The sequence below is a fragment of the Schistocerca gregaria genome, chromosome 2 (genome assembly GCF_023897955.1).
Source record: "Schistocerca gregaria isolate iqSchGreg1 chromosome 2, iqSchGreg1.2, whole genome shotgun sequence".
NCBI lineage: Eukaryota > Metazoa > Arthropoda > Insecta > Orthoptera > Acrididae > Schistocerca > Schistocerca gregaria.
Window position 1 is genome coordinate 916,722,722 of NC_064921.1, and position 72,089 is coordinate 916,794,810.

Consider the following 72,089-nt stretch of genomic DNA (forward strand, 5'->3'; position numbering starts at 1 on the left):
TGGGCAGCTAGATGTTAACAGCGCGTAGCCTTGCGCAGTTGGAGGTGAGCCGCCAGCAGTGGTGGATGTGAGGAAAGAGATGGCGGAGTTTTGAAATTTGTAAAACTGGATGTCATGAACTGCTATATATATTATGACTATTAAGGTAAATACATTGTTTGTTCTCTATTAAAATCTGTCATTTTCTAACTATCCCTATCAGTAGTTAGTGCCTTCCGTAATTTGAATCTTTAGCTGGCAGTAGTGGCGCTCGCTGTATTGCAGTAGTGCGAGTAACGAAGATTTTGTGAGGTAAGTGATTTGTGAAAGGTATAGGTTAATGTTAGTCAAGGCCATTCTTTTGTAGGGATAACTGAAAGTCAGATTGTGTTGCGCTAAAAAAATATTGTGTGTCAGTTTAAGCACAGTCGTGTATAATTTTTCTAAGGGGACGTTTCAATTTCTTAATTGCGTATATCAGTCGTGTAATTTAATGGCTTGTTGGAAGTCACATTAGCATGTTTAGAGAATACGCCCCTTTTCAAGTCATGAAATATTCTCAAAGTACGAGCTACATTACGTTACGCATGTCCATCAACTATTTTAAAACAAATAATTACTTGTCTGTGTAATACAAATGAACAACACTGTTGCTATACAAAATGGGTCACTCCCAGTAAACTTCACGCAACTAAAACCCAATCAGGGTGGCTTAAACAATGATACTATTAGCCCCTATTTACGTGCCGTAATCCGCCACAGCAACCACATGAAAACATCAGCCAATCCTTGTAGCGACGCTCGCCAAATTGAAAGACCAGCGCGGAAGCTGCCTACAGTATTGACCCCAGGTAGTAACCAAATAACATTAATGTCTGATGGTAACCACCACTGTCACGGATACGGACCAACTAAACGCTCTGCAGTGGTACGGCGAGCAGCGTCCTACATGGAGAGAGAAACCTAACCTAAGCTACTTGGTCACTCAGAGACCGGAGACGGAATGTAGAAGCAAACTCCACCGACGTGTCCGGCAAGCTGCAGCTGCGGCGCCACAATCACATTGCTCACAGTGATGCCTGACAGTAAGAGGCTGAAATTGCAATGAAATCTCTACGTTTAGCTGGATACAGGTGTTGATATACGTCAACGGGGACAGTCGGAAATGTGTGCCCCGACCGGGACTCGAACCCGGGATCTCCTGCTTACATGGCAGACGCTCTATCCAACTAAGCCACCGAGGACACAGAGGATAGTGCGATTGCTGTGCTTTATCTCCAGGACGCCTCCCGCGAGACCCACATTGTCAACGTATTGTCCCGCACTATATTCATAGTGCCCCTGCCCAATATACTCATTGTGAACTTAATGAAGAGGGAAGCATTATCGATCGATCGGTCGGCAACAGCTCGCCTCAGGATTCCGAAATTACAGGACACAATCTTGCAAATACTGTAGATTCAGGTTCTGTATCCTCACCATTTTCTCAAATAAATCGAGACACATTTTCTGCTTTTCAAAATGCGAATATTGCCGGTTCAAAAGCTCTGATAAATAGCACTGAAGAACATGTTTCAGACACCAGTGCACTGTTATTACAGTTAATGCAACAAATGGGACAAAGGCTACAAAAGGCTTGAACAAAATCAGAAACAAATGGGACAAAATCTTCAAAAGTTAGACACAATGGAACAACATCAGAGACAAACACAGCAAAAGCTTCAAAAATTAGACACAATGGAACAAAAGCTTCAAAAGTTAGACTCTGTGGAACATACGCTAGAACAAACATGTGAAGATTTAACTACTGAGTTACATAAAATCGAATCCAAATGTCAAAAAGTCTGTAATGACGTGAAAACACAAATTTGTGAGCATTTCCAACCTATTTTTTCGCTGCATGAAAATATATTACAGAATCACGAATTAATCATAAAAGAACTGCAAACTATTGTTCATGAAAACCATGAGACCTTGCAAGCTAAGATTGACTCAGTTGCATCTACCAATTCGGTTACGCACCTTGCAAAAACTCAGGAAAACTTAAAGGACACAGTGGATACTCTGAAAATTGGTTCAGAAAGACACATGCAAGAAATTAGTTCATTATCAGAGAAAATAGTTGAACTTTCGGATCAGCTAACTAATTTATCTACGAAGGTAGATGATAATCTGAATGACACAAAACCGGTAGTTTTTAATGACACAGAAGAGTGCGAACAAATTAGGAAATTCAAACAAAATCAGAATCAAATTAATACGCAACACCAAAGAGAAATCCGGGGAGTACAAGATCAGCTGACACAGGTAATACAAGAATTACGTATTTCAGAGGACGCTCACGCTCCAACACGGGAAGAGGGACTTAGAAAAACGGAAAAGCCACAAAATAATAACACAGGGCATTTCGGAAATTATGAAAGACTTTGGCAAGGTGCACCGAATTTTGATATGGAACCGCCGACACGACGAAACAATGACCGATATGCTACTCGCCGACACGATGATTTTGACTATAAGCTGTTCATTACTACATGTAAATTCAAAACATTTAAGAGTTCTGGAAACGACATTCATCCACAAGCGTGGCTCCATCAATTCTCTCATTGTTTTCCTCCCAACTGGTCATTAGAGCACAGATTAGAATTTATGTGTGGCTACTTGGAGAATGAACCAGCTGTAAGAACACGATCGGTCATTCACGATTGTCACAGTGAAGGAGAATTTTATCATGCCTTCCGCTCAACATATTCGTCTCAAGCTACACAAGACCGAGTAAAACATAGCATCATAATGATGAAACAGTTCGAACAATCTGAATTTTCCAGTCTCATGAAATATTTTGAGGACATGTTGCATAAGAAACAGTATCTTTCAAACCCATACAGCCCCTCAGACCTCATCCGCATTTGCTTAATCAAATTGCCTGAACATTTACGACGTATTATTTTAGAAGGACGTTGCAAAGACGACGTTGAAGCTTTTCAGGGACTGTTACAAGAACTGGAAATTGACACTGACAATCGCGGAACGCGAAAACAGGAGCACAACAATTACAGGTCACATCTGTCACAATCCCGTGATGACAGACATAATACACGACAAGGCTATTCTTACAACAGAAATTCTCCACCACGTGACCGACAAGAAAGAAACTATGGAAACTACCGACATGACGATAACGATATGATCGTAACGACAGACATGAATTACATCAGAACTGGCGGGATTCAAACAGAGCAGGGCCCTCTCGACAAGGTGAATCTGTAGAAGTTAGGTCTCCAAATCCCAATAACGACGCGCGCCATCAAAGAGACAATAGGCAATGACTCATACCGCTGGCAGCCACAAAACGTACGCATGAAACTGACGACGCAGCTGCCGTAGCTAGTAATTACGTAAAAATGGAAGACAGTAGGGACATCTTACTCCAGGAACACGACGTAAAACATAACAACATTGCATATCCTGTGATTCACATTACAGTAAATGACGTAAAATTTGCGGCAGTGTTTGACTCTGGCAGTCCCATTTCAGTCATTAGTGAAACAGCCTTTAGCAAATGCAGCAAATCGAAGGATTGCGCCACACTTCCGTTACGCAAGATTAAATTACAAGGTGCAGTCACTGGAAAAAGTGTAGATGTACGCCAACAAACCAACTTAGAAGTCTTTTGTCAAAGCCACAGCTTCTCTATGAATTTTCTTATTGTTCCATTATTGTCGACCGAAATTATACTGGGAGTAGACTTTTTGAATGAAAACAAAGCAATCTTAAACTTTCACGATGCTGAAATAAGTTTAGAGAAAGAAGGTAAGTCAATTGCTTTGAAATTTGAAGATTGGCTCTCAAACCATGACGAAGAAATTAATCGGCTTTACCTCCTGTTAGACAACATTTCGAAATTTTCTACGGAACTTGACACTAACAATCACTCTGCAATTACTGACAGGAATGATATCGACGACTTATTTGATACTAATGAGTTAATTCAGAATAAAATTCAAACAATTGAGAATTGTAATGACACTGATAGGCAGGACCTTTCTGAGATTTTACAAGCACATTCAACAGTTTTTACTCACAAAACAGGAGCAATCAAAGGATTTCAATACCAATTTCGTGTTCGTGAGCATACTAAATTTTGTGTTAAACCATACGTAATTCCGGCACATTATAGGTACCATGTTAGAACAGAAATACAGTCTATGCTTGACGAGGGCATTACTGAGCCTGCAGTAAGCTCATACAGCAATTCATTACATCTTGTTGAGAAGAAAAATGGATCGATCAGGCCTGTCTTAGATTCGAGACAAATCAATACTATCATCATTCCTGAAACAGAGGCCGCAAACGTTGGAAGAACTTCTTCAAAATTTTAATGGTGTAAAAGTGTTGTCTTCTATTGATCTCAGATCCAGCTTTTATCAGATCGAACTTCATCCAGAATGTAGAAAATACACAGCTTTCCTTTGTTTCGGCGTTTGTTATCAATTTCGGAAACTTCCTTTTGGTTTGAACATTTCTTCGGCAGCGTTCATTCGCGGGCTAAATTCCATATTACCTGATTTCTTAAAACGTCACATCACCTTATATGTGGATGATATTCTAATAGCAGAAGCCTCATGGGAACAACATTATCGCATTTTTGCAGAATCTGGAACTGGAACGAACAAGCACAGTTGGAATTCAATTCTTTGAAAGAATCGCTACTTCACACGCCAATACTACCTCATCCAGGTCTATCACAAGATTTCTGCCTTAGCACGGATTCCTCTAAACTCGGTCATGGTGCCCATTTATTTCAAGAAGCCACAGAAAATGACACTACTGTTCAGAAAACCACTGCTTTTGCTAGCCGAGTGCTAACAAAATCTGAAAAAAATTATTCCGTTACTGAATTAGAAGCTTTAGCTATCGTTTGGGCATTTAACAAATTCCATTTCTTTCTTTCTGGTAAGCACGTAAAAGTATACAGTGATCATCGTGCATTACAATTTCTTATGTCTTCAAAATTAAATCATGACAGGTTAAAACGTTGGGCATTGTTTCTGCAAGAATTCCACTTCACAATAGTCTACATTCCCGGCAAGGAGAACATTGTTGCAGACGCACTGTGACGCGCACCGGCTGGGCTTGAGAAACGTAACACAGAAAGCAACCTCGAGAAAAATTTCAGTATTTTTTACATTCAGAAAGTCGCCTTCGAAAACTTCATCATCACATCTTTAAAGGACATTGCTCATGAAGAAGCTAAAGATCCGATTTGGAAAGACATCAAAAGCAAATGGCATGAAAAGACACATACACACAGATTCGACATTATTTTCTGGTTAGAAACAACATACTGTTCAAACGCTTCACTGTTGATGACAAGCTATGGGTACTTCGCATTCCTGACGATTTTGTTAATAAGTTCATTTGGTACATTCATTTCAGCTACGCACATTTTGGTCCACGAAAATGTTATCATATTCTTCGAACGACTTGTTATTTTAACAATGATGGAAAAGAGAATTCGAAGAGTCTTGTCTATTTGTAAACTTTGTCAAAAGGCGAAACCATCTACTATCTCCCATCGTGCTCCAGTTCTTCCTATCATTCCTTCTAAATTAAAAGAATGCGCTGCTGTTGATCTCTTGGGACCACTTGTCAGAACATCTAATGGATTTTCGTACGTTCTAGTCGCTGTTGAACTTACTTCAAAATTTGTTTCTTTCACTCCGTTACGTAAATCCACTGGACAGTCTGTATCCAACGTCTTTGTTAAAAATTTCTTCGTGATCTGGACACGTTAGTAAAGTCATTTCAGATAATGGACTGCAATTCAGATCTGCTGTTTGGTCACGCACGCTTCGGAACCAAAAAATCAAACCTACTTTATTTCATTGTACTCACCACGTCGTAACCCGTCTGAACGGATTATGAAAGAAATCAATAAGCTTTGCAGACTTTATTATAACAGAAAGCATCAGCATTGGGACAGATATTTATACTTATTTCAAAACGTGCTGAATGGAATGCCTCATGACTCCACTTCTTTACCACCTATTCTTGTACTGAAGAATAAAGTACCACCGAACAGAATCAGAGAGCTTGTACCTTTCCAAAATACACGTAAACTTCGACACAAAGACATAATTGATTTGGCTATTAAAAATATAAAATCTGCAGCAGACAAAAGGAGAAAACTACACGGTAAAGCAAATGCAAAGAAATTATATATTGGTCAGAAAGTTCTCATTAAAGCTCATTCATTGTCACATAAGAAGAAACACTTGTGTCACAAATTCTTTCTAGTTTACAATGGACCTTACAGAATCCGACGTATACCACATGATAATTGCGTTGAAGTTGAAATTCTGCGTACTAGGAAGAGTAAAGGTTTACACGACATTTCACATGTAAAACCGTTTATTAAAAGATAATCTGCTTTTTTAACTTTGTCTTTGCCATATAACTTTTCACTTTACATTACTAATATGCTTTCTCAGACTTAGAATCTATTAACATGCAACAATGTTTGAAGTTAAATATCCAGTCAAGAACCAAGAGAACTTCTTTAAACAGAAATTACGAATGCATTATTATAGTGAACAGACAACACAGTGTTGCTGTTTGTACATTACTGGTTGTTGGTTGCACTACTACGTAACGAGTATAAGGCTCACATACTTAGAACATATACCAGTACTGCTAACGAGATTTTAATGCAACATTTTGGTTTAATTGAAAAGACATTCTTTATTTGAAATACTTTCTGTGAGATTAAAGATGATTTAGTATTTGGTTTCTGTGACAGCTACATGATTATATCATTACGCTACTAATGTGTGACATAATTTACATTGTTGCTTTTGCGGTGTTTCTGTTTTATATCTGAACAGTTTTTCTGAATTATTCTGGAAAGTAAAACATGTTTTAGTAGTAACTTTTGTGGTATAGCTACAATGAGACAGCTTTTCCGTAGCACAACAATACGTTACAGTACAGTACTTTCTTCATCACGGAAAAAGCATAATAACTAAGACATCTATATGCACAGAATTCCGCTTTTGTTTATTACGAGGTAAGTACATTGACTTCCACAGAACTTTGCTTACGGACGACAATAATTACGACACTTGGCACATTTTTTACCCTTAAGTATTGGCAGAGACTATGTTACAACAAGATGCACAATTTAGCGAGGCAGTACATGTATTTGAGCGATTAATTTTGTACTTAAAATATTTATTTTTAAAGATTTTCGAACTACAAAGAAAGTTTTCTGTGACACATTTCATTCCATTGCTGTAACCTGTAACACATGAGGGTATAATTATGTTAATACTCAGGGGGGTACACGCTTACCTTGTGTACCATGTGTATGGCAAGCACAAGGAGCCCTACACAGCTATCTGATTATTTAACTGAGAGACAAACATTTTTTTTAGTACATCAGTGACACATGTTTACACAATTACTCAGTTGAATAACTTCACACTTATGAAACTGTATTTTGTCTGTACTTTGTGAACTGTTCATATTTTTTTGGAACCATTGTGATACCTCGAGAGCTTTGAATGATGTATTTGGTATGGGTTCATGATTTTTAAAGTACGTTTGAGGTAGATGACACTTTTGACATGAGCAGATAATTTTTTTTATGTTTTGAAATTATTGGAGGAAGCTACGACGATTTTGAGATTTGGCTGAGGTTTTATGATGTTATGATGGCGATGTGTATTACGCTGTTGCGGTCTGTTTATGATCAATAAGCTGATGCTACATGAGGAATTTGATTATGCTACGTATTTATTATGATGAAATATTGAAGAAGTGTCTACCAATATGTATATCTGTAATAAAGGAAGGAATAATGAGTAGTGGTTAGGGACTCTGGTTTGTGAAAAAGGTTGTTGGAAACCAAGAATCGTACTTTAAGAGTTATGAAATGTATGTAAATGCGTGAATGTATTACAATGCCGACGAAAAATTTTTGGACACTGTTATATCTATAGGATTTTGTTTCTACAGATTTGTAATGCAAATTCTTGACCTGTGAAATATTTTATATGAGACTGCCACTGTAACGGAAACTGCTGTCGTAAATATTTCAGTAAGAAAGGTAAATGACCTTGACGTAATGCGTTTTGGGCGCCCAGCTGAGTGGTAGTCGTCTGACAAAAGAAAGCCATTAGGTGGAGAAGAAAAAAGGCCATTATCAGCGCTATTGACATTCCTTTGTAGAAAGCATCGCAAATACGACACGCTCATTACTTGGCAAGATACTTACATCTGCACACCTGATTATGACAAGCGTCTTTCTGCGAGAATTGAGGGAAATTTTTACTACCTTATGAAATGCGATCTGGCTAATGAATGATGTTTCAAGCCTTCCTTTGTACATATTTGCTCATTTTGTTTAATATCTAGTCTCTAGCTGCACTGCAGCATTGGTTAAAATAAAATTCAATAGATGTACTAATATCACTATTATCTGTCTACAGGCTCAGTAACGAATAATTTTATGATGTACTTTCGTAGAAAAGAGAGCATAAATAGACATTTCCCTTCACAGGAATTGCATAGATAATTTTTTTAATGACTTGGTAACTTACTTGCAGAGTAAGTTTTTTTAACACATCACTCCAGTGTTAAGATGTGACATAGGTATTAGAATGGCCATTTTTACTGTAATATTTTTTCTGTTTGAGCTTCGTCATGTAAAGGTATAAGTTATTGCATTTGCTGCTGCTGTTTGCTAGGCATAGTGCTACTAAATTTCACTTTGTATTATTCTGTTAAGCCAGTATTACAATTGATTTATTTTTCTTGTTGCTGCACATTAGCTCATATTAGGTGTAATATGGCAATTTCTGTGCTAATTTAGATTTACTGCTGCTTTCTTAGCCAATTTGCATTTTTTTGTCCTTGCTGTTTGTGTTAATTGTTTTGTGCTGCTGCATTGCCTCGTCCCTTAGTTTAGCATCTGAGCTCAGTAGATTTAAGTTAGCTTAAGAGGGGGTAGAGTATGTGAGAGAACGAGTTGTGATGAATTGGAAGAAATGCATTGTGAAGTTATACAAAAATTTACAGAAAGCAGGTATAGGTAGGATTTTCTTGGAAATAAATGATGAGGTAAGATACTGGAAAATAAATAATGAGGTAAGAAATATGTGAACATATAAATACAGAAAGCATGCTTGGATAGGATTTTTTTGGTGGAAACAAATGTTGAAATAAGATGAAAGATCTATGGAATGAAGTTTTGGGTTGGACTGCAGTACCAAATGTTACCCTGCCCTTTCCTCTTGTGTTATCCCACTATGTGTTTATGTACCCTTGGGTATTTGTGTTCTTCCTGTCTTTATTTGTTTATCTGATGAGAGTTACATTGTAGAATTTTTCTGATAATATGTTTACATTGTAAAGATGTTTAGACATTATTTATCTGTTCTGTTTTGTTGCTCATATGCGAAGTTGATGATTCAAAAGTTATTCTGATCTTTATGTATGTACTTACATTATAATTTTTGTAACATTTTTGTGCATGTTTATTTCTATTCTTTTGTAAAGCCTGTTTTACTATAAATGTTATCTGTATTATTATGTTTTTAATGATGTATTTTGTACCTTTGTTATTGTAATTTTATGTTATAAAATTGTAATTGACACCAGTTCATCAAATTAAGTAACTTGTAAGTTATATTTCACTGCACACATTTCTGTTGGTCATAGTATACAGACAATATGTGAGAAGTAGGGACTGTTAGTGTTTCACATGTGTTGATAATTCAGCAAGGGACTGGTTAGCAGCATTGCTGGTTTTAAGAATAATTCCAAAAACGTTGTGCACGCACAAGTGGTGGTTGATGGACATGCTGTATTTTCCGCAAGACTCTTCGATGGTGATTGTGCACCTGCACAGTCGCAACAGATGGCTGCTGGCCATCTCTCCAAGGACTGAAGTGGGTCTGCACCTTTGATGACTCACCAATACCATTATTTCTACAAGGACTGCAGTGGGTCTGCACCGCTGGTGGCCCACCAATAACATAATCTCTACCAGGACTACAGTGGGTCTACGCCTTTGATAACTCACCAATACCATTATTTATACAAGGACTGCAATGGGTCTGCACCTCTGGTGGCCCACCAATAACACAATCGCTACCAGGACTACAGTGGGTCTGCTCTGTGATGACCTACCTACCAATATTCTTCAAAACTTCGACTGACTCTGCTGTGGGTTTGCTCTATTGTGTGCCATTACCTGTCTGCATGTCAAGAGTCAGCACTGTCTTTCCATTGGAAGGACAACACTACTTCAAGACTGAATGGAAATCCACTACTTCCTTGGACATTTTCTTTTACTGCTCAGACTTTGAGAAAAACACTGGTATTTTACTGTGATGAATGCTCAGGACTGTCTTTATTGACTGTGAGAAAATTTTAGATTTTGACCAACATTGTATCAATAAGTGTGTGCATTTGAATTCTTTGTTATTGTAATTATAATTATGAAATTTTTTTTCAAATCTGTATTGGCCACTGCCCAAAACAATTTGTAAAATTTTTTGTGGGGAGCGTGGGGGCTATGTAAGTAGGCTGTTTAGGTTTTTTTATTGGTAACGCCACCTCTGTACGAAAATCACTGGCTGTGCTGTGTGCACTCCCGAGAGACCCACATTGTCAACGTATTGTCCCGTACTATATTCATAGTGCCCCTGCCCAATATACTCATTACTCGCGGCCTTTTGCCGATTCCTGTGAGAGTTCGGGCACTGTTTGTGCATCCGCACAGAAGAAGATGGTCAAATTGCCGGTGAGTCTTAACTATATATATGAATGAATAGGGTATCTGTTCTTTCGGAGCCGTGCGGGATTAGCCGAGCGGTCTGAGGCGCTGCGGTCATGGACTGCGCGGTTTGTCCTGGTGGAGGTTCGAGTCCTCCCTAGGGCATAGGTTTCTGTGTTTGTCCTTAGCATAATTTAGGTTAAGTAGTGTGTAAGCTTAGGTACTGATGACCTTAACAGTTAAGTCCCATAATGTCTCACACACATTTGAAATGTTATTTGTTCTTTCGGACTTGTCTGAAACAACAGATACCATCTTCATATACAGGGTGATACAAAAAGGTACGGCCAAACTTCCAGGAAACATTCCTCACACACAAATAAAGAAAAGATGTTATGTGGACATGTGTCTGGAAACGCTTAATTTCCATGTTAGAGCTCATTTTAGTTTCGTCAGTATGTACTGTACTTCCTCGATTCACCGCCAGTTGGCCCAATTAAAGGAAGGTAATGTTGACTTCGGTGCTTGTGTTGACATACTCTACTAATTGCTCTACAGTACTAGCATCAAACACATCAATACGTAGCATCAACAGGTTAGCGTTCATCACGAACGTGGTTTTGCTGTCAGTGTAATGTTTACAAACGCGGAGTTGGCAGATGCCCATTTGATGTATGGATTAGCAGTGGCAATAGCCGTGGCGCGGTACGTTTGTATCGAGACAGATTTCCAGAACGAAGGTGTCCCAACGGGAAGACGTTCGAAGCAATTGATCGGCGTCTTAGGGAGCACGGAACGTTCCAGCCTATGACTCGCGACTGGGGAAGACCTAGAACGACGAGGACACCAGCAATGGACGAGGCAATTCTTCGTGCAGTTGACGATAACCCTAATGTCAGCGTCAGAGAAGATGCTGCTGTAAAAGGTAACGTTGACCACGTCACCATATGGAGACTGCAACGGGAGAACCAGCTGCTTCCGTACCATGTACAGCGTTTGCAGGCACTATCAGAAGGTGATTGGCCTCCACGGGTACACTTCTGCAAATGGTTTATCCAACAATGTATCAAACTCATTTCAGTGCAAATCTTCTCTTTACGGATGAGGCTTCATTCCAACGTGATCAAATTGTAAATTTTCACAATCAACATGTGTGGGCTGACGAGAATCCGCATGCAGTTGTGCAATCACGTCATCAACACAGATTTTCTGTGAACGTTTGGGCAGGCATTGTTGGTGATGTCTTCATTATGCCCCATGTTGTTCCACCTACGCTCAATGGAGCACGTTATCATGATTTCATACAGGATACTCTACCTGTGCTGCTGGAACATGTGCCTTTACAAGAACGACACAACACGTGGTTCATGCACGATGGAGCTTCTGCACATTTCACTCGAAGTGTTCGTACGCTTCTCAACAACAGATTCGGTGACCGATCAATTGGTTGAGGCGGACCAATTCCATGGCCTCCACGCTCTCCTGACCTCAACCCTCTTGACTTTCATTTATCGGGGCATTTGAAAGCTCTTCTCTACACAACCCCGGTACCAAATGTAGACACTCTTCCTGTTTGTGTTGTGGACGGCTGTGATACAATACGCCATTCTCCAGGACTGCATCAGCGCATCAGGGATTCCATGCGACGGAGGGTGGATGCATGTATCCTCGCTAACGCAGGACATTTTGAACGTTTCCTGTAACAAAGTGTTTGAAGTCACGCTGGTACGTTCTGTTACTGTGTGTTTCCATTCCACGATTAATGTGATTTGAAGAGAAGTAATAAAATGAGCTCTAACATGGAAAGTAAGAGTTTCCTCACACATGTCCACATAACATATTTTCTTTCTTTGTGTGTGAGGAATGTTTCCTGAAAGTTTGGCCGTACCTTTTTGTAACACCCTGTATTAATATAGTAAGAGGTTCGTGCGGGAATTCATGCCAGCGCAACTCGTGACGGCTTGCTGTCGGCACAGAAATGTGTTCGTCGCGAGGGTGACTGTTGAGAAGTAAATGTGTGAACATGAAGAATAAAAATGTATAAAGTTAATACTACTTGTTTTATTTAAAACCTTTATTAATTTTCACAAAAATATCTGAAGAATTCTCTTTCAACAAGCCCTCCTATTACACAATGATAATGTATCGTTTTGGCTCCGTACTTTAGCGGACCATATTGACACAATATTATTGTGCATTAAACATTGAACGTGACGAGGGCCCCAATGCAACACGACCACGAGCTGACAAGCGATCTAACATGGCAGCATTACGCAGTCTTTTGCGTGACAGTGGACTAACAGGAATTAGAAATGCATGGAGGACTTTCTACGGTGTGTCTTTTCTGTAGTAGTTGGTTCCTGAGTTGGCGAACAGTGGAGCTCCAGAATCTTGGAGCATGCGGCTAGGGAGACAAGTCTCAGTTGATGGATGGCAAATGAGCTGCCCATATGCAAGAAAAATGAGCCGGCAGTATGCCTGGAAGCAGAAGAGTTTTGCAGCATGTGTATGGGAAGACAAATGGAGGTTGCCTCCTAGAAACTTGTGGCAGTGGCTCTGTGTATCAGGACAACACAGAGGCTGATGTTACCTTGATTAGCGAAAGACTGTTAGGGAACAACAGTGCAGCCTAGTCTCAAAATGGACGGCTGTGGAGCTGATTCGGAAGTGCTGGCTGTCGCCACCGTTAGCGCTACGCCAAACCATGAGTGAAATGGACAGTGTTTGGCTGGTTCCTGGGAACACTTTTGCTGAGGCGCAAGAACATCTATGTGATTAGTGCTGTGTTCCCCGCACGCACGATTGTTCCAGATAAATTTCAACGTCTGCAATGTGCAGTTAGTCTTATATGACTATTTCGCCAGCTTCATAATGAGAGACTCAGTTCAAATGGTTCAAATGGGTCTGAGCACTATGGGACTTAACATCTGAGGTTATCAGTCCCCTAGAACTTAGAACTACTTAAACCTAAGGACATCACACACATCCATGGTCGAGGCAGGATTCGATCCTGCGGCCGTAGCGATCGGACGGTTCTAGACAGAAGCGCCTAGAACCGCTCGCCCACATTGTCCGGCAGAGACTCAGTTGATCAGAATATTTTACTAACGCTGGGGAATACGATAGACATCAGTTTTGGTGATTGTCAGTAACTAACTAACGCATCCTTACTTTTCTTTTAAACTTGATTCGGATTTGTAAGCCTCGTAGAAGTGAGAGAACATTGAAAGCATTTTGAGTGGCCAGAAAAGCACATCAGCAGTAGAATTGGCTGCCAGCACTAGAGCCAGTTCAGAGAAGACCTGCCGAGAGAGAGTCCATGCTTCTGTAGTGCCACACGAGTCATTCAGCTTGTTTCTGAACGAACACATATAGAATCTGCCATGGTGAAAAATCCTGGCGAAAAAGTGTTACAACCTTGGAGTGCAGTGAGAGGGTTCAGTCAGATGTAGAATGTTGACTGTTTCTCTAGAACGCATCAGACACGAGAGCCAAATCTCTCGAAGACGGATTGAGGTCCCTTTGAAAACGTGTGACACTGCTCAACTCACTGATTCTCAATAAAACAAATCTTGACACAATGTAAGGACTTCCAGCATAAATAAACTACAAGTTAGAGGGAGAGGTGATAATGGGAAACCACCACTGGTCACAGTGGTAGAGAGTGAAGAGACTTTTTACTGTGGTAGATGGTCGGATGTAGATTATCGCTTACCAACTAGAGGATGCTAAATAGTAACTTATAAGGACCATTTTTATTGGTCGTCACTCGGAAGATCTGTAGCCCAGCCAGTCTGAATTTAGCAAGAGGCAAGGAGCACCAATGACAGATTCCCTCTCAACGCTGAATCAGAAATCATTCGATCTTCGGGAGCCTCCACCACCAGACGTCCAGGCTAGAGCTACCACCGACTTTGCTGATCAGCCTGTTGTGCTGCCTGAGCTGATGTATTGGGGATTAATTCTGCAGCCACTCCAGCCTCCATCCGCAGTACTATGGTCAGACCGACCTGCAGTCCTGAGACGATGTGTAAGGACACTAATGTCATTTTATAGTAATTTGGTTATTTCAAGTTTCCCTCGAAAGGGCCCAACTTCGATTAACTAGTGACTCTGGTGTGACCTCCACTGTGGTTTCTTTATCACTTAACAACTGATATGAGTCTTGATTAAACATTCAGCTCATGCCACCCGGCATGATATTTTCCAAGCAACGGGTAACTCTCACTTTAAATTGAAACGCTCAAATGAGAGCTGTCCATCTAACGTAAACTGTAGGGTGTCTTCTGGACGCTGCTACCTGCAAAAGGACCGCCGACACTCCGAACATGGAGACATCTTTTGTATGTCCATCCTTTTAGCAGAAGGTCTCTGGGACGACGGCCGTTTACTATCGTGACAAAAAATAAAAACACCTACAGCCGTCCTATGATTTTATTTTATTTTGTCGCTACCAGGTTCAACGTTTCATTGCGTCATTAAAACTTATTTTTTGTCACGATGGAGACATCTGTCCGGAAAATAAATTCCTCACTGAAATCATATAGGACAGTGCCTAAGGCTTTCTTTAATACCTACAAAGACGCTTGTTGTGACGGACCCCATTCAGTTTTTTTTCTTTCAAAGATCTTTCAATAGTGATATTATTAGGGCTAAATTAGGTACAGATCCACCATTCCAATGAAACAAGCAACTACTTTAACATTTTTAGGAGTAGGTACACGAATAAATTGCCTAAGTGCGGTTTTTCTCAAATCTAACCACTTGCTCAGAAACCATATGACCTAAAAAGGATATTTCAGGTTGAGGAAGTTTTACTTGCGAAGGTTTAGTAAACCCCGCCATTTGTAGCCGTTGGAGCAACTCTCTAACTTGGCTGAAATATTACTGGAAATTATCACCAACTACTACAAAATCATGAAGATAATCTTACACACGCTTAAACTTAAGATCTGAAAACACACTATCCAGGGTACAGGCAGCACTGCTGTCTCCATAGACGGCCCAAATGGAACACTGTTATACCTGTTAGAGCACCCAGTCGGTAGCAAAGGCCGTGACAGGCTTGAACTGCCCTTTGGAACAACGAGAAGCCCGAAAGCGAATCAAGAAGGGGTGTGGAATGGAGGAATACCCTTTTATTAAGGGCCCAGTACATATCAAAGGGACACACCGCTTCATCTCCCTCTTCCCTGGCCACCCTCTGCAGACTGGGCATCACAAATATAAGAGAGCAGTATGGAATTTGGATGGCCTAATAACTCCTTAATGTAGCATTTCATCAATAGTGAGCATCAATGCTTTCATTCAAAAAAGTAGTAGTAGTAGTAGTAGTAGTAGTAGTAGTAGAGGGGTTTTGGGCGTTCAGCAACATAGTGAGACGGGTGTCAAGAAAAATCCCAGAACAGGAATATAAAACGAAACAGAAAACATGGGTAACAATCGTTGAAAAACATGTGCTCACCCACACCAAAGCGTGGGATGAAGCAGAGCGTCAGTAGTAAAACATGGACAACACAGGAAAAAACTGATAGAGGGAGCTAAAACAATGTAGCAGATGGAAGTGGCTGGCCGACCGCTTCTGCCCGTGCAACACGGTATAAAATGCAGTCTGTTAAAATGTGCCGGACAGAGACGTGCACACCACAAGCATCACAAAATGGATGATCCTCCCGCCGTAATAAAAAGCTATGTGTGAGAGGGCAGTGCCCGATCCGAAGACGCGTGAGGGCCACCTCCTCCCGCCTGAGCAACCGGCAGGAGGAACGCCACGACCGAGTGGTTGACTTTATCGACCACAGTTTATTGGCCGTCACCGCCAGCCATTCATCCTCCCACAACTCCATGCACTTCCTGTGGAGTGCAGCGATGACTGACTGCAAGGGAGTAGGACACTGGACCACATCGTGCTCTCTGCAGGCCTCCTTGGCAGCCCGATTGGCCTGTTCATTGCCCCATATGCCGACATGACCAGGCACCCATTCAAAGAAGTGACAGCCTGTATGGTGGATGTATGATGGGGTTGTTATCTGTCAATTCAATTTTACACTCAGCGTCTTCAACCTCCCCTAACAGTGAGTACACCACTAAATTCTTCACATAACTTAAAAATCTGCCCCTCTCTACAGACGACAAGTACCCGAATTCATACATGGTAGTATCAGTATCCATTGAGTTAACTGCATGCTTCCGGTTCCCTACACCACCTTCCACCACTTGTTTGCAGAATTAAAAATCTTTTGGCGAACAAACTTAGACCAAAACCTTCCTTGACGCCGGGAAACTACTCCCGCCTTGCAGATGAAGTCCAAAACGAAAATAGGTAGCACGGATAGATTACGGGTCTCATTAACTGGAAATCTCCACGTAAAATCGCCTATCTCGATTTTAATCTTAATCGTTCCTAATATTTGGGTTGGTGCGGAATTGGCTAGCAGATAGGACTCAGTTTTTCCCAACAATTATGGCATTTTGCGAAGCTCCTGATGCGTTAACTGCCATTCCTCTTCGATAAGAGAGTAATTTTTACCGAGGGCATGCAGCTTTATTATATGATTAAATGATGATACCGTCCTCGTGTGTAAAATATTCTGGAGGTAAAATAGTCCCCAATTCGGATCTCCGGGCGGGGATTACTCAAGAGGCTGTCGTTATCGTAAGAAAGACAACTGGCGTTCTACGGATCGGAGCGTGGAATGTCAGATCCCTTAATCGGGCAGATAGGCAAGAAAATTTAAAAAGGGAAATGGATAGGTTAAAGTTATAATGGGAATTAGCGACGTTAGGTGGCAGGAGGAACAAGACTTTTGGTCAGGTGAACACAGGGTTATTAATACAAAATCACACAGGGGTAATGCAGGAGTAGGTTCAATAATGAATAAAAAAAATGGGAGTGCCGGTAAGCTACTACAAAAAGCACAGTGAACGCATTATTGTGGCCAAGATAGACACGAAGCCCACGCCTACTTGAGTAGTACAAGTTTATATGCCAACTAGCTCTGCAGATGACGAAGAAATTGAAGAAATGTATGATAAAATAAAAGAAATTATTCAGATAGTGAAGGGAGACGAAAATTTAATAGACATGGGTGACTAGAATTCGATAGCAGGAAAAGGAAGAGAAGGAAACGTAGTGGGTGAATATGGATTGGGAGGAAGAAATGAAAGAGAAAGGCGCATGGTAGAATTTTGCACAGATCATAACTTAATCATAGCTAACTCTTGGTTCAAGAATCATAAAAGAGGATTGTATATATGGAAGAAGCCTGGAGATACTGACAGGATTCAGATAGATTATATAATGTTAAGACAGAGATTTAGGAACCAGGTTTTAAATTGTAAGACATTTCCAGGGGCAGATGTGGACTGTGACCACAATCTATTGGTTATGAACTGTAGATTAAAATGGAAGAAACTGCAAAAAGGTGGGAATTTAAAGAGATGGGACCTGGATAAACCGACTAAACCAGAGGTTGTACAGAGGTCAAGGGAGAGCATAAGGGAACAGTTGACAAGAATGGGGGACAGAAATAAAGTAGAAGAAGAATGGGTAGCTTTGAGGGATGAAGTAGTGAAGGCAGCAGAGGATCAAGTAGGTAAAAAGACGAGGGATAGTAGAAATTCTAGGGTAACACAAGAAATATTGAATTTAATTGATGAAAGGAGAAAATATAAAAATGCAGTAAATGAAGCAGGCAAAAAGAATACAAAAGTCTCAAAAATTAGATCGACAGGAAGTGCAATATGCCTAAGAAGGGATGGGTAGAGGACAAATGTAAGGATGTAGAGGCTTATCTCACTAGGGGTAAGATAGATACTGCCTACAGGAAAATTAAAGAGACCTTTGGAGAAAAGAGAACCACTTGTATGAATATCAAGAGCTGAGATGGAAACCCAGTTCTAAGCAAAGAAGGGAAAGCAGAAAGGTGGAAGGAGTATACAGAGGGTCTATACAAGGGCGATGTACTTGAGGACAATATTATGGAAATGGAAGAGGTTGTAGGTGAAGATGAAATGGGAGATACGATACTGCGTGAAGAGTTTGACAGAGCACTGAAAGACCCGAGTCGGAACAAGGCCCCCGGAGTAGACAACATTCCATTGGAACTACTGACGGCTTTGGGAGAGCCAGTCCTGACAAAACTGTACCATCTGGTGAGCAAGATGTATGAAACAGGCGAAATACCCTCAGGCTTCAAGAAGAATATAATAATTCCAATCAAGAAGGAAGCAGGTGTCGACAGATGTGAAAATTACCGAACAATCAGTTTAATAAGCCACAGCTGCAAAACACTAACACGAATTCTTTACAGACGAATGCAAAAACTAGTAGAAGCCGACCTCGGGGAAGATCAGTTTGGATTCATTAGAAATACTGGAACACGTGAAGCAATAATGACCTTACGACTTATATTAGAAGAAAGATTAAGGAAAGACAAACCTACGTTTCTAGCATTTGTAGACTTAGAGAAAGCTTTTGACAATGTTGACTGGAATACTCTCTTTCAAATTTGAAGGTGGCAGGGGTAAAATACAGGGAGCGAAAAGCTTTTTACAATTTGTACAAAAACCAGATGGCAGTTATAAGAGTCGAGGGACATCAAAGGGAAGCAGTGTTTGGGAAGGGAGTGAGACAGGTTTGTAGCCTCTCCCCGATGTTATTCAATCTCTATATTGAGCAAGCAGTGAAGGAAACAAAAGAAAAATCCGGAGTAGGTATTAAAATCCATTGAGAAAAAATAAAAGTTTGAGTTTCGCCGATGACATTCTAATTCTGTCAGAGACAGCAAAGGACTTGAAAGAGCAATTGAACGGAATGGATATTGTGTCTTGAAAGGAGGATATAAAATGAACATCAACAAAAGCAAAACGAGGATAATGGAATGTAGTCGAATTAAGTCGGGTGATGCTGAGGGAATTAGATTAGGAAATGAGACACTTAAAGTTGTAAAGGAGTTTCGCTATTTGGGGAGCAAAATAACTGATGATGGTCGAAGTAGAAAGGATATAAAATGTAGATTCACAATGGCAAAGAAAGCATTTCTTAAGAAGAGAAATTTGTTAACATCGAGTATAGATTTAAGTGTCAGGAAGTAGTTTCTGTAAGTATTTGTATGGAATGTAGCCATGTATGGAAGTGAAACGTGGATGATAAATAGTTTGGACAAAAAAAGAACAGAAGCTTTCGAAATGTGGTGCTACAGAAGAATGCTGAAGATTAGATGGGTAGAGCACATAGCAAAATAGGAAGTACTGAATAGGATTGGGGAGAAGAGAAGTTTGTGGCTTAACGTGACTAGAAGAAGGGATCGGTTAGTAGGACATATTCTGAGGCATCAAGGGATCACCAATTTAGTATTGGAGGGCAGCGTGGGGGGGGGGGGGGGGGGGTTTGGTAAAAATCGTAGAGGGAGACCAAGAGATGAATACACTGAACAGATTCAGAAGGATGTAGTTTTTAGTAGGTACTGGGAAATGAATAAGCTTTCACAGGATAGAGTTGCATGGAGAGCTGCATCAAACCAGTCTCAAGACTAAAGGCCACAACAACAACACGAGAGATGCAGCTACCGGTATCGGTCAGAGCGCAAACAGGCTTCTCGTTTATATACTGTAATATTTCGGCTTCAGGCAGCATTGTTACGTACCTCGTGATTATTTGTGTTAATTCTGCCCTATGTAAGTTTTAGTTGTAATTTTATTTAAGGCGTCTTACGTGATGGATTTATTGGTAACTTGTTGATTATTCTGTAATTGGGTGTTTCACTATTATTGAGTAGAACTCCTTATGAATTGTGGAACTTCAAACATACATGCAAGTGATTTAGTTCCAGTGCCAGTGACATATTTCTCTCGCTGAGCATTTTGTATTATTGTTTTCAGAATTATTATTATTGATTTGGAACCAGCAATTATTTGCTTTTTTTACTGCATTCGTTTCAATTAATTGTTTTGGGAGAGATTTAATCAGCAGCTTAGTTATTGTGTTCTATGGTAGCGTCATCGTAACTGCTAAATTATCATTACATCTTCACTAACCCTAGCCACTTCCGCTCTTCCGCACTACAGTCCATGTTGCTGCTAATTGGCTATCTCCTCCTGCGACAAGACCGTGCTTTGTAGGTGTTCGCCCGAGGGACTGCCCACACTGACTGCAGCCGGCCGGTCAAGACGGAAAAATACGCAAATACAGCATTATTATGACTGCCTTTTCTGCACACGATCAACTAAACACCATTCCTTCCATTTACATGCTTATGTGCCAATATGCGAGGTGCGACAATAAAGTAAAGAGACTGATGTGAAAAAAAATGTTGCTTAGCGGTTTAGACAAGTTTAGTGTTGTCTCCTTCAAAGTAGTTCCCTTCTGACTGCATACAATTTTCCAGCGCTCCTACCATTGATGGTAACATTTCTGGAACGCACCTTCTGTAATATCCTCCAGGACCCTCGTCACAGCTTTTTCGACATCTTATGTTGTTTGAAAACGGTGTCCCTTGACCGTCGTTTTGACTCTTGGAAATAGAAAAAAGTCGCATGGAGCGATATCTGGTGAATAAGGTGGTTGTGGTAATACTGAAATTGGTTTTGAGGTTCATCTACATCTATATCCATACTCCGCAAGCCACCTGACGGTGTGTGGCGAAGGGTACCCTGAGTATCTCTATTGGTTCTCTCTTCTATTCCAGTCTCGTATTGTTCGTGGAAAGAAGGATTGTCGGTATGCTTCTGTGTGGGCTCTAATCTCTCTTATTTTATCCTCATGGTCTCTTCGCGAGATATACGTAGCAGGGAGCTTTAACAAAAGCCCGTACCGAGCTACTGAGCGTCTCTCCTGCAGAGTCTTCCACTGGAATTTATCTATCATCTCCGTAACGCTTTCGCGATTACTAAATGATCCTGGAACGAAGCGCGCTGCTCTCTGTTGGATCTTCTCTATCTCTTCTATCAACCCTATCTGGTACGGATCCCACACTGTTGAGCAGTATTCAAGCAGTGGGCGAACAAGCGTACTGTAACCTACTTCCTTTGTTTTCGGATTGCTTTTCCTTAGGATTCTCCCAATGAATCTCAGCTTGGCATCTGCTTTACCGACGATCAACTTTACATGTTCATTCCATTTTAAATCACTCCTAATGCGTACTCCCAGATAATTTATGGAAGTAACTGCTTCCAGTTGCTGACCTGCTATTTTGTTGCTAAATGATAAGGGATCTATCTTTCTGTGTATTCGCAGCACATTACACTTGCCTACATTGAGATTCAGTTGCCAATCCCTACACCATGCGTCAATTCGCTGCAGATCCTGCTGCATTTCAGTACAATTTTTCATTGTTGCAACCTCTCGATACACCACAGCATCATCTGAAAAAAGCCTCAGTGAACTTCCGATGTCAAAAATTGTTATACTGACAGAGCAGTATGGGATGCCGCATTTTCGTGATGTAGAATCCAAATCTTTCTCATACCAAGATCTTTAGTTATTATTAGACGAACCATTTCTCGATTGATGTTCAGTTCTTCTGAAACCATTTTTACGGATAATCTTCAATCAGATCGTACGAGTTCACGCACCCTGGCCAACTTGACATCCGTCCGTAAGGTTGGTGGTCGTCCACTGCGGTCTTCAACTTCAACATTCGCTCTGCCTTCACTAAACATTTTATGCCAACGAAAAACTTGAGCTTTTGACATAACCTCCTCTCCAAAAGCCTTCTGAAGCTTACTGTATGTTGTCGTCGCGTTTCCACCAATTTTAAGGGAAAAAGAAATGGTATACCGTATTATGGCATATTATGTGGTTCCATTTCCGTGACGAGAGACACAAACACGTGTGAACTTATTACAGTACATCTCACGACTGAGCAGTAGCATCGACGTGCCGCTTGGACTAGAAGCAACTTATAGACCTAGGTCTAAGATATTGTGCCTACGCAAGCGTACAGGTTTGCCACATCTTACAAAGAAAATCAGTCTCATTACTTTATTGTCGCATTGTATAATTGCCTTCCGCGCGGCAGGGCACTAAGTTTTCTTGTACTTTGGTCACAGCAACGACTGGACTCTACCAGAAGCTAAAGGAACTCCGAGGCGACGGAAGAAGAGGAACGTTTAATGCAGTCTAGAAACTACAATCGTAGCGCTGAATGAGGAACTCATAATTATAATGATGAATGCACACTACGGTTAAATGTAGTGTAAATCATGACGTTTCGAGTTCATTGCTGTTACAGTTCTTGAATTAATAGATGAGAGATGAACTTCTTGAATTTTCGGCGTGATGCTTTTCAAATATTGTAATTGTGCGGAATTGCATTTGCTTGCAAGGTACACTAAAGCGATGTACTAAGCACTAATGCAAATATTAATACAACTGTAACAAACATATTACGCATTTTTTCTTGTTATTATTGACATACACTACTGGCCATTAAAATTGCTACACCATGAAGATGACGTGCTACAGACGCGAAATTTAACCGACAGGACGAAGATGCTGTGATATGCAGATGATTAGCTTTTCAGAGCATTCACACAAGGTAGCCGCCCGTTGCTACATCTACAACGTGCTAAAATGAGGAAAGTTTCCAACCGATTTCTCATACACAAACAGCAGGTGACCGGCGTTGACTGGTGAAACGTTGTTGTGATGCCTCGTGTAAGGAGGAGAAATGCGTACCATCACGTTTCCGACCTTGATAACGGTCGGATTGTAGCCTATAGCGATTGTGGTCTATCGTATCGCGGCCTTGCTGCTCGCGTTGGTCGAGATCCAATGACTGTTAGCAGAATATGGAATAGATGGGGTCAGGGGGGTAATATGGAACGCCGTGCTGGATCCCAACGGCCTCGTATCACTAACAGTCAAGATGACAGGCATGTTACCCGCACTGCTGTAACGGCTCGTGCAATCGTGTGTCGATCCCTGAGTCAAGAGAGGGGATCGTTTGCAGGACAACAACCATCTGCACAAACAGTTCGACGACGTTTGCAGCAGCATGGACTATCAGCTCGGAGACCATGGCTGCGGTTACCTTGACGCTACATAACAGACAAGAGCGCATGCGATTGTGTACCCAACGACGAACCTGGGTGCACGAATGGCAAAACGTCATTTTTTCGAACGAATCCAGGTTCTGTTTACAGCATCATGATGGTCGCATCCGTGTTTGGCGACATAGCGGTGAACGCACATTGGAAGCGTGTATTCGTCATCGCCATACTGTCGTACCAGCCGGCGTGATGGTATGGAGTGCCATTAGTTACAAGTCTCGGTCACCTCTTGTTCGCATTGACGGCACTTTGAACAGTGGACGTTACATTCAGATGGGTTACGGCCCGTGGCTCTACCCTTCATTCGATGCGTGCGAAACCCTACATTTCAGCAAGATAACACAGGACCGCGTGTTGCAGGACCTGTACGGGCCTTTCTGGATAGAGAAAATGTTCGACTGCTGCCGTGGACAGCACATTCTCCAGATCTCTCACCAACTGAAAACATCTGGTCAATGTTGGCCAGCAACTGGCTCCTCACAATATGCCAGTCGCTACTCTTGATGAACTGTGGTATCGTGCTGAAGTTGCATGGGCAGCTGTACCTGTACCCGCCATCCAAGCTCTGTTTGACTCAATGCCCAGGCGTATCAAGGCCGTTATCAAGTCCAGAGGTGGCTGTTCTGGGTACTGATTTCTCAGGATCTATGCACCCAAATTGCGTGTAAACGTAATCACATGTCAGTTCTAGGATAATATATTTGTCCAATGAATAACCGATTATCATCTGTATTTCTTATTGGTGTAGCAATTTTAATGACCAGTAGTGTATTAGTACTACTGTAACAAACATATTATATGATTTTTGTTGCTATTATTGACATTCTACTTCTCTATGGTAAGTTAAAAGTGGACAGGAGTTGAGCGTGCAGCGGAGGGTGGTGAGGGGGTGGGAGGGTGGGGGTGGGGGGAAGGAGACAGAGAAGGACAGGACAAAGTATCAAAGCAATTACCTCCTCCAAAATCCAAACCTGGATCTACTCCTGTTTGTGATGTCTTCCGACCGCAGCCGAAGATCGCGCAGTAGCATGTCGTGGGGTATGGAGGTTTGCTTTAGTTAGTACGGAACGGTTTACCGCAGCGCACAGGGCCTGCACGCCGCGGCTTACCGACCAGTTACGCAGCGCGTGATACCGTCAGACCGCGCAGCTTTCCACTGCGGTGCGGCGACAGCCGTCGCGTATGGCAGCCACGCGGCTCGGCGTTCTGAAATGTACCGCGCCGGCCGGCCGCAGGAGCGCGCCGGGGAAGGCGAGTTTCCTGTGCCGGCGCTGGCTCTGCCGCGCCGGCGGATTCCGGCCGCTAAGTCACGCGTGGGGCGGCGCGGCGCTCTTCCGGGGCAGGAATGCAGCCGGCAGCGCCGCCCCCGCCGCCCACCTGGCACGCGCCGCTAGCTCGACGCCCGGCGTCCGCCGAACCAGCGTGCCCGGCGCGGCGCGGTCCTCGCTTTGCGGTCACAGTGGCCGGACACCGCCGCCGAGCTCTCACAACGCCGCCGCCGCTGCTGCGCCCGCCACGGGCACAACACTTCCTTACCTCGCAGCGCTCTCTGCTGGCCACATCTCTGGTCCCTAACTCAGCAGCAGAGTCTGAAAACCTGACATTACATAGAATGCGATATATTTAATAACCACTTCCAATAACATGTATTTCTAAGAAAATAATCGGTTTCCGTCAGCATTAGTCATCGTCAGACTTATAAAACAAGTAAGTTTGTAACGTCACAATAGGTTTCGTTACATAGTTAAAACTAGTGTTATGTTGCTATCGGCTGATAGACATTATCATCGTAAATTCAATTACTTTACATAATTAATGAACAGTGAAATAATCACAGCCCCAAATTACATGCATGTGAAAACAATTATGGATCAAAGTCGTTTATTCTCATTACAATATGCACTTCCTGTGTCCCTATTTGAATTTCCCCACCTCTCCTTAAAGTATGTGGTCAGGTGTGAATGTCTTGAGTGTGGTAGCAGGCAAACCAGAGATGTTGTGGGTCTCAGAATCTTCTACCAACTTAGTCAGTAGAAGGCAAAGACCAGGAACAGGATGGTTCGACCAGAGGGGCGAAAGTAAAAAAAAAAAAAAAAAAAAAAAAAAAATCTTTTTCTTCCCAGAGGATCCTGCCTCGGGCATGGATGTGTGTGATGTCCTTAGGTTAGTTAGGTTTAACTAGTTCTAAGTTCTAAGGGACTAATAACCTCAGAAGTTGAGCCCCATAGTGCTCAGAGCCATTTGAACCTTCCCAGAGGTTGGTCATGGGCCTTCCCCTCCACTTCACGCTGCTTGGAAGAAAGAGCCGCGCAACGGTTACGTGGAGTTTTTTGGAAGACAGGTAAGCGACCAGGCGTTCCTTCAGAACGCTGCGTCGAAATCAGGACAAAGGTATTTGAATGTTTAAATATGTTTAATGTTAACAATTTATTTATCAGAAGCTTTTTCGTGATTGATTAATTAAGAACCGTTTATTGATTTTTGTTCAATTTATCCGATATAAGACTAATCTTCACCGGTCGAGGTTTCCTTTACGACCCGCCACGTGGTGCATAGTTTCAAACTGCAACCACTGAGAAAGCTAATAGAGGGAGTTGTAGCCAGTTTTTGCGATTGCTGAACATTTATGCTAGCGCGTGCGGCTTGCTCATTTAAACCATACCTAAGGAAAGAGAATCATATCAATCACGCTGCCCCTTTACTAAAAATTATTGGCACAAGACTAGATTCGTGCAGGATGTAGTTTTCTCTGACCATCCCCAAAATTACAATTGCGTTATCCGTAGCGACTTCAAATTAAATTGATAAGATTGTGTTCTGAGATTTGATGGTCCTAATCATCAATTCTAAAGCGGGCAGAATGGACAGGGAAGGTTATGCTGCCGAGAGAGAAAAAGTGTGCATAAGATCCTTCTCCACAACAGGCTTACATAAAAATGAATAAAAGTAATCCCTGGTGAGAAAATTAAGCAAACTCCCTTCTGAGCCTGCCACAGACAGGGAGAATTAACGACATTTACGATCTAAATACCAGTCGTTGGGAGCTTGCAAGTTGAAAAAAACTTCGTTCACCGGAATCATGGAAAACAACGACGCCACATCAAAACTTTTCCATGATCCCGGTGAACTAAGCGATCACATGTATAGCGGATATTGTTGCAAGTGGTATGTTGGCATTATTCAGACATTGCCTTACAACAACTTATTTTCAATATAATAATGTTTTGGCTATGGGAAGTCCTCTTAGCCCAGTTGTGGCTAACTTGTTCATGGAGAACTTTGATAACGGGCACTGCAAACAGCTAGAAAAAGACAAGTCCGATTGTAAGCGTATTGTCACATCGCTGGCTTAGTTGTGGAGTATCTTTGCGGGCGGCCGCGTCCGTAGAGAGTCGACCGCGGGACACGGTACTGTTATGTTGCGTAGTGTGTAGCTCTGCATGTGAGAGGCTTTCTTAGTATTCATGTTGAAGTGTTGCTACAAGTGCTGTTATAGTAAAGTGATGAAATATGGAAGTGATTCAGACGAAAGTGTGTCAAGAAGTAATGAAAAAATGAGCAGTGCCGTCGATAACGTATTTATGTATCCTCTCGTTGCGTGTTGCACAGCATCGAATATCCGCGGCGTGTTCGGTCACCCTGAATGAACCAATGTGAATCAGTAAAAATTAGTTACCATAAAAGAGTGCAGTCAAGTACCAGTGTCTTGTAGCGAGCGTGAGGACGTGTGTTCGATCATCGCGTTTCCGCATTATCAACAATCAGCCGCGCGCCGCGGCGGTTACGCGCACGCTCGTACAAGTGAGAACTGAGAAATGAAAAATTAACTTTACGAACAGTGTTATATAATTACTAGTGACAATGAGGACTATTACCAGGTATCTGTACGTGAGACGAGTGTAAGAACTTTCGTTCGATCATTCGGCTTCCGCATCATCAACAATCAGCCGCGTCGTGTCGGTTACGCGTACGCTCGTCTAAATGATATTTTGTGGACTGTTAATCATCCATGAATTGTCATAACACTTCTGAATTGTAATGTAAACAGTGCAACCTGAGATTTTCCTTTATTAGTCTCAGAATATAGTTGTTCATACCACACTTCTAACAGTGCTGTGTTTTAACGTTGAGTAGCTCCCCTTATTCGCTTGCACATTTCAATAAATAATTTCAGGCAAGCCAGCAGCAGTGTGGAGGAGAACAGTACGACCGCCGTGGGATTATCAGGTACTTGGTGTTGTCAGGACGCACGGTGAAGAAACGGTCGCGAAACGAGAAGTCAATTTAAAGGTACCTCCAGCCCCATTCGTACTCCCGGGTGTGTTACACGGTGGTATCGTTATGTAGGCGATACATTTGTTATATGGATCCATGGGGAAGAGGAACTGGATGCCTTCCTGTTACATCTGAATAGCATTAATCCAAGAATTCAATTCACTATGGAAAAAGAAATCGATGGTCACCTGAAGATCTTAGATGTGACTGTAATGAAACGAGAGGACGGATCATTGGGTCATGAGGTTTTCAGAAAAGACACACACACTGATCGTTTCCTGCAGCAACCACACACCACCATCCAAGGCATAAAAGAGGGTTGATTAAAACATTAATAGACAGGACGCACAAAATATGTGAACCAGCTCACTTATATGATGAGATTGAACACCTTAGAGCGACCTTCAAGAAGAATGGGTTTTCCAACAGAGAGACAGATCGTGCACTACGCCCTAGACTGACAACCAGCAAGGACGAGGATCGACACCAACCCCAGGGGAAAGTTTTCTTACCATTTGTCAGTAAGGTCACTGATCGTATTGCAGAAATTTTAAATAAGTACGATGTGGAAACTGTTTTCAGACCCACCACGAAAATAAAAGAATGTTTAAGATCCGAAAAAGATAAACGACATCCTCTAGCTACACCAGGCGTCTACAAAATTCCGTGCAGTTGTGGAAAGGTCTATCTAGGTACAACAAAAAGAAGCGTCACCACACGTCTAGGTGAACATAAAAGGAACTGCCTCCTAGGACGTATTGATAAATCGGCTGTAGCGGATCATGTGTTTCAGGAAAGTGATCATGAAATAAAGTTTAGTGAGACGACCGTCATACACAAAACGTCGCATAATTATCCGCGAATGTACAGAGGAGCTATTGAGATTACCGAACACTGCAATAATTGTAATAGAAAAGATGAAGGCATTAAGCTGGATAAGATATGGATGTCAACATTGCAGCAACAACGTGACAATCGATTAATTTCAATAGAGAAAGCTGGCAATAACAGAGATCATAGCACAGCCGACGTCCCGTGATTGACAGCGGCGCCCTCTGGATGGCTTATACATACGGCGCTCACTCGCGCTCTCGTTGCAGTTCGCCGTTTGTCCTCGGAGGATGCCTTCTGCAGTCGAAGGCGAAACGTCAGGGGAGAGTTTTATGTATGGACCACGGCATCTCAACCCGGAAGTGTTAAGTGATGGCAACACCTGTCGGGAAAGCCTTCATTCTATGATGAAAGAGATGTTACACAGGTTACGGGGAAATTAAAATACAGTAAAATACTACCACAGGGCAGACTGAGCCAATTGACTTAATAATAGAAAGCAGAGGGGGAACAAAGAAAAGGAAATGAAAGGGAAGGAACTAATTAGACGCAGCTGGACTTAATGCGGAATGAGCGACAACGAGTGGATATGTGTGCCGGACTGGGATCCGAACACGGAATCTCCGGCTTACTAGGTAGTTGTGTTAACCACCGAGCCAGATGGGCACAGTGTTTATCGCAAATGAGGCGACTGTCTTGGCGCAGTCGCCAGCTGACCCCCCCCCCCCCCCCCCCCCGCCCCCCCCGCCTAGAGCCTCATACCCCAGCCGCTCTCCGCGTCCTTCATGCTCACTAATTTTAGATTGCCGCTGGATGCCGAATGAAATCGTGCATCCGCACTGAAGCTTACGGAATCATTTTCCATCGAGGGAAATCAATTATATGAAAGCATGTTGTCTGTTCTTTCATGCATCCTGGAACAGCAGACACCATGCTTCCATATATTTGGTTTGGTTTTTCATTTTCTATATTTTTGTGCAGTACTTGGAGAGATTTTTGTGAATATGGCCTTTATCTTAACTTTTTCACTATAGAATCGTGTAGAACACATTAATTCAATACATCTTTCGGTAACATTTTCTAAAAGTTGGTGACCATCCCAGTTAAGCTTTGGTGCGGTGTTAGTTGGCGTACTCCTAGTGGTGAGTTGGAATAAGCTGATAGCCGCGCGGGATTAGCCGAGCGGTCTCGGGAGCTACGGACTGTGCGGCTGGTCCCGGCGGAGTTTCGCGTCCTCCCTCGGGTATGGGTGTGTGTGTGTTTGTCCTTAGGATAATTTAGGTTAAGTATGTGTGTAAGCTTAGGGACTGCTGACCTTAACAGTTAAGTTCCATAAGATTTCACACACATAAGCTGATATAGCTACTGGCTTTTAGGCAGAACGCAGAAATCTTCGAGGGAAAACATTTTATTTTATGAAAAGTTGGGTCACTTCCTTCTCAAAGAATAAATTCTTCAAAAAATTAATTCATCTGAAGAAATAATACATGAACAAAATTATTTCTGCTTAAATGTGCATAAATGAAAAAAATAAATTCTGCCTATTGTTATAACTACCTACGGTTACTGAAACAGAATTAGCTCAATGTTTTAAATCAACCACGAACATAGGAGTTGGACGTTTGTTTATTCGAATAGGTGGATTCAATTTCCGCACATTTTACCTTTGTCCGTTGCAAGAGGTCCATGATTAAGGAACTTGTTGCTAGCGCACTCGAGCAGATGTAATTTCGAGTGGTTGCTCATGCGCTGCCTGCGACACGTAAGTTATATGAGAATCTGAGACCAGAGAGCAGTGTTGACTGCTGTAAGAACCGTGTAGCAGTTGTAGTAGTAGCAGTAGCGAGCAGTCGGGTGTATGGAGTTGGCTGGGCCGGTCGTAGGGAGCGATGGCGCTGCCTGAGCGTTGTAGTGTGAGGTAAAAGCAGCGTTACGCATATATACTATTGTTATATTAAGTACCATGTATATGTTTAAAAAAATCTCTTAATAATAATCTTTGTTATAAAAATTAACTTTTGACAATCATTCATCTCAATTTAAAGGTTTTACTAATTTCTCCAATCCATGGTCAACCCGATTACTGTAAAGAAAAGTCAGTTGTTTCCTTTTATACATGACCAATCTATCGGCCAGCATTGCACAGAGCTGTGCCAAAAAAATTTCCTATAGGAGCAGATACAGGGTGTTTCAAAAATGACCGGTATATTTGAAACGGCAATAAAAATTAAACGAGCAGCGATAGAAATACACCGTTTGTTGCAATATGCTTGGGACAACAGTACATTTTCAGGCGGACAAACTTTCGAAATTACAGTAGTTACAATTTTCAACAACAGATTGCGCTGCAAGTGATGTGAAAGATATAGAAGACAACGCAGGCTGTGGGTGCGCAATTTTGTACGTCGTCTTTCTGCTGTAAGCGTGTGCTGTTCACAACGTGCAAGTGTGCTGTGGATAACATGGTTTATTCCTTAGAACAGACGATTTTTCTGGTTTTGGAATTCCACCGCCTAGAACACAGTGTTGTTGCAACAAGACGAAGTTTTCAACGGAGGTTTAATGTGACCGAAAAGCGATACAATATACGATCTGTTTGAAAAATTTCAACGGACTGGGAACGTGACGGATGAACGTGCTGGAAAGGTAGGGCGACTGCGTACGGCAACCACAGAGGACAACGCGCAGCTAGTGCAGCAGGTGATCCAACAGCGGCCTCGGGTTTCCGTTCGCCGTGTTGCAGCTGCGGTCCAAATGACGCCAACTTCCACATATCGTCTCATGCGCCAGAGTTTACACCTCTATCCATACAAAATTCAAATGCGGCAACCCCTCAGCGCCGCTACCATTGCTGCACGAGAGACATTCGCTAACGATATAGTGCACAGGATTGGTGACGGCGATATGCATGTGGGCAGCATTTGGTTTACTGACGAAGCTTATTTTTACCTGGACGGCTTCGTCAATAAACAGAACTGGCGCATATGGGGAACCGAAAAGCCCCATGTTGCAGTCCCATCGTCCCTGCATCCTCAAAAAGTACTGGCCTGGGCCGCCATTTCTTCCAAAGGAATCATTGGCCCATTTTTCAGATCTGAAACGATTACTGCATCACGCTATCTGGACATTCTTCGTGAATTTGTGGCGGTACAAACTGCCTTAGACGACACTGCGAACACCTCGTGGTTTATGCAAGATGGTGCCCGGCCACATCGCACGGCCGACGTCTTTAATTTCCTGAATGAATATTTCGATGATCGTGTGATTGCTTTGGGCTATCCGAAACATATAGGAGGCGGCGTGGATTGGCCTCCCTATTCGCCAGACATAAACCCCTGTGACTTCTTTCTGTGGGGTCACTTGAAAGACCAGATGTACCGCCAGAATCCAGAAACAATTGAACAGCTGAAGCAGTACATCTCATCTGCATGTGAAGCCATTCCGCCAGACACGTTGTCAAAGGTTTCGGGTAATTTCATTCAGAGACTACGGCATATTATTGCTACGCATGATGGATATGTGGAAAATATCGTACTATAGAGTTTCCCAGACCGCAGCGCCATCTGTTGTTGACAATTGTAACTATTGTAATTTCGAAAGTTTGTCTGCCTGAAAATGTACTGTTGTCCCAAGCATATTGCAACAAACGGTGTATTTCTATCGCTGCTCGTTTAGTTTGTATTGCCGTTTCAAATATACCGGTCATTTTTGAAACACCCTGTATATTCGCATTATCCGGCGAGCATTATCCGGCGACCTTATTGAGGTAAGAATTTTCAGTTAATTCAGAATGCATTTTCAGGGCAATGACGGAGCACTGCTAGCGTCCAAAATTTACCAGTTGAAATGCACAGTCAGTTAATTATTGAAAGGTTGTGTAAGTAAGCCACAATTTTATTGAGAAATTAGTCACGTTATTATTGGTAGGTTACGGAATTCATTTATTGGGAGGTTACGCTGAATGTGAATTATAATTATATTTTTACTGTTGGGAGGTTATTATATAATTTATCTGTGGGGAGGTCACACCGCGTCTGGCCAGCTCTAGCTTGTCTCGTTTTTGAACATGGAGGACACACAAATCTCGTTGCCATTAGTTTCCACAATCTTCCCAGGGCAGAACGGCCATGGTACTTGATTAAAACAGTCATTTGCATGGTGTTCAGGGTGATCAGGAGGCCCATGAGAGTTTGGAGGACTCATTGGTGGTCTTTTTCGATTTGACCTTTTTGAGGCTCTCCAGGGCTCGTGGGAGCCGTGTCATGAGAACCCTCACCATCTTCTTGACGGCAGACTGGGGTTGAACTAAAAGGAAGACCAAGTTGTCATTATTTGTGACAAAGCAAATGTTTTCACATCGTATCAGAATCCGTAGAACAAAATTCAAATCATATTTCCTGGGCAGTTTGTTTCTTCGTCAGCTTTAGCCATGTCGTCCTTCTTGATTGTAAATGGCTTTTCCTTCTTATTGCTCCTTTCAATTGCGGTTCTATCTTGGATGGAATTGTCTGTTAGAATAGCAGTAAACCATATTTTTTGGCCACTTGGCCACAACTGAACCGCTGCCTTGTGCTAATTTTGTGGAAGGGTCGTATTTCTTGTGCGGTGAAGCTTCTAAATTCATTTTTAACAGTAATTATTCCTCTTTTAACGAACAGTAGTGCAGAGGCTAGTTAGTATGGGTATGGGATAAGTTGTCATAGCTATACCAACTGATCCCATACTTAACTGTGCTAGGTAGACCCACGTCGATACCAAAAACGAAATGCATACACATAATGCCTGACATTAAGATGTACCAATAGGTAACTACTGTTTCTAAGACTGCAATCAGTAGCATCTGTATTCAATATACAAGTGTAAATAACCTTTAGGTAAATTTGATTAAGTATTTTAATATAAAATATTGTTTTGTGGGACCAAAAAAGTTCACGACGTTTTGATCAAAAGTCCGAAGAAGACGAAACAGTAGTCCTTCCTTCGTGACGCTTCCACGGAGACTGAAACTACGTTAGATGGTGCACCCTTATACACACTCCCCACTGATACAATGACAGCGTCCTGGCTCCGCGGTTGCAGGAAATAGAAGCTGTGAACCAACTACCCACTGCTGCCCGACTACAAAACGTAGGTCGTGATTCACTGCCACAGCAGAAACTACTTCCTTACTCAACATACATGAGGAGTGTCATGTGTATAAAAGCTAAACCCCTTGTGGACTAATGACTAAGTATTCACTTGCTGCGGACACAATTCAACAGAACGTTTTTCAATGCAAATTTTAGCATAACATACATAAGTAAGTCAGTAAAATGCTTAAACTGCGCTACGAAGTCTGCAATTACCGTAATTTACGACACATATGTGATTCACCTGTGATAAGCTGGCACGGTACATTACATAATATTTCATGACTGTACCCCAGTAAGTTTTAGGTGCTTAAAAATTTTAAATATACTTTTTAATTTCGTATTGAATAAAAAGTATCTTGTACGCAAGCGTATTGTTTTACTGTTCCGGCAGTTCTTGGTGGAATATTTTATACGTTATGAATGAAAAATCACGTGACACTTGTGCAACATTCTATAAATTTCATTATTTCATTTGAGAAACTGGTTTTCGGCTGTTATACCATTGTCAGGCACAAAGGTAAATGAATATGTCTCTGAAAATTTCGTAGCGTTAAATATTTTAGAGTAGTGCATCTACAGAGTATTTACGTTAGTTTCCAAAGATTTGTTAATTTTTGATTTAGGACCAAACTGATAAGAATTATTTCAGTAAATATATCTCACACATTAAAAACGAATCACATTGCAAAATGCACAACAATTTTTCTAAGAAGAAAGATAAATTGAACAATGTATATCAGTTTTGGTAACATAGTCGAAGGCGCTGGCTGAATAAGATTATCTAGTCTTTAACAGATTCTGTGTTACAAACAAGTGACATATTGTAAGTGAAATTAAACAGGTAAGTGAAAAACAGTGACTATAAATAGTAAAAAATTTTAACAGGGCAAATGAAACTACGCTAACTGAAATGAGGAAATAATGGGGCATGAGGTAATTTACAACGTGGTCTGGGTGCGATTATTAATATTGACTTCGATTAGAATTGCCGAATAAAGGAACTGTGTCTGACTGTTCAATAACATGCTTCAACAAATGGACGTAAGTATATTAATTTGCATCATTTCAAGAGAGTGCGCCTGAACATGTACGGTTAAAAAGATTTTACTTCGTATAATCATAATTTTTCATTTACTTCTACATCTATATCTACATCCATACTCCGAAAGCCACATGTCGGCGTGTGGCGGAGGGTACCTTGAGTACCTCTATCGGTTCTCCCTTCTATTACAGTCTCGTATTGTTCGTGGAAAGAAGGATTATCAGTATGCCTCTGTGTGGGCTCTAATCTCTCTGATTTTATCCTCATGGTCTCCTCGCGAGTTATACGTAGGAGAGAGCAATATACTGCTTGACTCGTCGGTGAAGGTATGTTCTCAAAACTTCAACAAAAGCCCGTACCGAGCCACTGAGCGTCTCTCTTGCAGAGTCTTCCACTGGAGTTTATCGTCTCTGTAACGCGATTACTAAATGATGCCTTAACGAATCGCGCTGCTCTCCGTTGGATCTTCTCTATCTCTTCTATCAACCCCATCTGGTTCCGGATCCCACAACGGTGAGCAGTATTCAAGCAATGGGCGAACACGTGTACTGTAACCTACTTCCTTTATTTTCGGACAGCATTTCCTTAGGATTCTTCTAATGAATCTCAGTCTGGCATCTGGTTTACCGACGATTAATTTTACATGGTCATTCCATTTTAAATCACTCATAATGCCTACTCCCAGATAAATGCTTCCAGTTGCTGACCTGCTATATTGTAGCTAAATGATAAAGGATCATTCCTTCTATGTGGTCGCAGCACATTACACTTGCTTACATTGAGATTCAATTGACATTCCCTGCACCAAGCGTCAATTCGTTGCAGATCCTCCTGCATTTCAGTACAATTTCCCATTGTTACAACCTCTCGATACACTACAGCATCATCCGCAAAAAGCCTCATTGAACTTCCAATGTTATCCACAAGGTCATTTATATATAATAGTGAATAACAACGGTCCTACGACACTCCTCTGCGGCACACCTGGAATCACTCTTACTTCGGAAGAAGTTTTAGTTGTTTGTAATACTGCACCTTTTAAAGTCAATATTATCTTATTAAGCCACTCTTCTGGCACATGCCACCCAAGTTTACTATATGTTGTTTAATTTACTTTCTTTCTTGGAGTAAGTGTCGTAATTTCGCATTAGTTGATTTTCAATGTGTCACACATTTTATCTAAGTTAAAGGAGTTACATCACATTTTTATTGAAATAATTCCTGTCGTTTTAATCCTATGTTCAACATTAAGCTACTATCGTCATCTTTCGAAACCAACCGAGATACTTTGTATGTGCACTAGTTTGAAACCTTTGATTCACCGAAGATTTCAGTCAGACATATTTAACTATGTAGCTGATGATGCCATTGTAGCCTGTTTCTAAAACAAAATAGTAAATATTGTAGACAATTCTACCAACAGCCTTGCCGCAGTGGTAACACCGGTACCCGTCAGACATTCAAAGTTAGGCGCTGTCGGGCTTGGCTAGCACTCTGATAGGTGACCGTCAGGAACTGCCTAGTTCTGTTGCCAAGCGGGGGCACTCAGCCCTTGTCAGACCAATCGAGGAGCTGCTTGATAGACAGGTAGCGGCACAACTCACGAAAACTGACAAGCTCCGCTATATCCGCATCCGGTGACACCTATGGACACAGCGGCCGGTCAGTACCGGTGGGCCTTTAAGGCCTGCTCGGACACTGTTTGTGTCGCATAGGCTTCCATTCATAATTACACATAAATATTATTGCTGAAAGAAAAGACTGAGCCGGCCAATGTGGCCGTGCGGTTCTAGGCGCTTCAGTCTGGAACCGCATGACCGCTACGGTAGCAGGTCCAAATCCTGCCTCGGGCATGGATGTCTGTGATGTCCTTAGGTTAGTTAGGTTTAAGTAGTTCTAAGTTCTATGGGACTGATGACCACAGATGTTAAGTCCCATAGTGCTCAGAACCATTTGAACCATTTTTGAAAAAACTGAACATATTTGGAAACTTGTATGAAGAAAGCGATTTCGTTTTCAGCCAGCAGAGGACACCAAAATCTGTCATCCTGCTAGCCAGGCACGTGGCCATTTCGTTGTTAACCGCTCACAGCTCTGCAGTGCCGTGCTTTCGCTCAGACCCCAGCAGGCAGTAAGGCAGGTGAACTCGATCCGTCGCGTTCTCGTGGACTCTACATGCAGCTCCAGATGTCAGTTGGAGTGATGAGTGTTTATAAAATGTCGCCATGTGGAATCACTGCGATCGTGTAACAATTTATTCGGGTCTTTTTGTTTAGAAATTTCTAATGCTCCAGGGTGCCTATGATTGTTCCTTTACTGAAAAATGGTTCTAATGGCTCTGAGCACTATGGGACTTAACACCTGAGGTCATCAGTCCCCTAGACTTAGAACTACTTAAACCTAACTAACATAAGGACATCAACACAACCATGCCCGAGGCAGGATTCGAACCTGCCACCGACTGAAGCGCCTAGAACAGCTCGACCACATCGGCCGGATTCCTTTACTGACTCTGAGCATCATTTTCACATTTACATTCTTGTTAACAGTACTATGTTGTTCTTGGCTAAGATGAAACCTCATATGTTGATTTGTTGCTCCAGGACATATGTTCCTTGAAACGAACATCAAAGAACCTACGAGTATGGCCTAAAGTATCCTTTCTTACAGTCTTGAGATGTGATTTTTTACACTCTAGTTGCGGATAAATTACCCGTGCTAGGTGTAATATGGTTCTACAGCGTTTTAATTTCAGATTATTGGTTGTTATAGTAGTTACTCGAACCTCGCTTTCCTGTAGAAAGTGGTAAATGTTAACTGACGCTGGTCTTTTCTACACCCATTACGTAGAGTATAAAAAGGACTTGAAAACAAGTTACTAGTGCCAAATGAGGATTCAAGATTAGGGTTCAGCGTCCGGTTGACAGTGTGGTGTTCAGAGGCAGAGCACCTTTCAAAGGAACTATCCCTGTATCGGCCTGACTAGATAGGTCACGGAACTCTTAAATCTGGATGCCCTGCTGAAGATTTGGATCTCTGTGTCTTAACCACTGCATCACGTAGCTTGGTAATATTGTCAAAGCTGTTCTAGTGGAAGTACACACGGTGTAACAATAAGATACAGCAATGATTCACGTTCCTTACACAGAAGAAAAAAATGTTATACGAACATGCGTCCAGAAACTATTTATTCCTTAGCTGTAACTCAGTTTATAGATTTCTTCTTAGTACATGAGTTATATGAGGCACAGAGGAACAGCATGTACCAATGTACGAAATAATATTCCTTCGTACATGAAATGTCCGTAAAGCCCTTACATTATATGTGGATTAGATGTAATTGTTAGATGCATCACCAGAGTTGTCCGTTCCATTTCACCAGAAATAATACTGGCAAGTTGTGTTGGCATCAAACTCATTTCATAATCTTACGTACATGAAATTTTTTATATTTATTTGGTCTTAGGTGCTATCCACCATTTCACTAGCTACATTCTGGTTATGCATCTTTTTAAATTCACTTGCAACATACAGGTAGGAGATATACATGCAATCAGGACCCTGGGGTGAGAATAACAGGTATTCTGGACCAGATATGATGTTTGACTGTTACGCTACCTACACGAAGGAGCAGAAACAAATACAAGACCACATCACGCCTCACCCAAGCTAAGCCACTCACCTTCTCCCACACACTCACCTTTGCCCTTCCGAGCCATGCCCTTTCCCCTACCCTCTCCTTTACAAAGACATGGCCTTCTTTAAAAAAAAAAAAAAAAAGAATTTGCTGATGAGAGAGCTTCGCACATTTAGTTCTCCCAATAACAGCTACTTATTGTATTGTGCAGTTACATTTTCCTTAAGCTTCCCTACCTCTTGGAAACATGCCGACCAGGGAGCTTCTAAGCCTTTATTAAGTCAAGTCACATCCCTTCCTTGGAAACAGCCCAGTCACTGAGTTTCGAGCTGGCCACTGTGCTTCAGTCTGGAACCGCGCTTCTGCTACCGTCGCAGGTTCGAATTCTGCCTCCGGCATGGATGTGTGTGATGTCCTTAGGTTAAGGACATCTGTCTAGGGGACTGATGACCTCAGATGTTACGTCCCATAGTGCTTAGAGCCATTTGATTTGAACACCGAGTTTCCTACAGCAAGGAAGGGAGTGAGCATAACAAAATTCTCATCAAGTAGTGTTTGTGTAAGTCGGGACGTGACCCCTACGGTGGCACATGGACTAGTTGCTGGTATGTGAGATTTAAGTGCCATTACTCCACAAGGACGTGGAAGTAGTAATGGTGGTTAGATGCAGTTGAACGACGAACCGTCAGTAAAACATTCCTCTTTAACATAGTCCATTGTCCATGACAATTACAGAGACGTAAAGAGGTCGGTGCCCTCTGTGACGCGATTAGCCACAATCGCTAGAGAGTACCGGTGTCGGTAGCATTCCCACAGGATGACGGTGCCTACTGATGGCGACGTCTGCTGCTGTCAGCACACCTTCCCAGGGCTGATGCAATCTAAGTGTTGTCAGCAGAGGGTAGCACTATACAGCCCTGGGTGCTTGGGCACATCTTTGGTGTTCAAGGTAGTAGATTAGGCGTTGTTACGCCGTAGCTTCCAGCAGCAACGTAGGCGAACTCTGCTTGGCGAACAGCTAGGTGGCCGAGACTAGAATCAACGGTCACGAGGGAACTGGCAGTCTGCGGAAGGTAGTCACTCAGTGGGTGAGGTGGCGGTGTGACTGCATGCAGAATTCACCTCTGGCACAGGTTTGCATCTATTGACAGTAAAATCTGGCTGGTGTTTCTGCAATAGCGGCACTCTCGTCCTAGAAACCCGTAACGGGCTGGAGTGGCCTGGCGTTGACGTTGGGCAATGATGACTTAAGCATCCTGAATGAGTGATCCTGCATCCTGAATACGCGTCTTTTCTCCTTAGTGCCTGGTGTTGTGGCTGACTGAGACTTCTACCTCTATGACGTCATACTGCTGAGCAAAATAGGAACAATTCATCGATCTGGATTCAACACTGTTAACCTATTTGAAAAATCTGGTCCCTGGATTAGGTCATGTTTATATTTCTGGACAAAAGAATCGCAAGACATGTTTCACAGTCTGACATACAGAATACAAAATTCTGCTCTTCCCCTTCCTTTAATTTAGAATAAATCGCACTTTTCATTGGTTATTTACTCTCTTAAGTGTTGGTTTGAACCAACACATAACAAACTAGAAAAACGAATTTATAAACCTTTCTCTTCTTATCAAACATTTAATAATCATATGTTCCACTCTGTTTGTTTTCACACTTGGCATTATTTGTCTATCATCTGTCGGTTTCTTAACTTACTGCTTTGGTACATTATTTGTAACTTTGTCTTTGCAACAAACTGTTGCACAATGTTTTGCCAGAAAACATTACCTTATAACTTCGCTAGCCACGTACCGTATTACAACACGCAAGATATTGGCCGCTAGTTTCACTTTTTCTCTTTACTTCAGCACTAATTAAAATTTACTAATTCTTGGCATGCTATGCTTCTTTTTGTTTACACCAAACCAAAACAAATTTCCTGTATCCTACGGCCCTTTATAGCATGAGCTGAATATTAATAATTTTGAGTGAAGTTTTGCGTCATTGTGTTACTGTACTGTATTACTGCACTACTCCATCATCCACAACATTTGCAACAAAACAAACAACAGCTTCCTGTTAATCCTTTACAGTATCTACAACAAAAATACCATGTAGCACCGAACGACTCAAAGATCATTCACAAGTGTGGACACTACTTCCCTGTATACCTGGCCCATGCTCCACGCCCTCTAAACGTCACGCATTATCAACCAGTGCGGTAGATACTACTACCTTACTACACCTGAATCAATATCACCTCTGTTGCTACTCACACATTCATTTTGCTTTAGAGCTGTGCACATTCATTTCGTAGGCAATACAGTTGACTCAAACTCCGCATTTTCACAAGATAACGAGCATGATAGACCCACATTATTCTGCTTCACTTTCTCTGCATTACTGCGCATCACTCAAACTCAGGTTGTTTACTTGTTCCTCATTTTTCTGGTTCCATGCAAGCATTAGTCTTTTTGGATCTCTCAAGCCTTACAAAAACCTAATGTTCCCTAAGTCACAGAAATGTACCGATCGTTATTAACCACTCAATCATAAAATTCTTGCTGCCTCTTCTCGCACTCTCGGGGATGACTAATGTTCCCTAACTCACAGAAATGTACCGATCGTTATTAACCAATCAATCATCAAATTCTTGCTGTCTCTTCTCGCACTCTCGGGGATGACTAAACTATTTTAAACCAAGCTCTGTTCTTTCTCGCCTTTATTTCCGCTGGTAGATCTGTGTGGTCTACTTGCAATCGATCTACTTCAGCTGCTAAAATTCGAAATATTGCGTCCGTGGCATCGACCACGACATGATTGACTATCAATTACACAAAAAGCAGACAAGAAGAGAAGAAAATAGAACGCTGAGAAGGACCCTATTAATATAACATTTCTTTCTATAACAAAATATTTTCGCCTTAACCTAAACGTAAACCTTCACAACAATGAGGCATACTTCTTTCTCGCAACACAACACATAGTGCACTGCAAACGGCGCAGTCTTACATATATTTTTTACAATTCCCAGAACTCCATCCCTCATACTGTGCATATAAATACAACATCTGGTAAAAACACACTGACTCCCCAGTAAAAAGTACAAAGAAAACAATGCCATTGTCATATTGAATATCGAAACTGGAGCTGATCATGACGTTAACGCCCTCGTTGTCTGTAGCAGTTGACGAAAATATAGCGGTTGAGTATGAGTGATTGCTACAGTATGTGATGACAGATGACTGTGATTGATCACAGATGGAGTACCGTTCCCCCAATTGAACGTGGGTGAGGTAGTGGTGGTAAGTTCGAGTTTAACACTGAAATATCAGTATAACATTCCTAGTTAAGACAGTCCTAAGTTCATGAAAAATAACATCACTAGTAAAACTGTTCTTTATTCGTGATAATTACAGAGAAGGAATCAAAGCCGGTAAGGAGGTCGATGGCTTCTTTGAAATGGTTAGCAACTGTCGCCGGAGTGTGTCGCCGTCTGCCGAAGTGTCCACCAGGAAGGTGGCGAGTGCTGTGGGCAGCATGGCACTCTCAGCGGACTGATGCCTTGTCAGCGGCGGGTGACAGAAGACAGCCCGGACTGTTTGGCCGCTCCTGTAGTGGCTGCGTACTGCATTAGGCGATGCTAACCCAAGACTTGTGGCTTTGTAGTATCGTATTTACATTGTCCCATGACAGAACGTGCTATGAATCAACTACAGATCCGTTCGTTACTCAGTACCGTTCAGAGATGTACCGTACAGCCAGCCGATGTGGCCGAGTGGTTCTAGGCGCTACAGACTGGAACCGCGCGGCCGCTACGGTCGCAGGTTCGAATCCTGTCTCGGGCATGGATGTGTGTGATGTCCATTCGTTACTCAGTGCCGTTCAGAGATCTACCGTACAGCCGGTTGGTGTGGCCGAGCGGTTCTAGGCACTGCAGTCTGGAGCCGGTTGACCGCTACCGTCGCAGGTTCGAATCCTACCTCGTGCATGGATGTGTGTGATGTCCTTAGGTTAGTTAGGTTTAAGTAGTTCGAAGTTCTAGGGGACTGATGACCTCAGAAGTTAAGTCCCATATTGCTCAGAGCCATTAGAACCATTTTTTTGTACCGTACGGTACGATATAGCAGTACCGGTACAATTTCGCAGAACTCACTCACATGCACCTTGTGTATGGTGAAGTAAGTTACAGTGCTCTCGCTGCTGAAAGGTTGTAAAGGGAACGATTCCCTAACAGGCGTCATCCCTCAAGACGAGTGTTATATTTCTATCGTTCGGCGAATGTGGGAGACTGGTCCTTTGGAAAGAAGAAACGAGGGACCTGGCAACATGTGGAGCACTCGCACACCACATTTTGAAGAGGAGTTACTGGAAAGTGTTGCAGCGGACCCCGCTAAAAGTATTAGTCATGTTGCATGTGAAACTGGCGCTGCAAATGCTACCGTGTGACGAGTACTTCACGAACAACAATTACACCCATATCACCCACAATGAGTCCACGCAATGCTTGTGACTGACTTTGCATCAAGGTCGCATTGCGTCAGTGGTTGCTCCAACAATGGATTGATCGACCAGATTTCCTCCAAATCGTGCTGTTTGATGAAGAAGCCTCATTTGATCGCGATGGTATTTCGAACAGCAGGAATCGCCATGTGTGGGATGAGAAAAACCCTCACTCTGTAGTAGAGTCACACCATCAAGTACATTTTATGAATCTCGTGTCCGGCATTGTAGGTTGTGGGTCTTTCCAATAACAACGCACACTGAGGGTCAGAGCTGCAATTTTAAAAGTTTTGGCTGGTTTCGTTGTCTAGGGTCTGGGATACGTTGTTGCCGCATTGCAAGCCAAATACTGCGGAGTCTACAGTATACAATATGAATAGACACATGAATCGATTGGTCTAAGGTTCCTATCACTCGGCAATTGCGGATTAATCTAGAAATTTATAAATGAAAGATTGCAATTAAATAAAATCTGCAGATACTATCGTAAGGACTTTAAATTATGAGTTCAATAGTAGAAGTACTTTTGAGAGTGCGGTATTATCTGCAAAACACTTATTGATGTCGATTATACAGCAATTAAATAAATAAATATAAGTTGCATAACAGGGAAACAATAGATTCCTAATGCACGTAATTAGTTATGAACAACAACTTAGCTCGCGAGATTTTCGCTTCTAAACGCACACTACGGCTTCACTGCAGAAGCGACGGAAATCACACAAGAGCTCAGGTCGGCACTATCCGCGACCACGTGCAAACTGCTCCACTCCACGTCTTTCCCGCTCGTCACAGGGAAATTCCCAGCCACGCGGCTGGACCAGCCGTTGTGCGGCATTACGCTGTTGCTAATCTGACGTCCGGGACCACGTGGTCGCTGCCGATCCGCCCGCACTCACCGACCGGACCGTGCGGCTACTGCTTCCTCAGAACTTCGAATATTTCCAGGGCGCGACGAATCACCCGTTACCTCAAAAGGTGAAAATCTCACTGGGCCATATCTTCTACCTGGCCATCTGAATGGCCACCTGTACTTGAGGCTGATGTAAAGAGTTCTGCCTGAGTTGTTGGAGAACGTATCCTTAGGTGTTCGTGAGAGAATGTGGATAAAACGTGACGGTCCCCTTTAATATGGACGTCTGCAAGCATCTCAAAGCTGTGGTCGCTGGATTGGAAGGGAAGGTACTCTTCTAGCCGGCTGGAGTGGCCGTGCGGTTCTAGGCGTTGCAGTCTGGAACCGAACGACCGCTACGGTCGCAGGTTAGAATCATGCCTCGGGCATGGATGTGTGTGATGTCTTAGGTTAGTTACGTTTAATTAGTTCTAAGTTCTAGGCGACTGATGACCTCCGAAGTTAAGTCGCATAGTGCTCAGAGCCATTTGAACCATTTGAGGTACTCTTCTATGGCCTGAGATGAACCCTCTTGACTATTTCTTATGGTGGCTCCTAAAGGCACTTGTGCATCAGACCCAGTGGATACGGAGATGGACATAGTTGACAGAATTGTAGCTGCCTGTTCAAAATGGCTCTAAGGACTATGGGAGTTAACATCTGAGGTCATCGGTCACCTAGACTTAGAACTACTTAAACCTAACTAACTTAAGGACATCACACTCATCCATGCCCGAGGCAGGATTCGAACCTGTGACCGTAGCAGCTGCGTGGTTCCGCGCTGATGTGCCTAGAGCCTCTCGACCACGGTGGCCGGCTGTAGCTGCCCCCGATGTGACTCGAAACACAAAAGGGATATTACTCAAGTTGCGTCAAATCTTGTTCGCCGGTGTCACGCTTGCATTGAGGTTGATGGCCGTCAGTTTCAGCACGTTTTGTAAGATACAGTACAAATGGCACCTTCATTGTGCTAACGATGGCATTAAAAGTTGATTGTAACTGACGTAAATAAAAAATGTACGCATTAATGAGATTTCATTCCCATTATCCTCTTGAGTTGGCTTCTCCGACCTCAGGTTCCCTACCACAAACTGTTCAATGGGGCGGCCTCTATGTCTTGTTAAACCTTTGCACGCTCTTACGGAAACATCGTGTATATACAGATGATGTACGTCTCATAGCACATATAAAGATTTTATACAGTATATACATGTATGTAACACACACTACAATATTCAATTCGCAGAAACAGATTAAACAATACTCTGTCTTGACCCAGAATCATTAAAACCAACAAAAAACAGAGCTTCTGGTGACTCAGAAAAGAAGCAACTGCTGATATGATAATACACAAGAAATCAAACGACTCACAATCACAGAAAATATCAGCCAAGTAGCGTGATTGGGCCCTTAACATGAAAAGCTATGGAACGTGGATTGTGAACAGCTGCACCATTTATACCATTTGCGGAAAGTCCAGCAATAATACTGGAGGATTACCCGCGACCTGCACAATTTGTGCAGTGGTATATAAACAACTGGGTGTTTCAGTCAGAAATCCCCATTTACGAGCATTTCTTCGTTAATCACATGTTAATTCTAGACGCCAATGTGAAATAGCAAAACACTCGTATTTGAACAGACCAAAATCAGCATGTGCACGAGGTCGGAACTAATCAACAGACATTCAGCGTAGAAACATGCATTGAAATATTTGTGGCTGGGTAATTTGGCCACATCTGTTGCCAAACAGAGTAATGAGACCGATCTTCCTCTTGTTTCTCAGAGACGTTCTTCTTGTATTATTGGATAATATATCACTACAGATCCGTCAGGAAACGTGGCTGTAAAATGACAGAGTTCTAGCTCACTTTTATGCAAGTATGCAGCATAATCTGAGCACCGAATATACTTCCTGGTAGGTTGTTAGAGTGGAGCAGCTATCCCGAAACCATCTTTGTCACTAGTTGTCAATAGGTCTTACATGGCTTACCTATTTTGCCTTGGATACTATCATTACTTTCGAGTAAGCTACTGCTGCAACATAAGCAGAGTTTCTCAACACGTCCGCCCGGCTAGCTGCGCAGTCTAACGCGCTGCTTTCCGAGCGGGAAGGGGTTCCGGTCCTCGGCACGAATCTGCCCGGCGGATCAGTGTCGAGGTCCGGTGTGCCAGCCAGCCTGTGGATGGCTTTTAAGGCGGCTTTCCATTTACCTCGGCGAATGTGGGCTGGTTCCCCTTATTCCGCTTCAGTTACATTAAGCAAACACTGTCTCCACGTACGCGTACACCACAATTACTCTACCACAAAAAACATTTGGGGTTACACTCGTCTGGTATGGGGGGGGGGATTCACTGGGGGCCGAACTTCACAATAACTCTGAGTTCGGTGTGGGGGGGCGGGGGGGGGGGGGGTGGTAGGATGGGGTGGACTGCTGTGGGGTTCTGAACCATTGAGGGCTACGGCGGGATGAAGCCTCTCCTTCGTTTCTAGGTCCCTGGCTTAATAAACACACACAATACACACCTCAACACACGAGCCGACATTCCGCCTAAAACGATACGTGCAGAGCTGCATTTACTTCACCAAGTGTATCCGTTTCAACACTAGTGATGCAAACCCTGCTGTCAAGTTGGAGGTCTAAACTAAGAAATCCTTTTGTAATGTACTTCACGATGTAATGCTCCTTTTGTGTTTCTCAAACTCTGGCGCCCCATAGGGTCCAAACCGCGAATCTTCCAACATCAATTCCGTTTCGGAAATGATTTATTTACCTACCACTCAACAAACTAAACGTTGCAGAGAGACAGTGTGTGCATCCACATTAGACTAATGGCTAATAGTCTGCACAAGGTTACCAAAAATAAAAGAAAAAAACGTTGACACTCCTTTCGTAATTTTTGAAGCACAACCCATAGAGTTCCTGAGGACGAGACCCTTCCTGAAAGCTGATGACCCATTTCACTTCCTGCCCAACACACTAAGTGTTTTTCTGCTCTCTCTCGATTGTGGCTTGATGTATATACATAGTGAGGTCACGAACCAAAAGTAGGAGCTCTAGTAAATATGTGTGGGTGTGGTTTTCGCCAAATCAGTGGATCTGCTTATGTATGCAAGCAAATTTTGAAGTTTATAGCTGTGGCATTAAGATACCGTCTATATTTTAATGTATCTGTACTTTTGTACCATGGAAAGGTGTCTGTCTCAGCCATCTTTCATGAAATTCGTATTTATAATGATTAATGTGGCTACGCCACGTTCAAATTGTTATTTATGTTGTTTGCTTATCACATACCCATGCCTGGGAGAAGGACAGCGTAGGGAACTTGTAAGTAGGATGTTTAGGTTTTTTTATTGGTAACGCCGCCGCCACATAGCGCTCTGTATGAAAATCACTGGCTGTGCCGTGTGCAGTCTGTGGCTGGTTTGCATTGTTGTCTGCCATTGTAGTGTTGGGCAGCGCCAGCTGGATGCTAACAGCGCGTGGTGTTGCGCAGTTGGAGGTGAGCCGCCAGCAGTGGTGGACGTGGGGAGAGAGATGGCGGAGTTTTGAAATTTGTAAGAATTGGTGTCATGAACTGATATATATATTATGACTATTAAGGTAAATACATTGTTTGTTCTCTATTAAAATCTTTCATTTGCTAATTGTGCCTATCAGTAGTTAGTGATTTCAGTAGTTTGAATCTTTTATTTAGCTTGCAGTAGTGGCGCTCGCTGTATTGCAGTAGTTCGAGTAACGAAGATTTTTGGTGAGGTAAGTGATTTGTGAAAGGTATAGGTTAATGTTAGTCAGGGCCATTCTTTTGTAGGGATTATTGAAAGTCAGATTGCGTTGCGCTAAAAATATTTTGTGTCAGTTTAAGCACAGTCTTGTACAATTTTTGAAGGGGACGTTTCAAACTAACTTGACTGATTTTATTTCTTTATATTTCAAATTAGCATCCTATGTTATCCATAGCTAAGGTAATCCCTGTGACATATAAACGTGTAGTTAGGTGGTTGGAGGTGTATGTGTGATCATCAATATATATCTATGCACCTTCTCTTTGTAGAAGCGTGGGAATATCCGTCGAATTTGTAGCTTTCTGAGCTGGCTTTCGACATGTTGTAAGACGTTGTGGTTTTCTGACCTTCATTGCTTACATATTCCGCCCTCACAATCATATTCCGCACATCAAGACGCTTCATTCGAACCCAAACTCGATAAGATAAAGTCTATGTTGTATGAATTCATGTAAACGATATGCAAATAACTAATAAATCGCAAGTGCGCACTGTGGTTGAAATACTCGAGGCTGGTGTACACACACACACACACACATTCAAGACACGACGGTCACAAAAGCTTTTAGTTCGGCAGAGGAAAACAACACACGCCAGGACGCCAGTCCCTTGAGAGGACCACAGCCTATCTATGTCGGCCGGTGACCGCCCGTGAAGCGGACGGCGTTTGCCCGAGTGAAAGGAAGAATGACCCCGTGGTTGACTAAAAAGCAAATTCCGCTACATTGTGTGGGACCAGGCAGTCTACGCATTCCTTACACATAGCACGCAGTTTCAGAGATTTTCACAGTGAGACAGCAAACTCCAAGCGCGTATGCCACAGACTTCCGCATTGGTCGCCTTAAGCGAAGCGTCATTCTCCCGTTTTAGAAGAGCAACGCTGATTGGCAGACAATATTTCTGATGCTTTGAGCTGAAGGAGTAATGGAAGAGACCGAAACATACCCCTTCAAGTTTGGGACCGTTCCGTTGTTACTCTTGGAGCGAGAACACCTAACGAGAGCGTGCCCGCTCGTATGTGTACTCCAAGAGCGAGGAAAAAGTCTCTCATCAGTACTTCACTGGGAGAGAACCTCTGTCGAGAGCGAATCGAAGTGTGACTCTATGTTGAGTCTTTGCGATTAAGCGTTGTTCACTGTTTGGCTGACACACTTATTGTGCGGTGTGAACGGACAGAGTTATAGTTAAACGCCTGCGACCGAATTTTTGAGTGGCATTGCGGTGGACTGGTTATCTGACTGGTGTACCATGCCAACAGTTACACTAGGGGCGAATAGGGGTCCTTGACTTCACGAAGGCATAGGGAGAGTTTGATTGGCGAAGGTCAATCCAGATAGAACGAGAGTTATCTTATTTGTCAGCAGCGAGCGGCGCAGACAGCAGTCATCACAGCTTACGGTATTGTGCGCTACAGCTATTGCGAGCCCCATATTTCCTCCACAATAGTACCCTACACTGCGTTTCACACGCGACAGCCTCGACTGTACCTAACAACATTCTAATGGATAATTATTCAAGTTGAGTAGGCGCGGCTCTCAGCCATTCTGCCAAGTCAATAACAATCTTAAATTAGCGATTCCTATCCTTAAGAGGTAACTTCACATTCCGAAAAGAACCCGCAAATAACTTGTTCAGTTCATAACTAAAAGTGCCATTGTGATTTCTCAGAATTTTTGCAAAAAAATAATAATAATTTTCGTTAGTTTCATGTTTTCCTTACACTAACTAGCACTACTCCAGTACGCAAGTATCCCACTAGTTATATAAGAAATTTTGTGAATTTTTGTGTCATTTCCCTACAGCGGACGCCTCCAGAAGATATTTATTGCTGAAAGTTTTTCGGGCTTTTCTCTTTAGAACGTTAGGAGAGTGTGTCTGACTTCTGTAGTAGTGTGGGGGTGGAAATTGCATCTTGCAGGAGCCACAGGGTAAAGCGTACATCTCAGATTAATGACAGAATAGCAACCCCACGCACACAATGTCTGGGATGAATACAACAGCTTGTCCCGATCTGTTCAAAGACCACATCTCGCGACCGGTCAGGCAGGTCAACGAGCGAGTGATGGAGAATTCCACGGAACTTACCTTAAAATTTTTTGCGGTGAACTGGTTGGAGACTTGAGCACCAACCACAGGCCTTTTTATAATACTTCCAAGTAGTTAGGGCACGTGACTTCCTGATATCAATTCTTGACGATTAGCTGGCCGCCACACCCCCACTCAGGGATTAGGAGCAAGTTCGCGAAGCCTGTGAAGTTTTAGAAAATTTCGGTGTTTGTTAGTCGTGAGCCGACGCTGTGGTCAGTAACATATTCTCCTTTCAAGCAGTCTTAAGATGAGACGTTTTGGTTGACATTACGGATAGACGTCTTGTGTAATAATGTCGGCAATTTATGCAGTGATGAATTTCAGCTATCAAGGTAATTCCGTAGCTTAATTTCCCTTGAGTAATCTTTATCGGATTTCAATTTGGTTGTTGAAAGCTCGATTCGTTTTTACTCATCCACTCATGTTCTTATTGCTTCATGATGCTCAACAGACTTCCTTGAGCAAAATGAATGGTCACAAACCTGGTTTGACGATAACGACTCACAATTCGTAGGAAGTATTAGGATTTGGTTTGACTTGTGAACTTGTCTTCTAGTGATTTCCTTTTCCAACGAGTAACTGTGTCTCGTTTTTTCCTGTGACATGCTCTTACTATGACGGGTGAATGCCTGGAGAGTTTGTTATAAAAAATTAAACTCCTTGAGGAACAATAATATTAAAATGTTTTTGATTTGTTATATGATTTCCAAAATTCGAGGAGAGGTTACCGCGTTCCTACGGTCAGACGCCTCAGTCAGTAAAAATGGAACCTCTGTTATATCACTTTGTTGTTTTTCTGAGAAACGGCTAGAGGTATCAAATGGCTCTGAGTACTATTGGACTTAACATCTGAGGTCACATGTCCCCTAGAACTTAGAACTACTTAAACCTAACGAACCTAAGGACATCACACACATCCATGCCCCAGGCAGGATTCGAACCTGCGACCGTAGCGGTCACGCTGTTCCAGACTGAAGAGCCTAGAACCGCTCGGCCACACCGGCCGGCGCTAGAGATACCAAGTGAAAACTATCTCACATACTGATCTCTACTACAGTGCCTTGGCTGTGTAAATAATTTAAGCTTCCAAGTCAATGCAATCAAAAATGTTCAACGATGTATGTCACACGTTGTGATTAATACTCGCAAAACCTCTCGTCAAATTCTATAGATGAATTGTCTATATGCACTGACCAGCCAGAACATTGTGACCATCGATTTACTATCGATATAAGTCCGACGAGGTGATAGCAGCGTCACCTGGCGAGGAATGATTGCTAGTCAGACACACGTACGATGCATGTAGTATCATTGAGCCTGCTGTCCGTGTGTAGAACGGGAAGGCGCCCTATCTATCTGAGTTTGACCGAGGGCAGATTGTGATGGCCCGGAGGATCGGCACGATCATTTCGGAAACTACACGGCTTGTCGAGTGTTTGAGGAGTGCCTTGGCGAGTGTCACCAAGATGTGGCGAAATCAGTGTGAAACTACGTGCAGATCTCGTGAGGTGGGGCAGTCACACCTCATTACAGACTAGTAAAACATGGCGCAAGTAACATCAGACATAAACGCTGGATAGAGTACAAGTGTGTCTGAATGCACAGTGCACTGCACACTATTAACGATTGGCCTCTTTAGCCGACGACGGTAAGCATGAGCCCATGTTAACACCACGACATCGGCAACTATGACTGAAATACCTGTAGGCACGTGATCTGCGGCTCTAGACTTAGGGCCAGTGACATAGCGTTGCATGGTTTAATGAGTTCCAGTACCTTCTTTGTCATGTCGATGGGAGGTTGCGAATCCGTCGCCTTTCAGGAAAACAGGTCCCTGACACCTGTAGCGCAGGACGGAGACAAGCTGTTGGCAGGTCCATGATGATCTGGGCAACATTGACTTAGGCATCCACAGGTCCAGTGGAGCTCGTGCAAGGCACCATGACGGCGAAGGAGTATTGTACACTGGTTGCAGACCACGTACACCCTTCATGATGATCGTGTTTTCCGACGGCAGTGGCATTTTCCAACAAGATAGTTCACAATGTCGTAAGGCCTGTAGTGTGAGAGAGTTATCCGAGAACACAGTGGCAAATTACAGTTGATGTGTTGGCCCCGCAACTCGCCAGATATGAACCTAAACGAACACACTTGCGATGTCATTGAATGTGGCATCAGAGCTCGTCATCCGTCTCCCCGGAATTTACGGCAATTAGGTAACTTGTGTGTGAAGATGTAGTGCCAACTTCCACCAGCGAACTACCAAGGACTCTTACTTTCCAAGCCACGACGCGTCGCGATGTTATCCAGGCCAAAGTGGACATACCAGCCATTAGGTAGTTGGTCGTAATGTTCCTATCTGATCACTGTACATGTTCGCCCTAGTAGTCTGGTGGTATATCTCGTTCGTGGAAATCGAGGGGGCACGGTGACGTTGTAGTTCGTCTTTTGGGGGAGCATTCGGCCCTGACTTTATTTTTATGGATGCGAAGGTGGAGGAGCTTTTGAAGAGAGAGGACAATCGGCGAATATGGAGCACGTATGGGATGCGTTGGAAAGACGTATTGCAGAATGTCCGCATGTACCAACTATCATTCAGCAGTTGTCGCCCAAACTGGTGGGGGAATGGAACGCCCTACCACAAAATTCATTAACAGCTTCGTGTCCAGCATGGCAGTAAGTTACAGAGCTTGCACTGCCGTTCGTGGTGATCATGTACCCTATTAAGAACCGTTTCCCGCGCTTTATAATGAGTAGGAGAGCAACATAAATCGGAGTGACTGACGTACAGTTATTTCTTTCAATCTAAGTGTGATTTCTTACGGTTTCATCGGGTATTTCCTGGAGTTACCTTCTGTAGCGTACTGTAATAGTTCTTTCTAGACATGTTCCAGGTTTCGTCGAACTATGTTACTTTGCAATGACACATCGTTCGAAAGCTACTCTCACCCTTTTAGTTTTGCTCCACTAGTGCAGTTGGATTACTACATGGCGTTGACCGATGTTATCGGAGAAGTTGGCACGTTTTAACTCTGCCACGGAGGTCAAAAGTTAATGTGTTGACGCTTATTTACACTGATGTTATATGTGTGTCAGCACAGAGAATTAATCATGGTTTGTCAATAAACGGTTCCGAAATAGGTAAGCACTATGGCTTGCAGTTTGTTTTGCACGGCACACGATGCTGAAATACACTCCTGGAAATGGAAAAAAGAACACATTGACACCGGTGTGTCAGACCCACCATACTTGCTCCGGACACTGCGAGAGGGCTGTACAAGCAATGATCACACGCACGGCACAGTGGACACACCAGGAACCGCGGTGTTGGCCGTCGAATGGCGCTAGCTGCGCAGCATTTGTACACCGCCGCCGTCAGTGTCAGCCAGTTTGCCGTGGCATACGGAGCTCCATCGCAGTCTTTAACACTGGTAGCATGCCGCGACAGCGTGGACGTGAACCGTATGTGCAGCTGACGGACTTTGAGCGAGGGCGTATAGTGGGCATGCGGGAGGCCGGGTGGACGTACCGCCGAATTGCTCAACACGTGGGGCGTGAGGTCTCCACAGTACATCGATGTTGTCGCCAGTGGTCGGCGGAAGGTGCACGTGCCCGTCGACCTGGGACCGGACCGCAGCGACGCACGGATGCACGCCAAGACCGTAGGATCCTACGCAGTGCCGTAGGGGACCGCACCGCCACTTCCCAGCAAATTAGGGACACTGTTGCTCCTGGGGTATCGGCGGGGACCATTCGCAACCGTCTCCATGAAGCTGGGCTACGGTCCCGCACACCGTTAGGCCGTCTTCCGCTCACGCCCCAACATCGTGCAGCCCGCCTCCAGTGGTGTCGCGACAGGCCTGAATGGAGGGACGAATGAAGACATGTCGTCTTAAGCGATGAGAGTCGCTTCTGCCTTGGTGCCAATGATGGTCGTATACGTGTTTGGCGCCGTGCAGGTGAGCGCCAAAATCAGGACTGCCTATGACCGAGGCACACAGGGCCAACACCCGGCATCATGGTGTGGGGAGCGATCTCCTACACTGGCCATACACCTCTGGTGATCGTCGAGGGGACATTGAATAGCGCACGGTACATCCAAACCGTCATCGAACCCATCGTTCTACCATTCCTAGACCGGCGGAACTTGCTGTTCCAACAGGACAATGCACATCCGCATGTATCCCGTGTCACCCAACGTGCTCTAGAATGTGTAAGTCAACTACCCTGGCCAGCAAGATCTCCGGATCTGTCCCCCATTGAGCATGTTTGGGACTGGATGAAGCGTCGTCTCACGCGTTCTGCACGTCCAGCACGAACTCTGGTCCAACTGAGGCGCCAGGTGGAAATGGCATGGCAAGCCGTTCCACAGGACTACATCCAGCATCTCTACGATCGTCTCCATGGGAGAATAGCAGCCTGCATTGCTGCGAAAGGTGGATATACACTGTACTAGTGCCGACATTGTGCATGCTCTGTTGTCTGTGTCTATGTGCCTGTAGTTCTGTCAGTGTGATCATGTGATGTATCTGACCCCAGGAATGTGTCAATAAAGTTTCCCCTTCCTAGGACAATGAATTCACGGTGTTCTTATTTCAATTTCCAGGGGTGTACTACAATGAACGAAACTCGTCTAGCTTGAAGGGGGAAACCAGATGGCGCTATGGTTGGCCCGCTAGATGGCGCTGCCATAGGTCAAACGGATATCAACGGCGAACGGTCCGGACACTGATGTAGTCCAGGATACCGAGCAGCGTACATAGCACACGCCCCTTGACCATAGCCATACATCAACACAATATCGACCTTTTTCGCAATTGGTAAACGGTCCATTTTAACACTGGTAATTTATGATGAATCAAATCCCGTCCGCGCTGGCGGAATGTTATGTGATACCACGTACTTATACGTTTGTGACTATTACAGCGCCATCTGTCACAAAGCGAAAACAGTGGTCCAACTAAAACATTCATATTGCTTTACGTACTACACGAATATGTGATAGCAAATGGGGATTGCTACGTAAAAAAGAAGAAAAAAAAGAAACTTTGTTGATATCCGTTTGACCTATGGCAGCGCCATCTAGGGGTATAACCATAGTGCCATCTGTTTTCCCCCTTGAAGATAGACGAGTTTTGTTCTTTGTAGTTTTTTCGTTTGACGCTTATTTCGTGAGATATTTGGGGCGGTCACTATCAATGGACTACCCTGTATAGTAACAGCTACTTTGGACATTTCTGGCACATACTGTGCCGCTTACATGATGATATAGAATATGCAGTATCATACAAAGTCAGCGGCTTGATTGGACATTCAGTAATGAGTGGTGCGGTGTCAGGACGACACTCTGTGGATTCGCGAGTGTCCGCATTACGGAGCCGCAGCCGCTACTATTTCTTCACGCGGCTGAACAGTTATTGTGACGATGGGTGGTACTCTCTGTTCCCGTCCTACCGGCACTGGCCGGAGCCGCGGTAATGAGCGCCGGCCAGCGTTTGGTCAGACCGCGCTAATGCCGGACCACACGCGCAGGTGGCGTGCGGGGGCGGCAGGCGGCGCGGCCGTCCGCCAGTCGTAAACGCGCCGCGCACCTGCCGGCGGCCAAAGCGCACGTGTCGCGCATCTGCTCCGAGGCAGCTCGCTCTCTGTCCGCCTGCCGCTGCCGCTGCAGTCGCCGCTTGCTGCCTTCTCTGAAGACCAGAAACTTCTTCACTGCCGTCATTCACGTAAAATAAGAAAGGCAGACCGATGGAGCAACCCGTTAAACCTCAGTGATACAAAAAAAAAATGTTTCCCACGAAAGTAGCGGGAGGTGAAATGTGGACTGAAGCAGCTTGCCCTGACTGCTCGGCAGACGAGGCGACAGATCTAGTGGTGCGAGAGTCCGTTGTTGACTCCACTACTGGCCATTAAACTTGCTACACCACGAAGATGACGTGCTACAGGCGCGAAATTTAACCGACAGCAAGATGCAGTGATATGCAAATGATTAGCTTTTCAGAGTATTCGCACAAGGTTGGTGTCGGTGGCGACACCTACAACGTGCTGACATGAGGGAAGTTTCCAACCGATTTCTCATACACAAACGGCAGTTGGCTGGTGAAATGTTGTTGTCATGGCTAGTGTAAGGAAGAGGAATGTGTACCATCACGTTTCCGACTTTGATAAAGGTCGAATTGTAGCGTATCGCGACATAGCTACTCGCGTTGGCCGAGATCCAATTACTGTTAGCAGAATATGGAATCGGTGGGTTCAGGAGGATAATACGGAACGCCGTACTGGATCCCAAGGGCCTCGTATCACTAGCAATCGAGATGACATGCATCTTATCCGCATGGCTGTAACGGATCGTGCAGCCACGTATCGATACCTGAGTCACCAAATGGGGACGTTTGCAAGCCAACAACCATATGCACGAACAGTTCGACAACGTTTGCAGCAGTATCGACTATCAGCTCGGAGACCATAGCTGCCGTTACTATTGACGCTGTATCACAGACAGGAACGCCTACGATGGTGTACTCAACGACGAACCTCGGTGCACGAATGGTAAAACGTCATTTTCTCCGATGAATCCATGTTCTGTTTACAGCATCATGATGGTCGCATCCGTGTTTGGTGCTATCGTGGTGAACGCACATTGGAAGTGTGTATTTGTCATCGCCATACTGGCGTATCACCCTGCGTGATGGTATGGGGTGCCATTGGTTACACGTCTTTAGTTCACATTGACGGTACTCTGAAGAGTGGACATTACATTTCAGACGTGTTACGACCCGTGGCTCTAACCCTCAGTCCATCCCTGCGAAACCCTACATTTCAGCAGGATAATGCCCGACCGCTTGTTGGGCCTTTCTGGATACAGAAAATGTTCGACTGCTGCCCTGGCCAGCACATTCTCCAGATATCTCACCAATTGAAAACGTCTGCTCAATGGTGGCCGAGCAACTAGCTCGTCATGATACGCCAGTTACTACTCTTGATGAATTGTGGTATCGTGTTGAAGCTGCATGGCCAGCTGTACCTGTACACGACATCCAAGCTCTGTTTGACTCAGTGCCCAGGCGGTCAAGGCCGGTATTACGGCCAGAGGTGGTTGTTCTGGGTACTGATTTCTCAGCATCTATGCACCCAAACTACGTGAAAATGTAATCACATGTCAGTTCTAGTACAGTATATTTGTCCAATGAATACCCGTTTATCATCTGCATTTCTTCTCGGTGTAGCAGTTTTAACGCCCACTAGTGTACCTCTCCGTGATAGAAGCAGTTAGCTGCTTTGAGTCTGTGCACAAAAGTACAGCTCTCGTAACTTGTAAACTACAGTTGGCAAGGCTGCGAACGTTCGGAGTCAGTGTGGCCAATAATTCGAAATATTTACCAATTTCCAGCACGCTGGAGTAGATTGGGTCAGTAACTTCCGTTAGGCAATAGGACGGAAAACCAGTTTAAGCCGCAGATTTTTACCTTTTATTAATTCAATGACTAGTTGGAGGCCGAGACCCATTTTCAAATCATCCTATAGGTCAGAAGACAAAATGTACACCCATGTATCATACAGTTATTACCAAAGTTTTAAGCGTATGCAAAAATTACAGAACATGCAGTTTCAAAAGTTACGATACATAGTCAAAAATGAAACTTACGAAGATGTCAAAAATGTGCAGTGAACATTTACAGTACTGCATACCGAATACTGGCAGTTTATCCCTTTCGCTGTAGTAGGGAAACCTCTGGATCAAATGGTTCAAATGGCTCTAAGTACTATAGGACTTAACATCTGAGGTCATCAGTCACTTCGACTTAGAACTACTTAAACCTAACAAACCTAAGGACATCGCACACATCCATGCCGGAGGCAGGATTCGAACCGGCGACCGTAGCAGCAGCTCGGTTCCAGAGTAAAGCGCCTATAACCGCTCGGCTACAGCGGCCGGCAGAAACCTATGGAAGAGGGTGCCCTATCAGGATACAGGAAACCTTTTTTTATTTATTAAAATGTTCTCCAACTATCAAGACAACACCAATTCATTCAAAAACAGTACAAGTCAACAATAAAATTAATAGTTTTTACCCGCGTGGGATTAGCCGAGCGGTCAAAGGCGCTGCAGTCATGGACTGTGCGGCTGATGCCAGCGGAGGTTCGAGTCCTCCTTCGGGCATGGGTGTGTGTATGTGTCCTTAGAATGATTTAGGTTAAGTAGTGTGTAAGCTTAGGGACTGATGACCTTAGCAGTTAAGTCCCATAAGATTTCACTCGCATTTGAATATTTTTTTAACAATACTTTTTAAAAACCTTTACCAGAAACTATCTATTACTTAAAATTACTTGCCAGTAATACACAAGGTTGCCATGTTGGCACGTGAAAAATCAATAAATGTGAAACTGTCCAAGTCAACAATAAAATTATTTAAATCTTTTGCCAAAAACAGTCAAATATTTAAAACCACTGAACAGTTAAACATTGCAGAGCACCTTCTACGGCAAGTTGTATGCCATATTAGCACCTAAAAAGCGTTAAATGTGAACAGCAACATTAGTATTAAAAGAAACCGAAATAATAGGAAATTAAAAAGCTACATCCTTTCTGACATTTACAAGCATAAAAGAACTTTACCACATCATACTTTACAAATTACGAGAAGATAAAACATATTTTTTATAATGTGTTCCAGGAAAAAACAAACATCAAACATCAAAGTTTTCTTATTTACAAAGCTCCAAAAATGTACTTGGCATCCTGAGGAAGACACACCCATGGGCGTGTAGGGTCAGAGTGTGGTTGTAGGGGGAAAAATGAAATATGAAACTTCCTGGCAGATTAAAACTGGAATTCGAAATACGTAGACGTTCAAACGTCAATAGCTTCTCAATGGAGTACCGAAACGGAACTAGTCTCATAAATAAAAAGGTTAGCCAAAGGAAAACATGATCGACCAGAACTGCAAAAGGAAAATCTCTTAAAACAGAAAGTCGTAAAAAAATGTAGCATAATTGACAATGTCACTTATAGTGCGACACTGTCAGAGTAAAATAAAGAACATTTGTGACTTGGTATCAGTCCACTAATAACGTGGTCGGAAATTTTACATAGAAGTAAAACATTTCTTCTCCTTGTTCCACGTGTTTCAGAAGTAGTGAATCCTTGAAAAGTACCTCTAGCTAGGTTTTCTCCTCCTTCTTTGAAGTTCCCAGTGAGTGCTACCAACTCAAGCCGAGTTTTTAACGAGATTTTTGCTTCCTCGTTCGCTTCTTCCAGTAAAAACTTAATGTCACTGCCTGATGATAAAGAACATTGCCTGTAACTACGTGTGTGAAGAGTGCGGTCTCTTGCTGCTTAGTAAACAGGTGGCAACGAAAACGGTCATAGTGTGCAGGTCGGCAGCAAGCAGGCAACTGAGGCGATCGCCCCTTGTAAGAGGTCCGTAATTAAAGAATTTGTTGCTAGCGCACTCGAGCTGATGTAATTTCGATGTATTGCTCACGCGCTGCCTGCGATATGTAAGTTAGAAGAGAATCTGAGACCAAAGAGCAGTATTGACTGCAGTAGGAACTGTGTAGCAGTAGCAGTTTGTTGTTGGTAGCGAGCAGTCGTGTCTGGTGTTTCGTGTTGGCTGGGCCGGTCGTGTGCAGCGATGGCAGAGCCTGAGCGTTATAGGATAAGGTAAAAGCAGCCTCGGGCATATGTAGTATTGTTAATCAGGTCTCATGTAAATGTTTAAAAAAAATCTGTTAATAATAATCTTTCCCATAAAAAGTAACTTTTGACATTAATAATCTTTCTCATAAAAAGTAACTTTTGACATTATTCTCAATTTAAACAATTCAATAATTTCTCCAATCCTTGTCCATCCCCATTATTGAAAAGAAAAATCAGTTCTTTCCTTTTATATAAGACGAATCTATCGGCCAGCATTGCACTTAGCTGCGCCAGGAAAAATTTCTTATAGGAGCAGATATATCCGCGTTATCCGGCGACCTAATTAAGGTAAGATTTTTCAGCTTATTCAGAATGATGTATCAGGGCCATGACGCAGCATTGCTGACGTCCAAAATTTACCAGGTTAACTTAACTGTCAATTATTGAAAGGTTATAGGTTTGTCACATTGTACTATATTTTCACTGTCGGGTAGTTACGCTAAATGAGAGTATTATTCATATTCATATTATTTTATTTTTGTGGGGAGGTTACACTTGGCCTCAACCGGCCAGGATCGTATTTTTGTGAATTTCTGAGAAGTGGTCAGCTATATATCTGCTCTTATTTACTTAAAATTAAAAGTAGTTTGCATCTGGCGCAACGCATTTACTAATTTGTCACTTTTTCTTTCACAGATCATCGGCAATTTATTGTTCTTTGTTGTAACTGTATTTGTTCCATTTTTGCTTTGCCTTTGTTTGATTTTGTGCTTAACTTTGAGTTGTGAAAATGCCGCGCAAACCTGCTAACAGTACATCGCGATGTGCAAGGAGTGAAAAAGCTGACTCGAACAATTTGACTGATAATACTAGCGACACTCAATGTAATAGTGATAATCCTCTAATTACAGATAATCCGTGTGTGCCGATCACTAGTAATGATTTTGATGCTAAGGATGAGCAAACAAATTCAATTGTGTCATCTGTTAATTTAACGACAATTGATGACGCGGCACGTTCCGTTACAATGAACGCTGTCCAGTTTGAAACATCTGATTTGCAAAATTTACGTAGCGAACAGATAATTGTTTTTAACGAAGGTGACCAATATACACAAAGCACGTAAGATTTATTTGATTCCGCTGTAGTGACCAACACAGCACCTCTGATTAGCAAACCTTTTTGTGAATCAGACAATGACCAAATGGTTATACAAAACGTGACACATGCAGATACACCATCACACAGCACAGAGAATACAGCAGCTAATTTTGGCATGGATCGAGTTATGGCATTATTGCTACAACTTAATGAAAATCTCAAACAACAAATTAATGAATCGAACAAACAAGTTAATGAAAATCTCAAACAGTCGAAGAAAGAACAAGACGACAATTTCAAACAACTTAATGAAAGTTTGAAACAGTCGAATGAAAAACACGACGAGAACTTCGAACAGATTAATGAAAAACTTGCCACCTCTACTGAACAGCTTACTGAACGGGTTACAGCCGTTGCCGAGCAGTGTAATGAAACCAAGAAACAATTACGTGAGGAAATTAAGGCTTGTGCTAGGAATAGTAGCGAAGAAATTAGATCCGTTGCACAAGAATTAAGTAATACACATGCAGCCACAACTAAATTACTTAGAGATGAAATTAGTGCAGTCGCTAAACAATGTTCTGAAAACGCAACACAGTTACGAGACGAGTTTAAATTAATGTCAACAGAACTTTCACACACGCTGGACGCGAAAGTCGACAAGAAATTTGAACAACAGACCAGCCTAATTGACGAACGTTTTAATCACCACCTACAAAACAGTGAAACGCTTTACCGTAAATTCATACAGGAACAGAACAAAGTAAAGAAACAAGTCATGGATACAATTACTGCACAGAGACAGGAAGATAAGCGTAAATTATTTACGAAGGCGAAAACATACGTAGACAACAATATTGCAACAGTATCAGACGAAATCAAACAGTTGAACACCGAATTGCATGAAGAAATCTCCGATCTTAAAACAAAAACAGACACACACACAGTAGACTTTCAGATAATGACCGACAGACTTGAACAATTAGAATTAATACAGGATCCCGATGCCATTAAAGCAGACGTTAAGAAATTGAACAAAACTACCAGTAAAATCCAAAAACAAATTAATGCTTGTGACACTAAAAATGATGATCAGTTTGAAGCATTGACTGAAAAATTTGATGAATTGGCCAGTCGTATTAACGTTATCGAAAATAACAATGACACCAAATCAGACGATACGTCACCAGTTTCGTTTAATCAAACACCCGAATTCCAAAATTTACAGCAGACGATTAGTGAGATAGGTTCGCCCAATAATACATTGCGTACAAAAGTGTCGTCTTTACAGCAAGAAGTAACGGAGATGGAAAATGTCTCAGCCTGTAACACGACACAGCATACGCCACATTCCAAACATTTGCCACACTCACACAGCCAGAATAATTTACGTAATTTACAGAGAGTACGTGACTTGGATTCCGGGCACACACAGACAAACGGATTATCATACAATCCTGAACCAGTTCACACATTCAGAGACAATAACGTTGATTATAAGCAATTTTTATCCGTAAAAAAATCTAAGGTATTTAAAAATGACAGAACATAAATACATCCTTTGGACTGTATACGACAACTTGTTTTTGTATTTTCATCAGCTTGGCCTGTAATGCAGAAACTAGAAGTGGACTGGATACAACTATTTGCTTTTGAATTTTCACCGGCATTGCCTGTAACGCAGAAACTAAAATTTATTTGCAGCGCGTAAGAGACCTCAGGGGATTCATTACACTTCGATGAATATGTGCCGTAGCGTGCACAGGGCCCCGAGCCGTAGTAGTGCTATTTCATCTTTAGTTTTCTGCACTGCTGCCTTCTCTTCTACTATCCTTTAAATCTATCAAAATAGCTCTTCAACTATCGATCTATCTAGTATTAAGAAATGAGTAAAGAAAACCTGGTACGACGAGTTTTACTTGAAAGTGACAGTTATCATTGTACGCTCCAGAAATGACAAGAACTATCAGCGTAATTTTAATAAGTGACAAAATTTTTAATCATCAGTATGTGTAAAATTCTCAGCAATCGCAAACACATTTTGGGAACAATAGAGGGTTTTCGCCGCAACAGCATGAAAAGCAGCCCGTTAGCATACCCAACCAACAATGTAGTCTGCAAGGTCAACCAAGCTTTAATGTTTCGCCGCCTACACGTATAGCGTCGGTTCCACCAAATAGTAACGCACAGCAACAAGGAAATCACTACGTACAGAGAACACACCATTTCAACTCATATCGCAATGCGCCGTATAGCAACGATTATTATGACAGACGTAAAAGTAATGAGCACAGTTTTCAGCGTAACAGCAGCAGAATCATCGGCAACAACACATTATCATGAATGAACCAGACAGTAGATATCATCCCGAACGTAATACGTCAGGGAGAAATAACAGAACAGTACAAATAGTGGAAATGCCACAGCATCCTCCCACAAATAACAGCATGTCAGAAAGAATTTGACTAGATACAGCACAGATTGAACCTTCCAGCGATGTAAGCAATACTTTTGATACACAGACTCTTGTTCACGAGAATGTTATTACTTTTGACGACATCCGAGACACTCTTTTGCATGAAAAACCAGTTATTCCAAAAACCATTTTCCACCCTATCATTGAAGTAAAGATTGGATCATCAACATTTTCAGCAGTAATAGATTCTGGATCACCTATGTCAGTCATAAACGAAGAAACCTTCAATGAATGTAACAAAGAGAATACTTATCCTACGTTACCATTAGGCAGAACTAAAGTAAAAGGAGCAGTATCTGGTAAAGGAGTAGATGTAAAATTACAGACACACTTATCATTTTGTATTGCAGGTCATACGTTCCACTCAAATTTTTGGATTGTTCCCTTATTGACAACAGACGTTATTTTAGGTACGAATTTTTTGGTACAACACGACGCAATTATTGACTTTCAAAATTCCTATTTAATGTTAAAGGATGAAAATGTACAACTGGAACTAGATTTTCAGCACTCTTTATCTGCAGAAGAACAAACAATTAATCGGACAGAGGTCATTTCTACATCACGTAACATAAACTGTCATTTCACATTGTTCACAGATACGTATGTTCACAACTATAATACACCAGACGAAGCCGACTATGACGTTATACAAATGATTTCGGATAAGGTTGAACAGAGCAGTGCAAATAGAGACGACAGCAAGCTCCAGTTTTTGACAACATCCCTGGTACTATGTCCGGTTTCATGTATGAATTTCAAGTTAAACAGTACGACACGTTTAAAGCCAAACATTATCCCATTCCGTATATTAACAGAAAACAAGTTATGAAAGAATTGCAAACTATGCTTGACCAAGGTATTATTGAACCAGGAGTTAGTCCGTACATAAACACGCTCCATATTGTTAAGAAAAAGAATGGCTCACTTCGCCTCGTACTTGATTCGCGTCACATCAACGACATTATTATTAATGAAACAGATCGCCCACAAACACTAGAAGAACTTCTACAGAAATTTCACGGTACTGCTGTTTATTCCACATTAGATTTGAAATCGGGATTTTGGCAAATTCAGCTCCATCCGAACTGCAGAAAGTACACAGCATTTCTCTGTTTTGGTGACTGTTATCAATTTTGCAAATTACCGTTCGGTTTAACAATTTCTTCAGCAGCATTCATTCGCGGTTTGAATACTATACTTCCGACAGAACTTAAAGACAGAATCACAACATATGTAGACGACATTCTTATAGCAGAAGCTAACTGGTCTGAACACAATTTGATTCTGGAACAACTGTTGCAAACTTTTCGTGCACAAGGACTCACAGTTAATCTTAACAAATCGCACTTTGGCAGAACTTCTATAAAATTTCTTGGACATGTAATTTCTGCAGAAGGCATAGCGCCTGACCCGTAAAAACTTCATGCTTTACGTGACATTACTGTTCCAACGACGAAGAAACAACTACGCAGCTTTCTGGGTTTAATTAACTTTTTCTGTAAATTTATTCATTACTCTGCCTTAGACACCCCTAGATTATGCCAACTGACGGGTAAGAACACTATTTGGTCCTAGGATAGCCAAGTGCAGTCTGAATTTGTCAATCTGAAACAAGTTTTGTTGAATGCACCACTTTTATCACACCCAGATCTCACTAGAAATTTTTCCATTGCCACCGACAGTTCTAACACAGCTTTAGGCGTACACATTTTTCAGGAAATTGAAGAAGACGGTAATACAGTATTTAAAAACATCGCTTTTGCAAGTCGCGTTCTGTCACCTGCTGAACGCAATTATTCTGTTACAGAACTTGAAACATTATGTGTTGTATGGGCATTTACCCGATTTAGGCATTTTCTTTATGGAAGACATACTACCGTTTACACAGACCATAGAGCTATCCAGTTTTTACTTTCCGCTAAATTTACACATGACAGATTAAGCAGATGGAAACTTTATTTACAGGAATTTAATTTTACAATTGTTCACATTCCCGGTACACAAAATGTTGTAGCAGACGCACTATCCCGCTCTCACTGCAACAATCAGCAAGACATCGCAACCAACTTCTGCCAAGCAAATTCTAGCGTCATGTATGTTCAACATGTCGCATTTGAAAATTTCATTTCATCGTCATTACGAGATATAGCACAAGAGCAGAGTAAAGACAACGTATGGAAAGAAATTAAACACCTTTGGCAAGATAAGAATAACGGCACCATTAGAAACCATTACACGATACGCAATAACATTCTGTTCCGCCGCTCTCACTTGACGGCAACAACTGGTTATTATGCATTCCTGACGAACTTGTTAACAAATTAATTTGGTATACTCACTTAAGTTACGCACATTATGGAGCCAGAAAATGTTTTCTTATACTGAGACAGAACTGTTATTTTGCCAACATGGAGAAACGTATTCGACGAGTTTTAGCGTCATGTAAAATCTGTCAGAAAGCTAAATCAGACACGACTTCACATATTCCTCCGTTACATCCCATTGTACCTGTTAAATTGAGACACGTGGCCGCTGTAGACATTTTTGGACCGATTCCCAGAACTAATAGAGGTTTTTGCTACATCTTTGTCGCTGTTGAACTCACTTCGAAATTTGTTACCTTCACTCCGTTACGCAAAGCTACTGCTAAATCTATTTCGAATGCATTTGTAAAACATTTTTAAATTTCATGTAGGGCACGCATTGAAACTAATTTCCGACAATGGACCACGATTTCGATCTGCGATATGGACACGTATGTTACGAGCTAGAAACATTTCTCCGATCTATATATCTAAGTATCACGCTTCTTCGAACCCTTGTGAACGACTGATGAAAGAAATTGGTAAACTGTGTAGAATGTACTGCAATAAAAAACATATTGATTGGGATACACACATACTCTCATTCCAGGATGTAATTAACTCCATACCAAATGAATCCACTATGCTATCTCCGACTGTTATATTGAAAAATGTTGAACCACCTAACAACATTAAAGAATTAGTATCCTTTCCTACATCTCGTCGACTACGCCACCATGAAGTAATTGAGATTGCGCTCAACAACATCAAACGTGCCGCAGAGCGCCGGAGAAGACAGCAAAAACAGGTTTGTACACGCCGTGACTTTCACATAGGACAGAAGATATTAGTATTTACACGCTATTTATCCAACAGAGGAAAGAGTAGATGCAGCAAATTTGAACTTCTATACGCAGGTCCATACAGAATTCGCAGCATTCCTCATCCCAATGTGGTACATGTTGAAACTTTGAGAACCAGAAAAAGCAAAGGCAATCACCATATTTCGAATATTAAACCCTTTATTGAATGAACATACTTTATGATTTATCACATGTAATGCCTTTTCCGGTTATTGATATGAACACTTACTGATGATTATCATGTTGTTTCCTGGCAAGTGCCCGGCAAAGTAAGGTTAGCAGGTCGCTTTTCTTGTCGTTATATATCAGACCGTGCACATTTTCGATTTTTTTGTGTATGTATGATTGTTTTCCTATCGAAAGTAGAATTTTTGTCTGTATGCACTATGAAATGTTTAAGATGTAACAAACATCAGTTGACATTGACATTTTGCATTATGATATCTCAACATCTTGACTATTTTACATTTTTTGCTACTACGTTATGATACTGTGTGTACATTTTTGCACTTGGAAACTATGTTTTTGACCTAATATGTTTTCTGTCATGCTATGCTGTATGCTTAATTATATTACTAGAAACAAGTTTTTATTTAATGGGTATGTGATTAATTGCAAGATATTAATCCTTATTCATCATTTTTCAGAAAGCAATACCGTGTAAAAGAAATGAATTAAACAACCACAGTGGTTTACTATGAAATGGAAATTTTACCATCAGAATGAAGGAAAGAAAATGCAGTATCTTGTCATGAAGAGTAAACGGATCAGAATTAACAAGCATTAACCAGAATATACTATACACATCGTATGATAACAGTCTTGAATAATTATTTTTCTTTCAGAATACAAGGCGATTGATGCATGATGCAGACTGTCAGACAGAACTACAGATGTTAATTTTAGTGATGAAATATGCCAGAAGTAAGAAACTCAATACTATATGAAGTAATGGATGATAATGAATAATTGTATGAAGTAAATGGCAATATGAATATGTATAATGAAATGTCTATTTCGCAGATGGTAATAAATGATGATGAATAGTTATATGAAGAATATGGTAATATGAATAATGAAGTTTTTCTTTGCAGGTGGTTATAGTGATGAAGTTATGATATTATGAATAATGAAGTTTTTCTTTGCAGATGATGATAATATTTACTGTTAGTTAAGAAATGCTATGTCGTTATTTAAGAATTTGTTGCAGTTCCTTTTGACAGTATGTCTTATGTCGCATAGTATAATGACTGAATGTTTTGGAAAAGACAGCTAGAGTACATAGATATTAAGTACACGTTTCATTACCTGTTAATTCGAAGTTCACTATTTTTCAGCATAATATGCATTTCTTCTTTCAGCTCAATACTCCATTTTGTATTTTTTCCAGGAGAAGCTTTTCGTGACATAATATGCTATAAATAGTTAGTTATTAAACCTGTTCTAGTACTTTCATTTTTTTTACCCAGTTGTGTCTATCATTTATGAATGTGATCACATATACTGTACTTAGTTCATAACCTTGCTACAGCTGACGAATGACGTTAATACTCCTTATTTCCAGCAATAAGTCAAAAGCAAATATTTTCATTCCCCAGCAGTTAATTATCGATCCCAGTGCAATGCATTGCTAGCAAAAAAAAATTATTATTACGAGTCCCAACTATTACCAGTATACAACTAAATAATGCTACCAGGTTACGATATATTTTTAGTCCTAAAGATAATGCAAATTTTCTGTATATTGATTGCATTATGTCTATGTGTTATTGGACTACCGACCTTGAGTAATAGTTCCAATGTCTTATATTTTAAATATATCTTATGTCACTTACATGATATCGTATATGAACACCAGTAACTTGATGCTACACTCAATAACTCCTGTTTTAAATTATGACTTGTGAATAACACTGAATAATGTTTTGTAACACTATATGAATACTTTGTAACTGGCCAATGAATGCCACTGATTGACTTGTGAATAACACTGAATAATGTTTTGTAACACTATATGAATACTTTGTAACTGGCCAATGAATGCCGCTGATTCAGTCAGATGAGTTATGAATATTGTTTCGTAATACTCAATATTGTTCATATCGGTTGATACACTAGTGTAATTCTATGATGACTAGCATAAGACTTAATGTGTCCTTTACCTTCTGACCTAATTACTGCAATATCCGTGTATCCTGTCCATCCTCATGATCATGGAGCACTATATTGGTTTTTGCACTAATTCTACGTTGCTGTAAGAGTATGGATTCTACAAGAATATGGTGTTGACATATCAAGCTGTCCACCACCTTGAACGATGCAGATGTTATTATGGTCCTACAGTTTGGTGTACCTAATGTACTACCAAAATGATAACATTGAATATTAATTCAACATTGCAGTGTCTTGGCTACACTGATAAATACTTCAGGGAAGAGAACTTCAGATTGTCTCACTTGGTGTTGTGCTTCTGTAGAAAGATATGGACTTTCTGTGCAGCTACGTGCTACCTACTGTGCTACAACCATGATGCAATCCTTCCCATTCCTTTCCTAGTTCCTGTAAAATAGTAAAGGCTATACAGTGCATTTAAATCCTTGTAAAATGATATGTTTTGTACTCAGTGCGTGTGCACTCTATTTTGTTAATATAATTTTGTACTAATTGCGTATATACTTTGTCATTTCTGAATATGTTTTGTACTCAGTGCGTGTGAACTCTATTTTGTTAATATATTTTGTACTCATTGTGTAAATACTTTGTCATTTCTGAATATGTTTTGGTACTCAGTGCATGTGCACTCTAATTTCTTAATATGTTCTACACTTATCAATGATGTATATACTCTGTGATTGTAGCCTTAGTAAACTAAATAGATTATAGAAAAATTTGTTCCTCATGGCAAGTCCAATTGACTCACCATCGCTGCCAAATTTTTGCCCCCCAGTGGAGGGTTATGTAAGAGGTCCGTAATTAAAGAACTTGTTGCTAGCGCACTCAGCTGATGTAATTTCGATGTATTGCCTACGCGCTGCCTGCGATATGTAAGCTAGAAGAGAATCTGAGACCAAAGAGCAGTATTGACTGCAGTAGGAACTGTGTAGCAGTAGCAGTTTGTTGTTGGTAGCGAGCAGTCGTGTCTGGTGTATCGTGTTGGCTGGGCCGGTCGTGTGCAGCGATGGCAGAGCCTGAGCGTTATAGGATAAGGTAAAAGCAGCCTCGCGCATATGTAGTATTGTTAATCAGGTCCCATGTAAATGTTTTAAAAAAAATCTGTTAATAAAATTCTTTCTCATAAAAAGTAACTTTTGACATTAATAATCTTTCTCATAAAAAGTAACTTTTGACATTATTCTCAATTTAAACAATTCAATAATTTCTCCAATCCTTGGCCATCCCGATTATTGAAAAGAAAAATCAGTTCTTCCCTTTTATATAAGACAAATCTATCGGCCAGCATTGCACTTAGCTGCGCCAGGAAAAATTTCTTATAGGAGCAGATATATACGCGTTATCCGGCGACCTCATTAGGGTAAGATTTTTCAGCTTATTCAGAATGATGTATCATTGCTGACGTCCAAAATTTACCAGGTTAACTTGACTGTCAATTATTGAAATGTTATAGGTTTGTCACATTGTATTATATTTTCACTGTCGGGTAGTTACGCTAAATTAGAGTATTATTCATATTCATATTATTTTATTTTTGTGTGGAGGTTACACCCTTCAGAACAACAGGACTCGTACGGTACTCACAGTGAGACTGCATCTCTTTTCAGGTACCACGTTATTCTGTAGGAACTCAACATAACGTGATTTTAGAAATTTTAATGTGGGAGAAAGAACATATAAGGCGGTTTTGGGATTAAACATGGAATGACACTGAGTTTTGCTTTTACTTTTACACTGACGGAACAAAAGTCGCAGAATCTAGAAGGAGTTGTGTGACGTAAACGGAAGCTGATAGGCGTCTCTCTACATCCGAAAGATGATATCTCTTGGCGCGTAAGAGTGGCGCTGGTTTGCTTTAAATACATGCTGTAACGATCGTGAGGGTTAATTACCTTTGAGATCGGACGTTGTGAGTTGATGTCAGTCAAGAATACCGGTAAGGTGACACGGACGCCACCATCAACATCTCACTGAGTTTGGACTAGGTCACATAATGCGCCACGAGAAGCTGGATGTTCTTTCTGCTATATTGCAGAAAAATTTGTCTTTAATGTAGTCACTGTATGTGATTATTGGCAGCGGTTGTCACGAGGATGTACAGTCACAGGAACATCGGGCCTGTGGCATTACCAAGAAGGACGACTATCGTGTTCGGGATTTGTTAGAGCAACATCAGCAGCAGTTAGCACCACAGTGTTACAACGAATGGCTGCAAATCGGCTACTTCAAGGAGACAACTCCGAACCAGACGCCCTATAGCGTGCATTCCACTGATCCTAAACCAATGCTATTTGTGACTTTACTGGCGTCAAGCAAGATCTCATTGGTAGTCAGTTGTATTTTCTGATGAAAGCTGGTTCTGCATCTGTGACAGTGTAGGTCGTGTATTGATTAGAATGAGGCCAGTTTACGGCCTGCGACCAACTTGTCTGCATGGTAGGCACCCTGGACTTACACCTGGAGTTATGGTTTGTGGTGCGACTTCGTATGACAGCAGGAGCACTCTCGGGGTTACCCACGCACCCTGACAGTAAATTTGTACGTCAGTCTTGCCATTCGACGTGTCGTGCTTCCATTCATTAACAGCTTTCCAGGGAATGTTTGGGTGTTTTCCCACATGATAACGCTCACCCACATACCTCTGTTGTAACGCTACAGAGCGTTGACACGTTATTTTGCTCGATCACCAGATCTTGTTTCATATGTGCATTTATTGTGCACTTGACACGTCCCACATCATAACAGCCACCGTACCGTGCGACTGATTAATGGAACACTTAACTGACTAACTCACTAATTAACTCTCCAATCGAGCACTTACGGGACATCATCGGACGACAATTCCAGCGTCATCCTCAAATAGTATTATCGGTCCCTTTACTGATCCGACAAACTGGCATCCGGCATGCACTTTTCCATGCTTGCAATGAACGTTTTGGCGACCACACCGGTTATTAATGTACCAGTTGAGCCGTAGTTGTGTCCGGCTCTTCGAAAAGCGCTTCAGGCGGAGTGCTTTCGCTTCGCGTCTAGTGTTTGCGGTGGCGCTTTCGGTTTGGCGCTTTGTTTGGATCGCTACCGCGCTCTGGCGGGAGGTGGAGCAAGTGTACGGTCGTGTGACGATCGAGGAGTACGTACTGAGCGGTGGCCGAGAAAGGTGGTGGCGCGAGCGGGGCCCTGCTGTTGGGGATCAACTGCTCGCCACGTGCTTTGCCCGACCTCTTGGCTAAGTCTGCCTTACCCGCATGTACGTGGCTTATGAAGCTTAGAAGCCGTGGTGCAGGAGATCAGCTCGTGGGACCGTATGTCGAAGGTTTTCAAGTTCTAGTAAAGTGTATTAGTTTCTTCACCAGTGGTTTTGTTGGGGGTCGTCCCACCACAGTATTCGTTGTCTGTCCGCGGGAATGTGGTAACTGCTTCATGGTCGGGCCGTTTTCATTCACAGCTCGATTGGTTGATTTAGAGTCGGTGTCGCAGGTCTCTGTGGTTCGGAGTGTGTGCAGGCACCGCCCTTGCTACATCTTCTGGTTTT

At 42.3% G+C, this 72,089-nt stretch overlaps 1 non-coding gene across 1 annotated transcript; it reads right to left on the minus strand.

Moving 5' to 3' along the window:
* Nucleotides 1–1,149: 1,149 nt before the first annotated feature.
* On the minus strand, nucleotides 1,150–1,223 carry Trnat-ugu (transfer RNA threonine (anticodon UGU)). The gene has a single exon. It is a non-coding gene; the product is annotated as a tRNA-Thr (tRNA).
* Nucleotides 1,224–72,089: the final 70,866 nt, after the last annotated feature.